This window comes from Cnephaeus nilssonii (assembly GCF_951640355.1).
Source record: "Cnephaeus nilssonii genome assembly, chromosome: 6".
In the NCBI taxonomy this organism is placed as follows: Eukaryota; Metazoa; Chordata; class Mammalia; order Chiroptera; family Vespertilionidae; genus Cnephaeus; species Cnephaeus nilssonii.
The window spans coordinates 24,048,466-24,115,810 of NC_137077.1; the positions used below are offsets into that span (position 1 = coordinate 24,048,466).

Here is a 67,345-nt window from a genome sequence, read left to right on the forward strand (position 1 = left end):
AAACACTGATCAGCTGCCTCCTGCACACCCCCCACTGGGGATGTGCCCTCAACCAAGGTACATGCCCTTGACTGGAATTGAACCCGGGACCCTTCAGTCCGCAGGCTGGCGCTCTATCCACTGAGCCAAACCAGTTTCGGCTTGTGTGTGTTTTTTTTGAGAAATTTTTTATAAGAGTTTATTTTAGTCAAACTGATGACATATGTTAGGGACCAAGATCTCAAATACTTACAGTAGAAATGTTTCATTCCTCTCATTTTATTTGCTTGGAGATAAATGTTGTGGATTGAAGGCATAGGAAGGAATTCCTTGTCCTATGCTGGGAATCTAAATGAATCATCACTGAGAACAATTGTGGAACCCCCCTCTCCGCTCTGTCCCCCGCTAAAACCTATGACTTTAAACTTGTGGAAGATGGCACCACAGAGAATAAACAAACAAACACAAAACCAAGATGGAAAAAGCTGTAATCAATACTCCTGTGATATTTTCCCCTTCGGCTAAATGGTGACTGACTTATCTAAACCACCCAGGGACTGACAGCTTCATGTTAATTTCTGTTTTAATATCTGATTGTGTCACCAAACTCCTGTTTCAACATGAGATTATTTCATTCCATCCAACTCAGCCACATTGGTGCAAGTGACTTGACCATGAAATAATTTCTAATTTCATGATTCTTCTGAGAACCAGCGAGAAAGCATTTCTGTAATTCTGTTGGGAAAAGTTGGTGCTTACAACATTTTATGGGATCATCCCATTTTCGATCTCCATCCCACAACTGATCCCAGTAGCCTTGATAACATCTCAGAAATTTCAATATTTAGGTCTTTATATTTTTGGAACTGCCTCCTGCACTTTGTGAGTGGCATCAAAACCATTTGGCAGTCCACACTGTTTTATTCGGAAAACATGGACATTGAATTTAAATAAGGATGTAGCTATAAGAGCCCCAGTTGTTTATCGGTGACACAGATAACAAAAGGGTTTTCTTTCCAATTACATTCAAAGCCTCAAACTGTGGAATCTTCCTGGACTCCTTTCCTTTCTTTGATATCCCACATTTAATTCATTAAGTTCTGTTGGCTCTTGGGAAAGTATTCAGAATCGGGTCACTTCCTACTCCCCCCCCCCCCCCCCCCCCCGGGCCCTGCACTGCTCCAGGCAACCTTCTTCTCTAGTGGAGGCTCACTGCCACCCTGCTTCCCAGCTTGGCCAGCCCAGCCCCCAGCCCTCCTGTGCGTTCTCCACATGGGGAGTGTGACTATCCGTAAAATGTAAGTTGGATCGTGTCATTCCTCACCGCCAGCGGCTTCCTGTCCCACTCAGAGTGAAAGCCGAAGACCTGACAGTGATTCCCTAGGCCAGACTTGGTCAGCACCCTCTTCCTCCCCACTTCCTCTCTGACTTCAGCTTCTTCCCCTCTCTCCCTTGCACCTTCCTCCCTGTCTCTCAGGCCTCCTTGCTGCCCCATGAACATGCCAAGCACAGGGCCCGGCACTGCTGTTCCCTCCGCCTGGGATGCCTTTCCTAGATTTCGGCAAGCCTCCCTCCCTCACTGCCTCCAGGCCTCTGCCTAACGGTCATCTTCTCCCAGAGGCTTCCCTGCCACCCTCCTCCCACCTCTGCTTAACATAGTATGTTCACTTCGTTATTGTTTTCTTCCCTCCACTGAATGTGGACAGAGGACATGAGGACAGAGACTCTGTCCCCTTCACTGTGGGATGCCTACCTTCTGGAAGAGTGTAGAGATATCCAGTACAGAGTCATTGCATGATTAACATCCTGGGCTCAAACCAGGGAGTGAAGTGTGGGCAAGGCAGGGGTGTGGGTAATCTCAGAGTTCTAAATGTTAACGTAAAAAACCATTGAAACCTGTAAAGAATTTTTGTGAGTTTATTTGAGCCAAACTGTCGACATAATGCCGGGAAGCAGAACCTCAATGAATTGAGGTAATGCTCCGGAGAATGGCGGATTACATCTGTATTTATACATTGCAATCAAAGGAAAGGGACGTAGGTGGGTTACATAAAATCCATTGGTGATAGGCTAGGCTACAGAGGCAGGAGAAAGCAAAGTGGTGGGGGTTGGGGGAGGGACCCCTGGAATTGGATAAAAAGTAAAATGATAGACACATACTTAGGTGGGTGCAGGAACAATTAACATGATAATGAAGGAATTTGTGGTATCTGTCCTGGTGCCCAGCACATTAGGTTGTGGCCCCAAGGGGTCCAGAAAAAGGAAGGTACAAGTTACCCAGACATTTCAAGGGTTATGTTATTATAGATGCAAAAAGACAGATAGGCTCAGTTAAGGTAAAGGTTGACCTTGTCAGTGAAGATACCAGCCTAGGAGGTAACTACCCACCATAACTGCGTTTAGTTAAAGTTTAATTTCAGACCATCCTTTGTGGTTACTTTAGGTCTCTGAGTTTGCAAGACTGCCATGCAGGCCTCCCCTGAGCTTGTCAGGTCAGCATGTGGCCCCTTTCATCCACATAAATACTCAGGTGTCTAACCCACATTTATAGCTTCGTATGCCTGGAAAGATTTTGTCAGGCCAGGACCCTCTCATAAAATGCCTTCCAGGAACTGGCTGTGTCATCCTTGTGTTTCCTTAAAATTCTATTCTTAGTGGTTAATCTTTTAGTGTTAAGCATCAACCTCTTTAATAGGCACTCCCCCTTTGAAAAGCACCGAAGGGTCATGAGTTCAATTCCTGGTCAGGGCACATACCCAGGTTGTGGGTTCAATCCCCAGTGGGGACAACTGTTTGATTGTTTCTCTCTCACATCGATGTTTCTTTCTCCCTCCATCTCTTCCTTCTACTCTCTCTGAAAAGCAATGGAAAAATATCCTCAGGTGAGGATAAACCCCACCCTCCAAAAAAAGAAAAGTACGTGGACATTTGGGTAACTGGAAGTGACAAAGGGAAGAGCTAAAAGGCAGTTGTGCTGGCTTCCCTGTCTTGATTGTCTTTCGTGTCCAGCCTCCAGGGGCTGCCTTCCTGCCTTCAGTGTCCGCAATCCAAGAGCGAGGGAATGAATGTCACTGAATGCCTCCATGTGCTCCGTGTCATTCTATTTGATGCTCATGACAACACTGTGAATGACATGTTCAGATGAGGAAACACACTCCGGAATTGTCAGTAGGATTCAGGCCAGGTCTTTCTAACTCCAAGGTTTTAATCGTTCAAGTTCATCCCAATACAAATCGCCCGGGCCACTAACGCCCTGTCCTGGGCTGAGCACAGCCAGAGACAGAGAAAGAAAGAGAGAGAAAGAGGGAGGTCAGGACAGGTCCACTGGGCTCCAGCCGCTGGGGTTTCACATCGCAGAACCAGTCTGGGCACTTAATGGGCCTCTAACCCAGCCTTGAGGTTACTGGTGGCACTTCTCTGGTTTCAGCGCGGACACTTCAGCGCATAGCTTTCCTCTGAATTGGGACGCTGAGTATGAGATGAGCACAACCTTAAAGTCAGTCCCAGAAAAGGCTGCAGCCACGACGTTTTTCGTGGCTTGATAACAAGAGGCCCGAGACGGCAGAGCTGGGGGTTGGCCCGGGGTGCCGACCGCAGGCTCTGGTTCCCTGCAGACTACATTCCGGGGCTTCAAGTGTCCTCTCCCGTGCACCACACGTGTTTCCCCTTTGCACACTCCACCTCTCTCCCGTCGACTTGGTGGAGGTGGGAAGACGAAACCAAGGCCACTCCCGGAACAAGCCCTGGAGACTGCTGCTGGGCTGGGCAGGCTCTTTTCAGCATCTCACACGACCCTCTGGCACACGCAGAACGGCCCACACTTCAGAGGTGCACTGGTTTCCTAACAAAGGATGGCAGACTGGGAGGCGTAAACAACAGGAGTTTATTCTTTCGCAGCTCTGGGGGCTGGGAGCCCGGAATGGAGGAGGTGCCCGCAGGGCTGGTTCCCTCCGGAGCTTTGAGGGGGACACCGCCCCTCTCCGCTCCCTTGCCTTCTGGTGGCTGCCATCCATCCTTGGTTTGTGACAGCACAGCTCCAATCTCTGTCTGTCTCTCCCTGGCCTCTTCTCGGTGTCTCTGTCTCCTCTGTGTCTGTGTATCTCTGTGTCCTCTTCGTATAAGGACACCAGGCACTGGGTTTAGGGCCACCGCACCGGCTTCATGCTTCAATGCCCTCCTGCTTCCAAGGTGAGTCAGGGGCTCCACGCTCAACCTGCCCCCGGCCCGCACTTTGTGCTCCACACCTCTGCGCCTTTGCAAATTCTGTCCTCTCTGCCTGAAAGGCCCCACCCCGCCTTCCTCACCGCTCTTTCCTCTCCATCTGAAAAACTCTTCCTGACCCTTTAGGCCTCTGGCCCTGGGGGAGGGCCACCCTGAACGCCGTGGGGAGAGTTGAGGGTGGCCTTTTGTGCCCAGGTGACAGTGACTAGTATCTTTCTCATCCTCGCAGTCTACTCCCTACAAGGCTTGGTGCCCAGTTGGCTCGCAAACGCTTCCTGCATGGGCTAAGCTGCTGAACGGAAAAGCCACAGTGAGCAGGAACCTGGTGGGGCGTGGGAGCGGACACTGGCAGCTCCATGAGTGAAATGACCTGAGGAAATAGAAGTCCCTTGTGCTTTTCTCCTATGTCTCAGGTGACTTTTTAATGAGATTTCATTGAGGTCAGGGAGGGGGTCTTGCTAGTGAAGAAGTGAGGGAGAGAAAGGGGGAGCCCCTGGCCTGAGGTTCTCCAGCCCCGTATTCCGAGGTAAAGCTGGCAAAGGGGCCATGACCAGGACACTGGTAGAGCTGACCACGTTCCTGGTTCATTCCTGCAGTCAAGCGTGGCGGGCATGTTGGTGTTGGTTGGTGGGTCCGTAAGAAGTGTCCGCAGGGACCCAGTTCTTGGGCTCCCAGACTGAGGCTGAGCTGGGCCCGTCCTCCTGGAAAGAGACCCCTTACTTGCTGGCCTGGCTGCCGAATGGAGGCCTTGGCAGCACCCGCCCAGCCTCTCTTTTAGGAGGAAAACGGCTCCTTACTGTGAGGCTCTCCCTTCTCATCTCATTTCCCATCATGTGAGCGCCTCTTCTGTGTCCCTCAACAATGCCACCTGTCACTTGAAGCCAGGTAACACTCCAAGGAGGATAACTAGAGTTGGAGTCGCACTTGGTTTCCAGGCTCCTTTTATACTATTTCGTCCATTGATTTCCAAGGGCCCCAACCTCGTTCTCCAGACCATTTTAGCAGGATGGGAGACCCAGCAAATGCAGCATTCCATCTATCGTCCCCCTCCCTGTGCCCCTCCGGGGCATCTGAAAATTACTCAGCTGTTCCACCTTGCCAGTCTCCTCCCCACCTCCCAGACAGCCAGACCCTGAGCGGGTTCTGGGGCAGGGCTGGGCCTAGGCAAGAGGAGCAAGGAGCACAGCAGGACTCACAGTGGAAGGAGGCGCCCATCTCAGGGCTCAGTGCTTCCTTAAATGAGGTGCTCCTGGGCTGGTGTACTGCCAACAGGATGGGAGGAGAAAAGCGGTTAAAAGGAGGGCAGAAGAGACAGAGTGCTAAGAGGACAAGGTGGGAAATCCAAAATCCATGGCAAAGTGAAGAAGAATGGGTGCAGGGGACCAGGGCAGTGCTTCAAAACAAGCATCCCCACCAAGCTCTCCCACACACAGCCCTGGACAGGCCACACAGACGTCACCCGGAGAACAAGGAGCAACAGGAAAACAAAACACACCCATCCTTTCTCGGGAGGTTTCTTGTCCTGGGGAGGGGTGGGGGGATAGGGAAGGAACCCCCAAAGTCATGTTCCTTCTGCTTGTACTCCCTCCTCTGACTTGACATCTTTTTCTTGATGTCACGAACCTCACCCTAGGCATGGTGACTCAGACTCTAGGCTGGAAGAGCCCTTAGAGACCTCTGGACCGGCACCGTCCTGTGGGAGCCACCAGCCACACGGGACTCCTGAGCATCCACAGTGTGGCTGGCTAGCCCACCCAGGCAAGTGCTGTAAATATAAAATGCACACTGGACTTTTGAGGACATGGTTTAAAATGAAAGAATGTAAAATAGCTCATTAGTATTTTTTAAAAAGATTGATTACATGGTGAAATGATGATGCTTTTAGGATCTATTGGGTTAAATAAAATATTATTACAATGAATCCCCCCCCCCTTTTTTTTTACTTCTGTTAATGTGGCCGCTGGAAAATGTAACATTACAAATGTGGCTCCCATTTGTGGCTCGAATGACCTATCTATTGGACAAGGCTGGTCTAGTTCAACTTCCTCCTTTAACAGAGGAGGAAACTGAGGTCCAGATAGAAGACCTGACGTGGCAGATGGCACACACGAAAGAGCACTGTCATTTTCCGTTTCCACCAATTTCTCAGTTTCCTACACACACATACCCCCCCCCCCCCCAGGGGCCCGGGAAAGGAGCAGGTGGGCTTACAGACCCGTGGCTGCAGGCCTCATGAGAAGTGTTCCAAGACAATGGCTGTGGCTTCTTGGGAGTGAAATAAAAACCTAACAAAGGTGGAGGTGTTCTCTCCAAGAAGTCACATTTTGAAAAAGTTGGGGAGCCCTGGATCTCCCCTCGTTAGTTAATTTGCACAGTAACACAGGCTGGTTTCCCAGGTGTGCTGTTGGGCACTTGGATAGCACAGAGGCCTCCCCCGCAGGCAGTGGGGCAGAGCCGTGCCAGAGCCCTGACGCGGTGTGGGCAGCCACTTAAGGATTGTTTGACAAGTAAACAAAGACAAGTTTCAGGAGGATTGGCTTGATAATGGGAGAGGGGTGGGCAGCCCCAGGGAGGGGAACCAGATACCAAAGGCAAATTCCTTTATTTCATAATTTTATCTGGCATCCCCATTCTCAAGCCGCGTCGTGAGGCTCTGAGAGAGGCAGTTAGGAAAGTGGAGAGATAAGGATCTCTCCGCCCCCGGGGCAGCACTAATGGGCCTCATCTGAGGACACTACTAACCAGCGGAGCCGCCACCTAACTGTGGACCCGCCGGTTAACTCTGGACGCCCAGTAAGTTTTCCTTGGCCTCTACCTCGCTTGGGCTGGGGGGCCCTGAGCAGGGGAAGGCAGGGGTAGGGAGGGGTGGGGTGGGGTGGGGAGTTGGGGGCACCGCTTTCCAGCCCCTGGCTTCCCATCCTTCCCAGCTCGGGCGAGAGTCTTGGAAAGACAGGGAAGGGCCACTTGGGGGCCAGCTCTCCGTTCTGGTTACTCGAGTCAACGCAGTAAGTTTGTATCTCCCTGTCCCCCACCTCCCACGGGTGGTGGGACCCAGAAATTAAAAGAGGCGCCACAGCCTGGCTATCCCTTGCCCCTGGGGGACAGGAGTGCCGGGCGGGGAGCGCGGCTTGCACTCGGACGGAGGGGGCAGTGGTCGGGACGGATGCGCAGCCCGCTGGCCCCTCGCTTGGACTCGGCGCCTGGGGACCGGCGGGTGCGCTGCTCTCGGAGCCGGCGGCGAGGCGGGGCGGGGCCGAGGCGCCCTCCTCCCCATTTCAAGGGTGACTGTGCCGCTGACGTCAGACGGCTTTGGGTTCATTCCCTGGCGCGAGGACTTTATTTTCATAACAGCATGCAGTGCCATGGAACTGGAATAGGCGTGTCCTCCCCCCTGACCCTCTCCCGCCCCTTGTCCCTCCGCTCACCTCGCTCGCTCCTTCCCTCCCTCCGGCGACAGCCGCCTTTATAACCGCTCGGCGCCGCGAGGGCGGGATCGCTTTCGTGGGCTCCCCAGCACCCAGGGGCTCGGAGCTGCCTCGAACGCGCGGGAAGCAGCGCCGGTCCACGCGCCGAAGCCCCGGCACAGGGTAAGAGAGGCGCGCGGGGCCCGGAGCGCGCCCCGCCTCCGGATGTAAATCCTGGGGGTGAGCGGGGTCGGGGGGGGGGGGGGGGCGGTGGAAGGCGGGAGAGAAAGCCTGGTCCTGAGGACTGCAGCTGGCTGTGAGCAGAAAAGAATCCCTGGAAAGAAATGCCTCTAGTTGAACACAACTCAGATAGTTTTCTTCTTCTGCGCTCCCCAGGCTGATAGCGGCGCGGAGCGAAATGAACATCAGGTAGTAGTTTCAGACGCATTTTACGCGCTCCGAGCAGGCGGAATCCCGGCCCGGCAGGGGGGCAGCTCCGGCATCCAGGAGCCGAGAAAAGAGGGAGAAGGATCTTGGAGGAAGGGCAGGGACTGGGGCGGAGAGGGGTGGGCGCGGGGGAGGGTGGCAGGCGGAGAAAGATGGTGACGATGGTCACTTTACCCAGTTACTGAAAAGTGTCCAAGCGCTTTGTCCTTCCACAACAAGCGAGCCCTTCTGAACGCGGGGAAGTAGGTTCACAGGAGCCAGCCTTCTCCTGATGGGAGTGCGGGGCCCTCAGCGCCACCGCGTTCCCCCCGCTGCGGCCCCGGCCTGGCTCAGGAGCGCCCGCGTGCCCGGGAACAGCCCACCTGGCAAACCAGGAGATGGGACTGGGGAGCGGCCCCAAAGATGCCCCTGAGGCCCTACAGCACCCGAGGGGAGGAAAGGCTAGCACCCAGGGGGAGGACTGCTCAGGCTGAAGGAATGGGAAGGACTTTCCCTTCCTGACTTCTCTCCGGGCTGAGTCTGTCCTCCGAGGGTTTGTAAACGCCACACCTGCTGCAGGTTGGGCTGAATCACCCGCGGCTGGGGGCTCATTCCTGCGGGGGAACACTTGAGCCACTTCAGATACGGAGGGGTGAGGAGGGAGGCCGAGCTCCACTCTCCAGGCGGTGCTGGTTGCTACCTGGAGAGGGAAGGAATGAAGGGGAGGAAGGGTCAGGAGGAGTTTTACTTGGGAGACTGACGGGCTCTCCTCCAAGGTTTGGAGAGGTGCGTGCTTCAAGGGCAAATGGGAAGGAGCAGAACATTCCTGGGAAGTGCTCTCCACTCGAGTCAGGAAGCCGCCTTCCTCCTCCGGACTCCACAGGACTGTGCAGCTGTGGGAGGCCAGGGCCTGGGCCCCGAGTTCCCGCTAAGGGGTCTCGGGAAGGCCCCAGCTCCTCCCCAGGCTGAGGTTCCAGCCCTGGGGGTCCTCTGTGCAGCCTGCGCCTGCCTTCCTAGTCACTCTAGTGGGCACTGAAGATAACGGGGTGTGAAGAAGAATTTTACTTGTGTGACTTTATTTTTCTCACGCTGGGTGTTGGACTTCAGGTTCACTGCTGTTTAAAAACCCACAGCTTGAGTTGAGGAAATGGGCAGGAAATGATGTGTTGGTATAATAGGACCTTCAACAACAGTGAGTTGAACAGTGGTTTCTCTTGAAGGGTAGAGTTTCTGAGTTGTTTGGTGTGTTTGTTTTTACTTTTATTCCTATTTTTATTGGTTTGTGGTCAGATTATATAGTCTGTACATTTCTTATTTTAGGATTTCAGATTTTTTTGTGTGTGGTCTAAAATATAGTTTTGTGGGTTTTTTTTGGTCAATGTTCCAAGACCACTTCCATAGAAGCAATCATATCGAGCAGGGGTCGGTAAACTAGGTCCATGGCCAAACACATCCCTCAGCCTATGTTTGTAAATAAAGTTTTATCGGAACACAGCCATGCTCATTTGTCTATGCATTATCTATGGCTGCTTCAGCTATAAACTATGGATTGCAGAGGCTAAACTACTTGTTATCTGGCTCTTTACAAAAAATGTTTGCTGATCTTAGATATAGAGGATCTGAATTATTTGATTAATCATGGAGATCTAATAAGATACAAAGATAGAGAATATTTTGATTAAAGTATCCACAGAACATATATAAAATTTACCATATTATTATTCATTTTTTTCTATTTAATCTGCTGAGGACTGATAAAGTATTAAGGTTTCCAATAATTGTAGTATTTCCTTTGATTTCTCCTTGTGCTTCTGGTAGTTTTGTTTTATGTGTTTTAGTGCTGTTATTCAGTGCATACACGTTCATGATGATTTTATCTTCAATGTGCAGTATTCTGATTATTATAATATAATACCTTTTTGCCTACACTTTGCATGATATTAATACCTCAACTCTTTCTTAATTGTCTTACCTTGAGCAAGCTATTTAACTTTGTACCTGATACATAATGCCTGCTAAATAAACATTATCTATTATAATTGTGCTTTTTTTTTTTGCATTTATTTTTATTTTTTCCTTCCTTTTGCTTTCAACTTTTAAAATCCTGTTGTTTTAGGTGAGGTTCTTAAAGGTATAAAATAGTTTAATTGAGTCTTTTTTCAAAATAAAAAATGTTAGCATTTACATTTATTGTAATAATAGTTGTTTGCTATTGTCATCTAATTTTTGGCCATGTATTCTGTTTTCTCCATCCTCTCCACATTAGGTAGTCTATATTGTATTTTTACATCTACTAGGCCACTCAGTGGATGGTAGTGCCATTCTCAGAGCTTAGAAATACAGGCTTTCAAGGAAAGATGACAAATTTAGCTTGGGGCTTGCTGAATCAAACATGAATATGTTGCCATTATATATTGAAATAAAATATTTTAAAACTGGTCTTTGAGAGCTTTGAGATGGTATAACAGTAGAGGACTTCACTTTATCCAACCGCCTTTTTTTCTGGAAGTTTCACTTCTTTTTTTAAAAAATATATTTTTATTTATTTCAGAGAAGAAGGGAGAAGGAGAGATAGAAATATCAATGATGAGAATCATTGATTGGCTGCCTCCTGCACGCCCCCTACTGGGGATTGAGCCCGAAACCCGGGCATGTGCCCTTGACCTGAATCGAACCCAGGACCTTCAGTCTGCAGGCTGACGCTCTATGCACTGAGCCAAACCAGCTGGGGCTGGGAGTTTCATTTCTTAAAATTCTGGGTCTAAAAGATTTGAAAATTCGTAAGTTTTTAAAAAAATGATTTTCAGTATTTTTTATTTTATATTCCAGTAATTTATTTTACATTAATCTAAAGTTCACATGGTTTGTTTAGACTAGAGGCAGATGATAATACCCCCAGGAACTACCCGAAAGTAAATAAATTGGGATGAACACCGTTGTTATACTTGTTTAGCTCTGCCCATGGTAGTAGAATCGTTTTTTTTTTCCCTAGAGACACTTTCCAATTACAACTTATCCTTCATCCAGGGCAGAGAAATTTCAGTGAGACTCCACCCTGGTCTTAGAACTTAGCCTAGATAAAAATACGACGATCAGCACATATTCATCTTAAAAATCTGTCCTCCCCATTACTCACACTTGCTAATAAATAACTTGCTTTGAGTAAATACTCAGCGGGCAGTCTTATTCCAAACATTTGCTCAACAGCCACTGTGCAGTGAGGGGGGTACCAACCAACAGAAGATTTGCTATTTCCTTAATCCTTAAGACGCCTGTTATCTGATAGGCGAGTCTACCTGATGTTAAAGTATAATATGTAACATATATATGGAAAACCTTCAGTGCCAAGAAGTAGTTACTTGTAAAAACTGTGAAGAGACCTACAAATTTAAAATGAGATGGGACTAATAATTTTTTAAAAAAACCTCAAGATTTGGGCCAAGTTTCGGAGAAATATGGCAAATGGATTGTGACTAGGAGGGGCAGGGTCTTTCTGGCTAAAAGAATAACGCCTGTGGGGAGGCAAAGAGGGTTCCTTTCTCCAGGAAGATCTTAGATGAGCCCCAATTTCCCACCAGATAGAAAAATACTCTTGGAAGCCTTGCTTGCCTTGCACAGAGGGGGAGAGAGGAGCTGGAAAGGCAGAGGAGGTGGCTGGGAGGACCAGCTAGAAAAAAAGCCTTGAAGCTCAAATTGAGGCTGAATCTAGTAGAACAGACAAAACGGAGTTAATATGCTTTTTAACCGCTAAATCCACAGGCCTTCTTTTCTTTGCTCCCCTTGAATTGTTTAACTCCATTGACGCCTCTTTTTTGGGAAACTACTCCCTGGCTTCTGGGAAACCACCTGGGCTTATTTCTTTTTCTAACCTCCAATAATTGCTTTTTTGACATCCTTTGCTGACTTCTGCTTAGATGAGATGGTGTTCCCATGGTTCGGTCCTCGGCCCGCTCCCTCACCATATGTGCACCCTGTGTAATCCGGTCTCCTCTCAAGGGTTCAGATACCTCTTAATGGGCCCAGTCTGTGTGTATAGCCCAAACCTCTCCTGAACCTCAGACCCACATGTCCACGTGCAGAGGGGTCAGCTCAACCTGGGGTCTAAGAGCCTGGCCTTTCAGAGCCAGGTGATCTTGGGCAAGTAATTTATTTTATTTTAAAAAAAATATATTTTATTGATTTTTTACAGAGAGGAAGGGAGAGGGATAGAGAGCTAGAAACATCGATGAGAGAGAAACATCGACCAGCTGTCTCCTGCACACCCCCTACTGGGGATGTGCCCGCAACCAATGTACATACCCTTGACCGGAATCCAACCCGGGACCCCTCAGTCTGCTCAGTGGATAGATCAACGCTCTATCCACTGAGCCAAACCGGTTTCGGCTTGGGCAAGTAATTTAACTTCTCTGTGCCTCCTTTTCCTCAACTGTAAAAAGGGGACATAATAATAGGGTGGTGTAGGGATTTCATGAAACCGTGTGTGGCCCAGAGTAAATTCTCGGGATAACTTCGTGTTTGTTCTTTCTGGATTCCTCCAACTGCATGTCCCATAGTCATCTTAGATTCAACAAAGCTAGATGTGGCATCTCCCCTCATAAACCTGTATTTCTAAGGTCCATTCAGTTGCCTAAACTAGAAATCTGGGAATTAATCTGGATTCCTTTATTCCCCAAAGTCTTGTATCTTTTAACGTCTCCCAAATCTCTCACCATTTCCTGCCCATCTTTCAAGCCTCATCTCCTTGGTTTCCTTGCTAAAGCTTTTTAAAAAATCCCATTAGGGAGACTGGGCCACTGTTTTCCATGTGCCCTCAGCATTCCCTGCACACTCAGAAACTCCTTGTTTGTATGTCTGTATGACTCTATTGGTCTTCCCAAGGGCAGCAGCCACACGTGTGGTCTGAGTGACTTGTACATTGAACACAGCACCTGACACGAGTAGGCACTTAAATGTCTGTTGATTGACAGGAAGATCGACCTAATGCAAGACTGCTTGCTTTGGAGACTTCCCAGAGATGATTTGAATGGAGAGAGGCTGGAGTTTGGGAGAAAAGCTTCTGAGATCATAACTGACTTAGAGATGAAATAGATTAAATTATGATTAAACTCATAAAGGCCTATTCTTCCTAACTATGTGACGGGGGTATGTAACTTCATCTAAGACACAGTCTTCTCGCCTACAAAATGAGTTGTGTAATGTTAGATGAGATAATAAGTATAAAACATGTAAATGAGAGAATACATATAAAACATACAAACGCTAAGCCTTGTGCCTGGCTCACAAGAGGACTCAGCATGTGGTGGTAGTCATCATTCTTTTTATTCATCATTATATTGTGACTGTTGTTATTACTATGGGTTGAATGTGGCAATTGAAGGGCAGAGAGGAAATTAAAATGATAGAAAATCACAAATTTGCCTGTGATGGCTCAGCTTCAACAAACACCAAAGTTATTGATGTCATTCCCCAGGCAGTCCTCAGAGGAAGGTTTTGTCCTTTTCATTTTTAGATGACGTATGAGATATATAAATGAGTCTCCTAAGGAGGAAGATGAGATCAGCTATTGGGAAGTTTCAGGGCCCCAGCGAATTCATGCTCAGATGCTCCATCAAATGCTGCCTTTTGCCCTTGCACACCAGGCAATGCCACTCGTTGGTCAATGCCATGTGGAGGGTCAGCACTGCTCCAGGACCCTGTGGCTTTGCCCTGCAGGTGGGCATCCTCCTTGGCCTGCACTCAGACCCTTCAGCCTCGCCTCCAGCCCTGGTTTGGGGTTGAGTTAGGCGTTTGTGTGGCACATATTCTTTTAATGACAGGACATGGGGCAAGAAGGAGGATGAGGGGGAGGGAGAAAGAGGCTTGGAAATTGTCTACAAGGAGCTCCCCAGAGGGATGAACAGTGGAGCTGGACATGAGCTAGACCACCTAGCTTAGCACCCGCCCTCATTTTATAGAGGGGATGGAGGTTCCGGGACATAGAGTCCACGCACGGCAAGGCAGCCGAAACTCCTTCCTCCTAAAGGGCAGAGTAAAGGGAGGGTTTGGAATTCAGCTCAGTAAGTGACTCTCCTCCCTGCCTGCCTCTCCTCCTCCAGTTGTCCTCTCCACCCAACCTCCCCCCCTCCCCCATCTTTCTTTATTTCTTAACCTTTGGGTCAATGGCCTGACTCATTCCAGAAGGGTTAAGGCATCGCCAAGTGATTTCAGGGTCTCAGCTGTGGGTGTCACTGGGTTATTGGACAGCAGGTAGTTAGCACAGTTAGCCGCTGTCCTAAGTGAAAGGGGGTCTCACCCTTATGACTCAGAGTCATTTCTCATTTCCCTGGCCTCCAAAACCTCACCATCCTCCTTCGAAGCGCAGGGTTTAGTCATCAGGAAATTGGGTGGGAACGCATGACTGGATTCCAGTAAATTCCTCTCTGCTTGCTGGGAAAGCTTCAGGATTCACGGTCTCCTAGGAGACACCTGGAGTCTCTAAGGAGCAGGGTTTCAGACCCAAAGTGTGACTTTAGACCGCCTGTGTGAGAGGGAGGATGGGAGCAAGTGGTGAAGGTTGGATTAAGGACAGCAGACAGGGGCTTGTGAGGTACAGCCCACCCCACCCTGTCTCATGAACAACCCCTTTTCCTTGGACTCCACTTCTCCTAACGGTACGCTCGCCCACCCATCCTGGTGGGGCACTTACCACAGTCAGGTTCTAGACCGGAGGCTGGAGAGAGAAGTTCAGTAACCAACTTCCAAGGGACCTGTTTGTCCAGCGGGAGATGCAGACTTCTCAACAGGCATGGCAGGGCTGCATGCCAGGCGCTGTGGTAGGAAACGCGGAGGCTCCCTGATAATTCAAGGACACGAGTCTCAGTAGACATGGGCATCAAGGAAAGCACCTGGTAGAAGGGGCCTCTATTCCACATGAACAGACGCATCACCCACGTCCTAGCACTTCCACCTCTTCACTGTCTCTTGACTATGTCGCCCACCAACATCTCCACTTGGAACACTCAGAAGCCCGACCTCTGTCTGCAGACTTGCCGTCTCTAAGCCACTCTTGGTGGCCAGGGAAAGAGCCTGGTGGTGGCGTGGGGGGGTGGGGGGGGAGGGGTGGGGGGGGGTGGAAAGGAAGGGAAAGGCTCAGACATGCTCCCCGAGGGAGAGCCCTCTGGGTCCTCCACCCTAAGGGTTTTTCAGGGTGGAGAGTTTAGGGTATGTCCCAGGGGTAAAATCTCAGATGTGACAGCATGCCTGAAGGGAGATAGAGGGCTGGTTTGGAGGAGAGACAAGAAGCTCGAATATTGGGGTTATGGAGGAGGGTGTGGGGACAAGGCACGAGGCTGGAGAGGCAGTCAGGGCCGAGCCTTCCACCGGCTGAGCAGGTTGTGGCTCTTCCCTGGCCACCAAGAGTGGCTTAGAGATGGCAAGTCTGCAGACAGAGGCCGGGCTTCTGAGTGGTCCAAGTGGAGATGTTGGTGGGCGACATAGTCAAGAGACAGTGAAAAGGTGGAAGTGCTAGGACGTGGGTGATGGGTCTGTTCATGGGGAATAGAGGTTCCTGTGGCCATTTCCCAACTCAGTGGTACGATCTTCACTTGGCTTTTAGTGTCACTGCCTTGGGTTCACAAATGGGGATGTTTGTAGGAGGCGGGAATGCACCAGGTGTCTGATCCATGGGGTCAGATTGGACCTGGGTTCAGCAACCTCGGAACTTGGGTTCTGGCTAGGAAAGAATTCAGAGCCAAGACCCAAACTGTAAGAGAACATTTATTTATAAAATCACAGAGGCAGAAAAAGTAATTCCTGGAAGAAATGGGCTTAGGGAACAAGTTCTAGAGGCAAAAGGATGGCCCTTGGAGCTTGGGAGTAAGGAAGCCAATGGTAATATGCCTGGGGGGTGCGGGGGTGGAGAGGAAGGGAAAGGCTCAGACATGCTCCCCGAGGGAGAGCCCTCTGGGTCCTCCACCCTAAGGGTTTTAAGGGTGGAGAGTTTAGGGTATGTCCCAGGGGTAAAATCTCAGTAGAATACTCAACAACTTTCCACCTGTGTCCTTTCAGGGTTGTGGTCTCCCCTGATTGCTTGGTCAGCGCCAGAGCAGGGGGTCATTATCCAATGCAGCTGGTCCTGAGGTCAGGCATGGGGTCACTGGTCTGGTTTTGCTGCTTTTCTGGACCTGGAGCTACAATACAATCGAGGCCTAAATGTTGTCTCTAGGGAGGAAAGTTCAGGGGGTCCATACCTCATCACCAGCTGATACGCTAGGGGAGAAAAGTCAACCTGGGGGCGAGGTCCCACCTTACATTTGTCCTTTGCTAGGCACCCAGGGCTTTCCTCCCTGGTGACCTTCTGTACCTGGCCCATTGTCCTTGCTCTGCTCATGTCTGTCTAGCCCCCTACCACAGGGAGACCCTGGGATACTTCCTGCCCCGCCTTCTCATCTTTCTTATAGGATCTCCCTTCCTGCCCTGCCTTCTTCAGTAGAGCACGCACGGCCAGTGTGCAAATAGTCATTTCTTTCCTGTGTAGGAATTGGAGGGTGTGTATAACTCCGAACTGCTGGGGCAACTCACAAGGGTAGGCTGAGCTCTCAGCGGTTTAATCCATGCTCAAAGCCTAAAGCAGCACCCAGTACTGATGTCACCCCATTTCTAACGGGAGGGTCCCTACTAGCTTTGAAGTTCTTACCAGACAAGTGGGCTCTACGGTGTGGTGTTAAGATGTGCGACGCTGAAGTTGGAATTCGGGTTTGAGTCCTGGACTTTCCACTTACTAGCTGTGTGACTTGGACGAGTCAGCTAACAGAGTGGGCCTCGGTTGCTGCACTTGTGGGACAGGGATAATAATGACGTGAGCTGTATCGTAAGGTGGTTGTGAGGGTTCAATGAGTCAAGTGCATAAAACCGGGTGTGAATGAATCATGAGACCCTCCCTCCCCTTCAAAGCAGTCCAAGAGTAAATGGTTTCTCTCCACCCCCATGTGGTCTTTGTTGGAGCGAGTCCATTCTCGGTCTCTCTGCCCTTCCCTTTGGTTACAAACGATGTCCACATCACTGCTAGACTCCTTACATTTGCTCTTTCTTGCTCCAGCTCTTACGTTCTTCTCCAAGGCGATTGCTTGAGCTCCTGGCAGTTTATATTCCCCAATGCCGATTGCTTCCCTATTTCTTCTCACCCCCTGCTTTCCACAAGTCCCTTTCAGTTCCCCAGAACCTGTCCTCTCCCAGCCAGCTTCCGGGCTCTTTCCCTCACCTGGCCTTTCCCTAGGCAACATGGTACCTTCTCAGTACAGGCTGCTTGCTAATGAGTCTGGCGAGGTTTCTCTCCCTCTGACTAAATTGAAACTTAGAACATTTTAGACCTGTTGTGTAATGTCTGTCATGCTGGGGAAGGGGTGGGGAGGGCTAATAGAGGTCAATTAAGAAGGATATTAGTTCAAAAAATTAGTCACTCATGCCCAGCTGGTGTGCCTCAGTTGTTGAGCGTCAGGCCATGAACCAAGAGGTCACGGTTCAATTCCTGGTCAGGGCACATGGCCAGGTTGTGGGCTTGATCCCCACTAGGGAGGAGGGAGCCGATCCATGTTTCTCTCTCATTGATGTTTCTATCTCTCTATCCCTCTTCCTTCCTCTCTCTAAAATTAATAAAAATATATTTTAAAAAATTAGCCACGCAGATAAAAAATATTTACTAAAAGCTTTTTTTTTTAAAAAAAGATATTTCTGAGAGAATTGGGAAATACTAATAGAAACCCTAAGTAGATATTTGATATTAAAAGGTTATTTTTGCCCTAGCTGGTTTGGCTCAGTGGATAGAGCGTCGGCCTGGGGACTGAAGGTTCCTGGGTTTGGTTTTGGTCAAGGGCACATGCCCAGGTTTTGGGCTTGATCCCCAGTAGGGGGTGTGCAGGAGGGAGCCGATCTATGATTCTCTCTCATTATTGATGTTTCTATCTCTCCCTCTCCCGTCCTCTCTGAAATCAATAAAAATATATTTTAAAAAAAGATTATTGTTAATTTTTAAGTGTGGCTAAGTTAAAAAGGAGTTTTTGTCATACATATGTATGCATGTATTTATTGATAAAATGATCTGACGTCTTGGATTTGCTTAAAAGTAATTGAGTGAGTGGGATGGGGATGTAGATTTTTGAAGCAAGATTGACGATACATTGATACGTTTTGAAACTATGTGATGAGCCTATGGGCCTCCATTATACTATTTGTTTTTTAATATGCTTGAAAATGTCTATGATAAAAACTCAAATATTAAAAAACACACCACTACTGTAAAGGCAGTTCAGGGACTGTTTCTCATCTCCCTGGCATGGTTGGGGAGGGAGGTGGAGGTGAAATTGGGGAAATTGGTTTTCTCACACTCCACACCCACTGCCCGTTGCGCTTGTCGGACCCTGGTCTGTGGGTGTCGGGAGGCTCTGAGACACCACCCCCTCCTGCACTGCTGCCCCGGAGCGAGGGGCCTCAAGGTCCAGTTGGGTGCAGGAGGTGTCTGCCTTACTGTCCTGTCCAGCCCCACACTATCCTCTATGCAAAACCTCATCAGTCTCTGTCGAGATTTGGAGTCGTCAGGCTCAAAGTCCTTCAGAATTAATTATCAGCTAGAATGATAACAACTACTTGTCAACAAACAGCACTACTTTGAGGGGTGGGGAAGGAGCAGTGGGAAGGGTAGGGAGGGTGAGAGCAGTACCTTTGCAGCCGGACACCACCCTGATGATTAATCTGAGAGGGAGTGAAGAGGAGAGGTGAAGTGAGCGAAGATGAAATGCACAGGGCCTGCCTGGGTCCCTTCCCTTGTTTGTGCTGCCCTTGAATTGGACAGGGTTCCTCCTCTTCCGTAACCATGGCACCCTCCACATCTCCCTTTCCCATAGCACCCCGGAGTGGACATTTGTAGGCAGAGCTATCAGGCTTTGGGTTCTTGCATTTCAGGGCTTGCCTGTATCTGAAGTTCATCTGCCTTTCTTTCCCCTGTTTCTCATTCTCTCCCCTGGAGAGGTAGAATCTAGCCCGTGCTTTGCTCTGTGCTCTGCATGTGGGAGGAGTAATTCCTGTGGGGTAGAGTGCAGGCGACAGACCCATGGTAAGAGAAGGCCAAGGGATGCCTGGGGAAGTAGTGGCCAATTATGTCTGTCTGTCTCTTCTGTTTCCCCCTTTCCCACTGAGTATCTAGAATGGTGATTGACACAGAGTGGCATTCAATAAATATTGGTTGAGCCTGGCTGGTGTGGCTCAGTGGTTGAGCGTTGACCTATGAACCAGGAGGTCACGGTTCGATTCTCGGTCAGGGCACATGCCTGGCTTGCGGGCTCGATCCCCAGTGTGGGGCGTGCAGGAGGCAGCCGATCAATGATTCTCTCTCATCATTGATGTTTCTCTCTTTCTCCCTCTCCCTTCCTCTCTCTCTAAAATCAATAAAAATATATTAAAAAAATAATGGTTGAACAAATGATTATATAATACAAAGTTAAACTTGGAGGGCCAGTTTCACAAGAAGTTAGTAAGATAGATTTAAACTAGAAATTTTTTGTTATTTATATTTAACTTACGCTGACATACCACTAATATAATATTCTAATATATACACAACTAGAGGCCCGGTGCACGAAATTCGTGCACGGGTGTGTGTGTGTGTGTGTGTGTGTGTGTGTGTGTGTGTGTGTGTGTCCCTCAGCCCAGCCTGCACCCTCTCCAATCTGGGACCTCTCGAGGGATGTTCAACTGCCCATTTAGGCCCGATCCTGGTGGGTTCAGGCCTAAACGGGCAGTCGGACATCCCTTTCACAATCCAGGACTGCTGGCTCCCAACCGCTCGCCTGACTGCCTGTCTGATTGTCCCTAACTGCTTCTGCCTGCCAGCCTGATCATCCCCTGTCAGCCTGATCGATGCCTAACTGCTCCCCTGCCGGCCTGATTGCCCCTAACTGCCCTCCCCTGCTGACCTGGTCACCCCCAACTGCCCTCCCCTGCTGGCCATCTTGTGGTGGCCATCTTGTGTTCACATGGGGGCAGCTATCTTTGACCACATGGGGGCGGCCATCTTGTGTGTTGGAGTGACGGTCAATTTGCACATTACTCTTTTATTAGATAGGATATTCATTCATATATGAATGTATGTGTTATACTGCATATATAATTAAGAGTTCATTATGATAAGGAAGACTCCTTCATTACTTTTTGGAATTAGTAGAGCCATCCTTACAAATGCTAAGGAGGGAAAAACACCTACTATGTGATAGCAGAGTTTAAGAAGAGAATCCAGTGGCTTCTGAAAAATAGGGAAATCTACAATTTAGATAACTCCTTTTATCCATGGGAGAATGGGATGCTCACAAATAATGTCTGAGACAGGTATTCCCATGTTCACTGATTCCTAAGAAAACACTAGACAAAAATATCAGGAATACTGGAAGTTATTTGTGACATATTTTTTGAACTGAGACTCTGAAACCCCTCAACAGAGCACTGGGCCCTCTAGCTTCAGGGTAAATATTAATATTATAGTTCAGTTATGGGGAAGGACATATGGGATTTGTTCTTTCCTTTCATCAGCCTTTAGGATTTGCCACGAGGACATAGAGAAAAGGTAGTACCTTTATCTAATATGGTAAGGTCATGGGCAAAACCTTGGCTGAACATACAACATTTTTTTCTGAATCTCTCTTGGTCCTCTGTGCCTGCGTTTGTTAGGACATTCACCCTCTGCCTCTGATTTGCTTTCACACAGAATCAAAATGACCACACCCGCTGGTGATTGCCGCAGTGACCTGGAACCCAAGTACCACAGACTTTGTGATACGTCCGAAGCTTGGGGCATCGTCCTGGAAACTGTGGCTGCCGTGGGGGCTGTGACCTCAGTGGGCTTCATGCTCGCTCTCCTGGCCCTCATCTGCAAGGTGCAGGACTCCAACAGGCGGAAGGTGCTCCCGGTCCAGTTCCTCTTCCTTGTGGGTGTGCTGGGGGTCTTCGGCCTGACCTTTGCCTTCATCATCAAACTGGACAGCTACACGGGGCCCACACGCTTCTTCCTCTTTGGCGTCCTCTTCTCCCTCTGCTTCTCCTGCCTCCTGGCTCATGCTTTCAACTTGACGAAGCTGGTCCGCGGCTGGAAGCCCCTCTCCCTGCTGGTGATGCTGGGCCTGGCGGTGGGCGTCAGCCTGGTGCAGGACGTCATCGCTATCGAGTATGTCGTCCTCACCATGAACAGGACCAATACTGACATCTTTGCTGAGCTTCCTCCTCCTCGGCGCAACGAAGACTTTGTCATGCTGCTCATCTTCGTCCTCTTCTTGATGGCACTGACCTTCCTCACATCCTGCTTCACCTTCTGTGGCCCCTTCACAGGCTGGAAGAGACACGGAGCCCACATCTATCTCACCACGCTCCTCTCCATGGCCATCTGGGTGGCATGGATCACCTTGCTCTTGGTCACCCCTACCCCTGACACCAGGTGGGATGATACCATCCTCAGTGCAGCCTTGGTGGCCAATGGCTGGATTTTCCTGTTGGCTTATGTTGCACCTGAGTTTCAGCTGCTCACAAAGCAACAGAACCCCATGGACTACCCTGTTGAGGATGCTTTTTGTAAACCTCAATTCATGAAGCAGAGCTATGGCGTGGAGAACAGAGCCTACACTCAAGAGGAAATCACTCAAGGTATAGAGCCGGGCTGGGTGGCTAGTCCTTTGTAGAGAGATGGGGGAGAATCATAGGGTATTATAACTGTAAGGAGCGTGCAGGTTTATCCAGCTTGTGTCCCTGACAGAACAGATAAGGTCCCCAAGGCTCAGCTCATGCTTAAAACCATCCAGCTAGTTGACAAGTGGATCTAGAAGCTGCCTCTGGAGCTGTAATCCAGCACTTTCGACACAGTCCATGTAGGTTTCTCTGAATAAAAATAAGATGAAGCAGCCGAAACCGGTTTGGCTCAGTGGATAGAGCGTCGGCCTGCGGACTGAAGGGTCCCAGGTTCGATTCCGGTCAAGGGCATGTACCTTGGTTGCGGGCACATCCCCAGTGGGGGGTGTGCAGGAGGCAGCTGATGGATGTTTCTCTCTCATCGATGTTTCTAGCTCTCTATCCCTCTCTCTTCCTCTCTGTGAAAAATCAATAAAATATATTTTTTTAAAAATAAGATGAAGCAAAGGAATGGAAAAGGAATGACTCGAAACATTCTTAGAGATAAGTAGGTGAGATCGTGTTCTTTATAAAAGATAACTCGGCACCCCTTCTGGAAATGTGAGACCTTCCTATATTTGGGCGCATAAAGCCAAGCCACGACTTCTTGCAGTGACCACCGGGCACAGAGAGGTTAGAAAGCCCTTTGGTCATAAACCAGCGGAAATCTCCACAGAGTTACTAAGGATTCCAATTTACCCGGAAGAGCTGCATTTTATTGTATGTGTCTGGGCCCATGGGAGGGAAGAGATCCTATCTTGACATGAAAGAACGAACCGATTTTGCTCTTGCCTGGTGGTGTGAGTAGATGTTATGTTGTTCTCGTAACATAAAGAGGCTCAACTGATATCGAGACACTGCCCTTGCCCATCAGGAGCTGTGTGTTGCTCTCCAGGGTTTACGTTGATCTCTGGACCTAATCAGGGGAGAGGAGTGGGTTTGGGAGAGGAGTGAGGGGCCTCCAAGGCCCGGTTCTTAGCTGCTGCTTACAATGGCTCTGCTCCTGAAGCCTGGGGTGCGAAGCCTTCTGGTGCTTCTCCCTGTAGCGGGGGTGAGAGGGTAGGTGGGGCGGGGTGGGGGTGGGATGTGAGGGGGGCCTTTCCTGGGCACTCAGAAGCCCACCAGAGAGAAAATTCAATGGATAAGGTATCTATCACGCTTTGGTAGATGACTCAACTGGGGTGAGCATGAGTGGGTGCCCGAGGAAGGGGACCCTAATGCTTTAATTTCTCCTCTCCCTCTGTTTCAGGTCTTGAAGAGCTAGGTGATACCACCTATGTCCCTTATACCACCCATTTCCAGCTGCAGGCAAGTGATCTCTTTCTCCTTTTTCATCAGCAGCCTCAGCAGCCCAGGAACGTGTCCCTTGGGCATAGAAGGTGTTACCATTCTGTTGGCTCCTACATGGCCACCTTAAAAGGATGACATGTCTACTTTGCTCTCATCCACTTTCTGGGGTTAGGGCAGACGACTGGAGGGTAGGGCACAGGGAGGACTTTAGGGGGAGGGTTTAGGAGAAAGGGAAGAAAGTGAGATTCCTGCCCAGATTGAAGTTCTGTTGAAATATCCGGGAACAGGAGAGGGCTTAACAATATGGTGCTTCCTTTTCAGAATCGGACCTCCCAAAAGGATTTCTCCATTCCACGGGCCCAGACTCGGGTTAGCCCTTACAATGACTATGAAGGAAGGAAAAACGGCAGTTAGCTGAAGAGCGGGATGAACACGACAAGTCAGCAGAACTAAAGGGATGTGGGTTAAATCCCGAGTCTTCTAAGGAAACCATACACAACGTTATGGGAAGACCCGGCCTCCCCGCCAGCCTCAACAGCTATTCTTCTGTTCTGGAGTTGCTGGGGGGCTAGGACACTCCAGTTCTTAGCAGCACCGTAGTTTTTCCTTTGTTCCATATTTAGGACGCTTCTTATAGGTGGGAGTCTCTAGGCAACTCAGGGTTTCTCTCTTACTCTTCTCTGTCACTTTACACGTGACTCAAGCTCCGGCCATCTAACTGCGGAATGGCTCACTCAACTTCAGAAGCCAACACTCAACGCTGGTTTTGTAAGGATTGCTCAGCCCAGAGCAGAACTGCAGATCTGAGCAAAAATAGTAAAGGGCTGTCTCTCAGCCCCTCCCTGCCTAAATCTACACTGGAAGCCAACTTGCTGGCACCCTCCCTTCTTGCCTGGGTAGGAGAGGCCAAAGGTCACCCTAAATTTACTCATCTCTGTGGTGCTAACACAGGGCCTCTGTGGGTCCCCAGCACCGAGTCACAGTCTCCGCCCCCCCTCCTTGGGTCACTCCCAAACTTGCTGTCAATCCCCCAACTATTCTCCCCTACATGTTTTACCGGGAGTTTTCCTTCTGGACCTCACTAGTGTGGGCAAGCCCGATCTCTCTTTGCCAGGAGCATTTGTGCACTGTTCTTTCTATGTGTTCCTGGCACTGGTCCGAATCCCAGCCTCTGTAACTAGATTTGCACTGTGTTCACCTCCTGTGTTCTGTAAGCAGGCATTGTCTGTGGAGGGGAGCGTGCCTTGTATTGTAAGTTATTCACCGTTCTTTACCTGGAGATGCAATAAAGATGTGGTGGCAGCTCGTTCACTGTGGCCGCAGCAGTAGGAGCCGACATTAGTCATGCTGCAGCTGAAGTTCAAGGTTCGGTTCCACGGGGTGTGGGCTTGACCCTTCTCCGTGTGTCTCTCCTTCTGTTCTCCATATGTGTCCAAGACAAGCGTGTTTCCCCCAACTTTTGAGGTGAGTGGCAAGGGTGAGGGGGGAAGCCAAGAGGGATCACGGGCCCTGAGGTTTTGCTCCAGGAAGGCAGAGGAGTGGCAACAGTGGAATGGGGTTTGGCAGCCCAGGTGAGACAGGAAGGAGACCTTAAAGCCAGTTTGGCCATTCACCCGAGGTTTAATTGTAGGAGGAAATAAATCCGTATCCCTTATTTGACGGAATTGGTTCATAATATCTCTCAGAAAAGTCATGGTACCTAACAATTATTATTTACTTAATCCCCGAAACAGCACTGTGGGGCAGGGCAATAGGAAATTGCTCTTTGGTGAAGGAAAAAGAAATCCCATGCACAGAAACCAAATGGCATTTTAAAACGTGTAGCTGAGTTAGGGAGTTACCTCCCAAGAGCCGGATGCTCTGCTTTTCATCAAAAGGAAAAACTAGCGTGGAAAGGGGTGAGGTGAGGTTGGTGAATGGATGACACGCTGAATTAGGGCTATTTACATTCCACAAAGACTTGGTTGAGGGTTTCTCAAAGGCTTTGCACCAACATTAGCCAAGTTTTGCATTGAAAAGGGGAATTACAAATAATGATTTATCTCCTGACTATTCTAGTCTTTCCCCAGAGGGCATAATCCAGTGAGGAAAAAGCAATATAGTTTCACATTTATCGATGTGCCGCAGGGTAGGTACCCAGGAAGTACCCATTTCCTTCCCTCCTGTCTTCCCTTCGGTGTCTGGCCTATCAGCCAAGCGCAGGGGGCTGAGTCAAAGGCAGGGCCACAGAACACCTGGATCTGCTTTCTTGTTAGAAAAGAGTCTCCAGGCCTCTGTATCCACAGGACTCAAGTCAACCTCTTCCAAAACGGAAGGACATGGAAGGGGACCCATCGCTGGAAACTGGTTTCTTTTCTTTTTTTTTTATACCCCTACCCAAGGATGTTTTTATTGATTTGAGAGAGAGACAGACAGACAGACAGAAGAGAGAGGAGAAACATTGATTGGTTGCCTCCCATATGTGTCCTGATTGATCGGATGGAACCTGCAACCTAGGTATGTGTCCTGACTGGGAATCGAACCTGCAACCTTTTGGGGTACTGGATGACGCTCCAACCAACCAATCCTCCCAGCCAGGGTGGAAATTGGTTTCTTTACTAAGAAATAAAGTGGTCTCTGGCGTTTGGACTAGGCGGCCACCATTTCGCTGATATTTTGGTTCTTAAAAGGCAGTAGGGGAAGGCTCCCTCCCCATTCAACTACACTTGTCACCCCCCCGCCCCCTCCCCCCGCGGCTGTTAACCCGTCTTCAGGTCTTATGCCTCCTCAACATAATTAAACTCTGTTGTTAAACGGGGACCATCTTGGGGGCTGGAGGTTTTGGCCTCTAACAATCACTGATGATACTAGAGAAGAGAGTTTCCCAGCCCGTCTCCACCTGGGCGGAAATAGAAGGTGCAAATTTAGCCCAGCCAGGTCCTTGAGCGAAGCCAGTTTGATTGATGGCTGGGCACCAAAATGACACCTCCTTTGAACTAAATGAATGCTAATAAAATGAAGTTCACAACCTTCCTCTCATCTTTCATTGTCAGATGAGAAATAGACTGCCTGTCACTTCTGCCTCTCGCTTTAGGCTGAGAGAACGTCCATCGCTGCAATACCGCGTGGCTCCACTTGGTGGCAGTGGAACCTCAGGCATCGGCCCTCAAGGACGCCGAGCCCCTCAAAAACAAACATCTAAAGCTGCTTTCCCGTGAAGGGCATGAGGCAGAACAGCAGATATCCAGTGGGCTTGAGGCAAACGTGTCCAATTTTGAAAGGCTTGTGTGTATGAGCTGTTTGCGTCCTTCCTCCCACCGTCTTTAGAGAATTTGCTCCGATCTCCTCTGCCAGAGTTTAATTGCCCTGTGTCTGATTTTTGTGAAACTCTCCAAAGTATTTCCAGCCCATTTGCATGCAATCTGGCATCTTTACAGACAATGGTCTCATACGCTGTTGTTACTAATGTCGACGAGTATGTTTGTGGTGAGAACATTGGCTTTTTGTCAGGAAAAGTGTGCCAAAAACAAAAAGGTACAGCCTGGCCCTGGAAATGCAACAATAACACCCATTCTTCCCCCTCCCGGTGCATTCTGGGTTTCCTTCCTTCATTTCCAGACTTGTCCTTACTGCTGAGAACTGAGCTGCACACAGCTGGTCGTGTCCTTCCTTGCCCATGTCCTTCGGTTGCTACCGGGGTGGGAAGGTTTGCCCCTCTCCCAGCCCTAACCTGAACAGGGATTATTTCAGAATTGGAAGTGGTGGGTTCAGAAAAACCTTTCTTCAGTGTTGACTGCAGAGATCTGGGATCTGGCAAGACAGCCTTCAGCTTGTGGACCTGCTGCTTTGGGGAATTATCTGGTTCAAACTGGAGGCTTCTCTGGAACTCCTCCACCCAGGGCAGACAATGCTTTGCCCTCCCTGGCTTCAGGTGTGCAGATGGGTGTGGGGAGCAGTACATCGGTGTCTGAGTCTGATTTCGGCAACCTCTGGGTTATTACAGTTTTCTTGACCCTTCAGAGTGGGACACTCCAGTGCCTAAAATGTTAGCGTTTGAGAAGGTCACAGAGTTTCTTTAATTGGTGCCTCTCAGCCCTCACTTTTCAGAGGGAGCTCAGGACTGATGGATATAATGCACTAGTAGCCCTGCACATGAATCCGTGCGCCAGTAGCTCTCTGTGGGGCCTGGCCGCTCCGTGCCCACTGCCCAGAGGCTCTCCGCGGCCCAGAGGCCCATCCACGGCCGGGCGCAGAACGCTTGCCTCATCGCCGCGGCGACGAAGCAAGCATTCCGCCAGGCTGCTCATGCTGCCCGCTCTCAGCGGCTGCCCCCCCCCCCCCCCGGGACTGGGGTACTCTGGCGGGGCTGAGAGGACTGGGCACCGCTATTTTGTGGCTATGGGCGCTATCTTTGTGACGGAGTGATGGTTAATTTGCATATTACCCTTTTATTAGATAGGACTGGGACCAGATTTCTGGTTCTGTGCTCTGAATACTGTTGATACTTGGGAGGTCAGTGTTAGACACATTTTTTGCCAAAAGGGGGTTTGAGCACAGAATCAGATAAAGTGACCATGGTCACCCATGTTTTGAATTCCTCTCATTTTCCTTTGTCTTCCCAATTGCCTTTTGTTCCCCTGTTTCTCTTCCAATGATCTCCCTTCCCCTCTGCATGTAAGCTGTGGGGAGAGAGACTGGAGGGCGATTGACATGTTCTGGTTAAACAACAGATCACTGTCCTGCAACCCCCCAGCCAAAGGAGCATATGCCTCCTGAGGGAGTGGGCTGTCAAAAGACGGATTTCAAGGCAAAAAAGAATTCTTCGTTTCCCCCGCCAGCATGATGACCCTTCCACGTCTCTAAGTCCCACATAGAGTCCAGAACCCGTACCCAGCACCCCTTCCTTTCCTTGGTGTGGAGCTACAGGCCCCTCCAGGGCACTCTCTCACTCCCTGTGCAGCTTCTGATGGCAGATTTCAGAGGCAGTCCCCGGAAACACTTTGCAAGTAACTGTTGTGTATAATGACCTGAGTGTGTGTCTCCAGCACCCGAGTCAACCACGATCTTCAACAGAAAAGAAGAGGAAACTTTAATGAAATTTGGTTACCACATGTGCAATACCCAGCTGTCTGGTCCCAGCTACTTTTAGTTCAGGCCCCCTTCCATATTAAGATCCATCAACTCAACAAACAAACAAACACAAACAACAACAAAAAACACCCCTCTGATAAGCCCATGACACACATGACACAACATTAGGAAAGATGGGATAATAATGTATTAGAACAGATTAGAATAAAGGTCCCAAATTTTAGTTTGTTATAAATGTATTCATGCCCCCCCCCCCCAAATAAACCACAGAAGTACTTGGTTTGACAGTCATGAGGAGAAGCAGCCTCCCAAGGCACAGACCCTGCTGTGCACAGAATGGGCTGTAAGACTGCTGAGGACCCGTGATGTGGCTCAGCAGGCAAAGAGCCAAGGCAATCACAGGCAGTACTGACACAGTCGTGTAGTGTAGGTCAAGGCCGGCACTGTTCCCACGGAACGGGAGGCATGTTACACCACATCAGAATATTAAATCCATTTCCGTGGGCCTCATGGGATTGAAGGAGCTTCTCACAGAGGAGCTTTTTAAAAGAACCACATGATATACAGAACGGTTGATGGAAATGGAGATATTTCATCTGGAGAGGAGAGGACTTTGCAGGGTGTGTTATCATGATTAGAGCTAACATTTAATGTGTGCTTACTCTGTGCCAGGCTTTATTTTAAGGGCTTTACTTGTATAATATTATTTAATACTTATAAGGCCTTATAAGTTACTAGATGCCCGAAGCATGAAGATTCGTGCAGAATGGGCCTTCCTTACCCTGGCTGGCGGCACAGCCTTTGCTCCGGCCCGGAGCCGCCTTTCCACCTTCCCACACTGTCCAGAGACCCGGAGCGGCTGGGGTGGTGCAAAATGCCTGCGTTTTCGCCATGGCGACGATGCAAGTATCCCGCCACCAGCTGCTGGGCGCCTGTGTATGCAAATGAACCCACCAACTGTGTTGGGTTAATTTGCATACCCACTCCTGATTGGCTGGTGGGCGTCGTGAAGGTATGGTCAATTTGCATCTTCCTATTTTATTAGTGTAGATTATGATTATCATCCCTTTTTACCTAACACCTGCAGGAATGGAAGCTCCAAGGTGACACAGCTACCAAGTGATAGGGCTGCCTTTGGATCCCTTATGCATAACCCCATGCTGCCTCCCAGCTGTCTTGAACAATGACAGCATAACAGGTGGCCCAGTGTTAGGAGTTTTAGGGAGGCAGACCCCAGAAGAACTTCCTGCAAAGTGGTGGGTGACCTGCTGCTGGAGGTGTTCAATCTCAATGGTGCTCTGTTGAGGATGACGTGGGGAATTCTGTGTTAGGAGAGAGGCTGGGCTCGATAAGCTCAAGGATTCTTGGAATTCTCAGAGTTCCAGACTTTTACTTGCCAAATTGTCGTGCCTGGTATTTGAATCTTAAGAACCATGGAGAGATTACCAGTTTTATTGTACAATATCCTCACACCTGCAACCCAAACACTTCCTTAGCCCTCAGGTGAAATGAAAATGCATTCCATTGTTTGGATGCGCCCTCACCTTTTGTGAGTGTTATTTGTTACTGGATATTATAATCCATTTCCTAGCTGGCAGTTGTATTAAAATTTTTATTTTTTATTGAATTTATTGGGGTGACATGGTTAATAAAATTATATAGGTTTCAGATGTATAATTCTATAATACACCATCTGTATATTGTATTGTGGTGATTGCATTTTACAGAACAGTTCTTCATAGCCTTGCTTTAGGGAAGATGCTATGTGAATATAGTCATCCCTTGATATCTACCAGGTATGGATTCTAGGACCACACCCCCCACCCTGTTGATACCAAACTCTGTGGATGTTCAAGTCCCTTATAAAAAACTAGAGGCCCGGTGCACAGATTTGTGCACCAGTGGGGTCCTTCTGGCAATCTGGGACCCCTTGGGGGATGTCGGAGAGCCAGTTTCGGCCTGATCCCTGCAGGCCAGGCCAAGGGATCCCACTGGTGCACGAATCCATGCACCAGGCCTCTAGTATGCATATAAGATCTTTGGTTAATCTCTTCCTGCCCTCCCTTCTCCCGCCTTCCCTCTGAGATTCATCAGTCTGTTCCATGTTTCCATGCCTGTGCGTTGAGTGTCTGCCCCCTGGTGGTCATTGCGCATCATAGCTACGGGCGGTCAGCTGGTCGGCCAGTTGCTTAGGCTTTTATATATATAGATGGTGTAGTATTTGCATATAACCTACACATATCCTTCTGTATACTTTAAATAATCTCTTGATTACTTATAATACCTAATGCAATATAAATGCTATGCAAATAGATGTTATAGTGCTTAGGAAATAATGACAAGGAAGAAAAGTCTGTACATGTTCAGTACAGAATCAACCATTGCAGGCCTAACTACATAATACATGTCAGCAACAGGTAACATTCCCCCCCCCCCCCAAAAAAAAAATATATTTTTAATTAATTAATTTTTCTGCAAAAAGCTTTATTGTTTCCATTTAGTCCACTGCATGGGAGAGGGCTCTAGGGCAGTTAAAAGGATGCCTAGTGGTTTTAGGGAGAGGCTCAGGCAAAAGCCGGACATCAGGGGGAGGCAGAGGGGCTCCTCAAAGGCCTCTGGGCTCCAAGGGCTCCTGGTCCTGCATGAGGGAAGCCCAGCCAGCCTGGGGGTCGGCTAGCCTGTGGAGGTGAGTCAGGTGTAGCCCATCTTCTTGATGAGTTTCACCTCCTCACCCAGGAAGTGGTTCTTCAGGAAGTCACAGAGATGATGGTCGAACTCTGGGCTGGTCGAACCCAGAGCCTGCAGCTCCAAAAGGACCTGGTTCAGGCTCTTCTCCATGACCGTGGCGGCTTCCCGGGAGTCCTGAGTTTTACCTCTCATCTTGGGAAGGCTTCAGCACGTCCTGGAAGAGAATGTGGCTGCTGTTGCATCTTTAAGAGATGCTCAGAGCCCTCAGGCTTCTTCTCCACCAACTCTGGGAAGAAGCAGCCCATGCACTCCAGAGCCACATTATCGCAGTCAAAATAGAAGCCTGGAGAGAGGTAGGTGTAAGAGGTCCGCAGATGCAGGCTGACCAGGTGGTTGGCGATGTGGAATACTTCTGATGAATTTGGGAGCTCATGGTTATTTGGCAATAGGGAGTTAAGGTAAAAAAAACAAACGGAGTTGGCTGGCCTTGTTGTTGGCTGTTCGTGGAGGCTGAGGTGGTTCCGAAGGTGGTGACTGGAAAAGAGGTTGGAGGTTGGTTGGAGGCTGGAAGAAGGGGCGTCCCTGGTCTATCCCATCCAAACACTGTTGAAGCAAGAGACAGATTTGGGGACCACTGAGGGCATAGCCTCCCCAAATATTTTAAATCTGGGTTGGTTGAAACTATAGATGTGGAACCTGTGAATATGGAGGGCTTGTTGTATATGCTATATTTAATATCACTTTATGTTGACATGGTGATAATGTAGAATCCTTTGCAAAGATACTTGAACTTTATAAACACCAGTGTCCTCAGATACATGCAGTCAATGCCTGAAATATTGCCCCATTTAGTTCTCTACATAAAAGCTACCACTTTTAAGTGCAAAAATACTAGTCCATATTGTTCTTTGAGGATGATTAATTGCATAAGAAAGAACCCTTTTATTTGTATTGCTCAGCAAAATAAAAATGGTCTGTGGGTTGCCCTTGCATAGCACGAGTTTAGTCATCTGAGTCCTAAGCCCATGAATTCTATGAACATTGGGAACTAGGGTGAGGGTCAGTGGGAGCATCTGACTGGGCTTAACTAGATGAGAGGGACAGAGACGAGAGGACCAAGGTTGAGTGGGGGACAATGAGTGGAGTGGGGGTGAGGGGATGGGAAAGAGAGGGCTGATAGGGAGGAGGAAGAGTTGTAAAATCAGAGACCTGGCAAAATAATAAAGAGAAAATTATGTTAAGGTGAAGTTAAAGACTTAAGAGTCAGAAATTCAGGAGACTATTAAATTATAATTCCCAGAGTATCATGAACTGCCTGAGACACTGGGCAGAGGGGCTTGGCCTCATCACAGAACCTCCTAGTGAGAGCGGCTATATCCTCCTGTCAGTTCCCGAAGGTCCCAGCCACATCATGTGAGAGGGGGACGATGTGAGGAGAAGCAGCCCCCAAAGGCACAGACCCTGCTGCGCACAGAATGGGCTTCTTTGATGGCATGGACTCCAGCCCACCCCAAGCCCCTTCAAAGCCACTGGCTGGGTCCTCTGTTCCCCCATTTTCCTAACATACCTGGTGGCAGTGACACACCAAATTGGTGCCTGTATGTTTTTGCCAGGTCACTGGGTTAGTGTGTGTGTGTGTGTGTGTGTGTGTGTGTGTGTGTGTAAGATTTCATTTTAAGAGAATAGGAAGAAAAATAGTTCTTTATCAATTCTGCATAAAGGATAAATGCAGAAGTTTTCATGCTCTTCAAATATCTTTTTTAGAGATAGTGGGAGTCTCTGAACTCCCTAGTATGTGAGTGAGGTGTCTGATGGTGGGTGTGTGAGTACACACACACACACACACACACACACACACACACACACACACACACATACTTACACTTACATATCCATATATACACAGATCAGATGTCATTGCAAGTTACAGAGGGTCATTTCTGTAAGTGAGATGAAACATTATCTTTAATCCTAACCACTGGCCACATGCAGACACATTGCCAAGCGAAAGAAAACACAGCTCCTTGCAAATAGGTAGCAAATCTGAAGACTGTATAGCTGAGGAGGAACGCATGCCACCAACTGTCCCCTACTTGGGTGAGCAATCCATTCCTGCAACCTGGATTTCCACTTTCCCATATGCCCTTTGGGTTGTGTCACAACCCAATGGCATTCTGTCGCTTTCCACGGCTTCCCAGATCCCTGCTTTTCTCAAGGTGTCTCTTCAGCCAGAAAGTCATTCCAGTCTTACAAAGCTCCGTATGTATGGTGACCCTCAAACCCCGCCTGGCTGCCCTAGAGCCCAGGCAGTCACACCTCACCATCCTTTAATCCATTCCAGGCACGTGGTGCTTGTGATCGGGTCTGCCAGCGCTTCTTGGTTCTGATCCTTAGAGTTCTTTTTTTAAAAATATATATTTTATTGATTTTTTACAGAGAGGAAGGGAGGATAGAGAGATAGAAACATCGATGAGAGAGAAACATCGATCAGCTGCTTTGTGCACATTCCCTACTGGGTATGTGCCCACAACCAAGGTACATGCCCTTGACCGAAATCGAACCTGGGACCCTTGAGTCTGAAGGCTGACACTCTATCCACAGAGCCAAACTGGTTAGGGTTCAAGTTAGAGTTCTTAATGGTTCCAGTCACTCTGGTCAGAGACATGTTTTTCCAGAAGTCCTTCCTTTGAGGGCCCCCAGCTCAAAATGCCTCCCACTGCAGTCTCCCCGCCCACCCCAACTCTTCCCAACTGTCCTCTAACTCTTATCCTGCAGAACATTTGCATCTCAGCCCAAAGGTCACTTCCGTAGTGAGGCCTCCCTCAGCCAGACAGTCTGTTTCCTTCAGAGCACTTCTACTTTGAAATTACGTTTATTTGTTGTTTTTTACTTGTTTTTCTCCCATTATTCTATATATTTTGGGGAGACCAGAAATTGTTTTGTTTCCTCCTGTATTCGCAGGAGCTGGCACAGCGCGTGCACACATAGGAGCATTTGTTCATGAGCGAATAAACTTTCAGGGACAAAAAAATTTATCTGTTCATTTTGTGTTCGTTTGCCACAATTAAGATTATGGCATCTCACTCCGAGAACACCACTGTCAGATCCCCCCCTTGTGTTTTCTGTGCCAATTTATCCTTGAATAATTCTGATGAACTTCAGCTGGTCCACCATCAGTTTTCTTTTTTGTTTTCATAAGAGAACACGGAAAACCAGTGTGATAAAAGCTACTCACAAGCCCGAGGCTTGGAGGAAAGAAAGAAACGTCTCTTTACTCTTTGGACTGAATGCCTTTCATCAACTCCAAGTTTTCATTTCCCCGAAGCTTTTCTCTGTCAAGCTTGGGAAAGCGCCGTTTCCTAGGAGAATTACACAAGAACAAACTTCACAATGTGAAGAAAGAGAGAGGCATGCCCCAGAGCCAAACAGCAGAGAAACCTTTCGGATGGATCCCCCTCAAAGATCAAGTGCATCCTTTTCCCCAAGTGCATTCCTTTCCTAAACTGACTTGAACCAAATGGATGAACAAGGACCTTTCACGCCGAATAAACCAAGCTGGAAGGAGATGAGAGTGCCAGCAAATAGGCTCAGGAAGGGTTTATTTTCCTAAATTTCAAGGCAACAAGCTGCTTCTGGTCACATGTTCTCCTGGATGGTGACTGGGTGCAGCAGCTGTGGGGTGGGGGTGGGCTGAACATTACAACAGACCAGGGGGAGAAAAGAAGATGCAAATTGGAAGCTGAATGTCCCCAAGGGCCTGACTGACTGAGAAAAATCTTTCCATTGATTGTGCCAGACAAAGCCAATCCCTTTCTGCCTTCCGGGGGCCAAATTGGAAAAGCCTGGACAAGTGTTTGCTACAAACCAGAGCACAGAGGAAGCCACTTCTTGTCAACAGAACAGCGCTTCCCAAACTCACACTATCTTAAGAGTTACCTAGGAACTTAAAAACGAGGAATCCCAGGGCCCCCTCCTGCAGGTTCTGAGTTAGTGGGTCTGGGCCCCAATATGAAAATTTTTATCTGTAACAAGTACCTCAGCTGATTGTGCTGATTAGGCAGGTTTGGGGACAGGCATTAGATAGTTGGCCCCATTTCTTCTTTTGCTGATTCATGCATCTTCCAGGCAAGCCCCAGCAGCTGCCTTCCCAACTCTGGAAGAATCTCAGTGTGCTCTCTTGGTTTACTCATCCAGAGCTCGAGTGTGGTTCTGCAAACAGGACCTTGGTGGAGATACCCCATGTAAAAGAGGAACTGGATGTGGAGACAGAAGTATCAGGAGAGAATCCCTTTAGGGAGGGAGCAGCCTTCCCCACCTCTAGGCATTCTCAGGGCCTCTCTTTATGCTCCCAATACAATCACCTCTCCCCCCCACAGTTTCCTCCTCCACCTCTAAGCTCGTTCCTGAATCTCTCTCTGTCTTTTGGAACTTCACAGCCTCTAAGCTCGTTCCTGAATCTCTCTCTTCTGTCTTTTGGAACTCCACAGCCTTCCCTTCATCTGTGTGTTTCCACTTCGCACTCTACTGGTTCAACTCTGTACTCATCTGCTGTCCTCCCCAACCCCACACCTGTTTCTCTTCCTGAGCTCGCCTCCTGGGTTACCTCTTCTGCAAGTGGAACCCTCACCCCCTTAGTTACCCAGGCCTGGATCCTGACGTCTCTCTCTTTCTAATTCCTTCCACTCAATCCTAAATATCTGCTTATGGCAGTGGTTTGCAACCCAGGCTGCAAAACAGAAACATTTGGAAAGATTTTAAAACATAACCATGCCTGGGCTCCACTCCCAGAAATTCTGATGTAATTGGTCTGTGGTGAGGTCAGGCCATGGAGAGCTTTTAAAACTTCCCAGGTGATTCTACTGTGCAGCTAGTGTTACAGAAAACCGGAGAAGAACCAAGCAATACTTAGAGAGATGGAGTTACATTTATTACGCGCGGGTCCAGAGGAAAATGTCTCTCAAATTCTGGGCCCCAACATGGAGGAATTTTCCCTATTTGTATGTTTTTACCTTCTTTGTCTCCCAAATATGGGGTGTTTCCGGCCCCCTTTGCAAGTTCTTAAAGAGCCCCTGTGTGCTGGGGCCTTGAGACCTCAACCAAAGGCCTGGCCTGGTGCCAGCACTGATAATTTCGTCCGGGGAAGGTTTAATGGCCTCTCTGAAGTGGGAGTAGTCTTATTATTATTTTTTTAAATATATTTTATTGATTTTTCACAGAGAGGAAGGGAGAGGGATAGAGAGTTAGAAACATCGATGAGAGAGAAACACCGATCAGCTGCCTCCTGCACGCCCCCTACTGGGGATGTGCCCGCAACCAAGGTACATACCCTTGATCAGAATCGAACCTGGGACCCTTCCGTCCGTAGGCCGACGCTCTATCCACTGATCCAAACCGGCCAGGGCTTATTTTTCTTATTATTTAAGCAAGCAAGCATTTGCAGAAGCCAAATAGCAGGGTTAAGATTTCAAACAGCAGTTTTTATATAAGATGGATGCTTCACTAGGGCTCCCTCTCCTTCCCCATCACACCCTTCCACAGGAGGCAAGTCTGATCCCCAGGGTTGGGCTGGAGTCAGGAGAGCGAGGCACAGAATTCAAGGGCGTGTCCAAACCCTCAGTAATCACGATCAATAATATTTTATACAACATTTTAATAATAAAAATTAATGCAAAAAAAGTCCACGATAAACAACACATCAAAATTTTGTAAAACAGGCTGTTTTGGTGTGTTTGCTTTATAACCTTGTGTTATTTTGCAACAGGAGCAATTGTTTCCAATCAGGCTGGGGTTCTGAGGCTGGTGTGGCTGTCACAGTCCTCTCATGGGTTTAGGAGGGTTGACCAAGGCTGCAAACAGATTAGGCAATGAGGCGCTCGAGATTTTTCAAGAGTTTATTTTACTTTTAATTTTTTTATTCATTGATTTTAGAGAGAGGAAGGGAGAGAATATGAGAGAGACAAATGTTGATTTGTTGTTCCACTTAGCTATGCATTCATTGATTGATTCTTGCATGTGCCCCAACCAGAGATCGAATATGCAACCCTGGCTGTTGGGACCATGCTCCAACCAACTGAGCTACCCGGCCAGGCTTGAGAGTCTATACTAACTTTTTCTATTTGATTTAAAACATGGGAGAGTATTTTGATACGATCAATATTTAGAAATTCATCATTCAACTCATTTCTTTAATCAGACAGTTTAACCCCCATAGTAATCCAATCCCACTGGTTTCCTTGAGACATTCTTGAAGGCAGTCCAGGAAAGGCATTCTAATCAGAGTTTAAGCAATGGCGCATCTCTGTGTCTCCTGAGGTAGCCACTTTGAAGTTCTTTAAATAAGCGAGTTCTGCTATATGTTAAAATGAAAACTTAATTCTAACTAATCTATCTTTGAAGAGCAGCAAACTCGATCTCTCACAAGAGACCAGTAGCTTCAAACTGGCCTGAGCCATTAAGACATTTTTAACAATTCCAAGAAAAGTCTTTCTTTACTTAGATGTCAAGTATTACTTCTCAAAGTCAAGGTCTTCACAATCACTCCCATTTAATGTTAATTGAGAAGCATCTCCCTCAAGTGCAAAATATAGCAGCTTTTCTACCAAGGAAAAAAACCATAGATTTTCTAGTTTATTTCTCATTGTGTGCTTTTAAAATAGATGATTAGGCTTATTCTGAGAAAGGTGCTACAGAAGTATCTTGTTTACTATCTGAGTGTGAAGAGAAAAAAGGGAACTGCATTGTGCCATAAGTTAAGTTGGTCTTGATGAGTGACAACCCCATGTCCCCATGTCTCCAGAGGAAGTTTCTGAGAAAAAGTAGATTTAGAACTGATTGTGGGAGGATGAAAAGTAGGATAAAAAGGCACAAATCTGACCAATACGAAGATATATAATCCTAGGAAAAGGGAGCATTTATGTAAAAGAAGAATGAAGGAATAATGTGTAGAGAGAGTGAGGGAAAGTTAGCCTAACCACACCACAGGTTGAATTAAGAAATGGTAAGTAGAGACCCTTTAGGTTTATGGGGTGATTATGAGATTTAATGTGGAGGGACATAAACCTTTGATGCACTTTGAATTAGGAAAAAAAGCATCAAGATGAAGGATATCCTATCTAATAAAAGAGTAATATGCAAATTGACCATCATTCCAACACACAAGATGGCCACCCCCATGTGGTCAAAGATGGCTGCCCCCATGTGGACACAAAATGGCCACCACAAGATGGCCGGCAAGGGAGGGCAGTTGGTGACAACCAGGCCTGCAGAGGAGGGCAGTTAGGGGCAACAAGGCTGGCAAGAGAGTGCAGTTAGGGGTGACTGGGCCAGCAGGGGAGGGTAGTTAGGGGTGACCAGGCTGGCAGGGGAGGGCAGTTAGTGTGACCAGGCTGGCAAGGGAGGGAAGTTATGGGTGATCGGGCCAGCCGGGGAGGGCAGTTGGGGGCGACCAGGCCTGCAGGGGAGGGCAGTTAGGGGCAATTGGGCCGTCAGGGGAGCAGTTAGGCGTCGATCAGGCTGGCAGGGGAGTGGTTAGGGGGTGATCAGGCTGGCAGGCAGAAGTGGTTAGGGGCAATCAGGCAGGCAGGCAGGCGAGCGGTTGGGAGCCAGCTGTCCTGGATTGTGAGAGGGATGTCCGACTGCCCGTTTGTGCTCTAACTGAGCTAACTAGCCATTTACATCAGGAAGGTATTTTATAGTGAAGTTTTTCATTGATACCTTTTCTTTTAGATAAATAAATAAAATCAGAAGAGGACTATTTAAAATACTTAAGAGAATAAGTGCCTTTCAAATTATGTAACCCATTATATATAAGTAAATGAGTTTAGATCTTCAAGTCATACTTATTGAATTGAGTACTTGAGTACAATAGGCTAATCATAGTTTTATTTATTCTTTTAAATGGTTCCTCATGAATCTCAACTTAGAAGACTATTGGGGTTTTAGCTTTATGTGAATTGCTCCATAAACTCAAAAGGAATAAAATTGTATTTTCATTAAAATATTCTATAATTTCATAAAATTTTATTTTTCTGGATTAGTCTCTCCTGAGTGGGTCAGTCATGATGCATGTTATGCCTTCCCCTGTTGCCCACAGAACACTTCTCACTAGGGAGCAGACATATGTGACCAAGTCTGTACCACATGACCAAGCCAGCTGAATGGACCAATGGTGGGTACTGGACCCAAGGGCAGCCAATCCACAGGCTGATTGTAAATTAAGAGGAGGAACAATGCAAAAGAGCTCCCAATCAGAGACAGTGATGAATAGCTGGACCAATCAGACCCACTCTTAGGAGTCTGAATTATGACAATGGGAGAGAGTCAGTCAGCTGATAGTGGCTAAGCAGAGGTTGGGGGACCAGGGTGGGGGACAACAAGCTCCTCCCAATGCCTGACAGTAGTCCATCTATATGAAGCCAGATGGGTGACTATACTGGGTTCCCAGAGAGAGTTTTGTCTCCCTGCTGCCATGCGTAACCTTACAGTACAACTTCATTCCTGGAACAGCCTGAACGAAATACTTGCAAAATACAGCCCCCCCCCCCCCCCCCACCCACGCCCGCCAATCTAACTAGTACATAGTCCAACATTTGTTTAAATTGTGCTATCCACTTCAGAGGCAATTTGGTACAAAGATGTTCAATTTTACCTTTACTAATTTTAGGAAAAACATTTTGGGAAACAGTATGAGCTATCATATGTGGCTTCAATGTGTTCATTAAAATTTGTGAGCTGACTCAACAGAAAATTTCCTGCCTGTAAAACAAACAAAATAAACAAAATTATGTCAAAGGTGTCATTGCTATCATTTGGGGGTTAGAAAGTAGGAGCATCAGTGATGATGGTTTTCTTCCAAAGATGTGAGGTTGCATGGGTTGCTGTTCCCTCTCAAATTAGGGTCTTTATGTGGTTTGTTAAGTAGTATGCCACCTAATCAATAGGTCCAAGGCTTAATGTTTTGTGTGTTTTTTTCCTATTACCAATAAAAGCAGAAGGTAAAACTCTGGTCACTTAACCTAGGTACTGGTTTGTGCTGAGAACATTGCTCAGGGCACGGATTTAAAAAAGGAGCAGTTAATTTGAGGGTAGCAGAAAAATATATGAAAATGGAACATTGTGTAGAGGGTGAGCACTTAAACAGCAGTTGGGGACCTGGATTCTAGTTGGTTTTGTCACTAACAAGCCATGTTATCCTGGGCAAGTCCCTTTCCTCATCTCTAAAAGGAGGGCACTGTTGCCCTGGCTGGTGTAGCTCAGTTGGTTGGGCGTCCCATGCACCAAAAGGTCGTCGGTTTCATTCCCTGTCAAGGCACATGCCCGGGTTGTGGGCTCAATCCCGGTATGGGATGTGCAGGAGGCAGCCAATCGATGTTTTGTTCTGTCTCTCCCTCTCCCTTTCTCTCTCTAAAAAATCAATAAAAATAAAAAATTCTTTGCATTATGTTGTCTCCCCCACAAATAACATACACTGAGTGGTCAGATTATTATGATCTCTGAATGCATAATAATCTGGCCACTCAGTGTATATCCTATGTAATAAAAGGCTAATATGCAAATTGTCCCCTTGACCAGGAGTTCGACCAGCAGGCAGGCCGGCCAACTGCCCATGCCCCTCCCCCTGGCCAGGCTGGCCGGACCCCACCCATGCACGAATTCATGCACCGGACCTCATATATATATATATATATATATATATATATATACATACATACATACACACACTGAGTGGCCAGATTATTATGCGTTCAGAGTAATCTGGCCACTCAGTGTATATCTACCAAAGCAGTGCTGTCTGCCTAGGTCCGAGCCTGAGAATGGTTCCGGGTACCCTGCACATGCTCAGGAGATACTTGCTGACATTGAAGAAGTCCATGCTGTACACTGGTCATTAAAAAGGCTTTTTTTTTTTTTTTAATGTATGGAGTCTTAGCTATTTTTCAAAGATCTTTCACACAGCAGCGCTCAACACTCACTGGTCTGAAATATCCCATTTGGTCCTCAGGGAGGAGCACACCTTACTTGTAAAGACAGAAACATAGGCATGGAGAAGCCTGCTGGAGGGGGAAAAAGAGTTGTCTATGCATTGGAAAACCACTAACCACTGTGTGATTTTGGGCAAGTCATTCCATCTCTCTAGGGTTCTGCTTCCTCATCTGCAAGGTCATTGGGCTGAATTAGATCCTTAGAGCCCTTCTGGCAGCACACCTCTGACTCTGTCCTGTTCTACCTGCTGCACATAACAAATGGGTACCAAGGACAGATGAATCCATGGGGAAGGACATGGGGCTGCATGAGGAATGAAGCCAGAGTAATTAGTGCAGAGGCATCGGTTCATTAGAAACTTCAAGACAGGCAGACCCTGCTTTTTATGTGCAGCACCTAAAATCCTTTATGAGCATCAACTGGGTGGCTCTTTCTTTGCTGCTACTGGTTCATCAAAGCAGGTCACTGACCCCAGCCGCATATGCCATCATACTCTCTGTCCTGGGGTGCAGACATCCTGGGAGAGAGCCTGCCAGCCTCCAAGTCTATGAAATGTCAGCGTTATTTAAAATACCCATCTGTGGGATCCTGAGGATTCTGCTATGACTTTTATCACAAATGCTGGGTCACTGATATGTAGGGGCCTTTATAAAAAGTGACTAGCCCTGGCTAGTGTTCTCGGTGGTTAGAGCATTGGCCTGTACACAGAAGGGTCTAGGGTTTGATTCCCTGTCCAAGGCACGTACCTGGGTTGCAGGTTCGATCCCTGACCCTGGGCAGGTGCGTGTGGGAGGCAACCAATCCATGTGTTTCTCTCACATCGATATTTCTCTCTCCTCTCCTCTCTGTCTCTCTTCCCCTCTCCCCTCCCTTCCACTCTCTCTACAAATCAATGGAAAAATATCCTTGGGGTGAGGATTAACAAAACAAACAAACACACAAATAAATAAAAATGACTAGAAGAGTATTCCAAGAGTGAGTTGCTGCTGACCTCTAGACTTTGTCATATTAGCGTGACCCTAATTTCTTCAGACCTGGGTCTTTCGGTCCCATTGGTAAGAGGAACCAATTTGTTCTAACGTTGCTAAGGAAGGGAAGCTTTCAGTTACAGAAGGAAGAAAGAGACACATAGTCAGGTAGGGTGGCCAGCAAGACTGTAATTATGCTTGAACAGGCAGTCTTCTGATGAAGGTCCAGATGGATGGAGGGGACCAGGAAGCAGAGCAGGAAGGATGAGGCGATATTTCGTTGGCAGTGTGATTCTGTGGGCTCCCCAGGGGCCCACCAGGGCTACATTAGGATGGTCTTCTGGGTTTTCACTACTCGTGGTTCCTGTGGACTTTATAATTCTGCATCAGAGTTTAGCCGTGGGATGAAATACTCTTGTGTGAGATCAACAGTCTAGAAAGGAAGAAATGCCGTCATAAACTTTCTGAGCCAACATAGGGAATGATACTCTCTAGAACTATGTTTAAAATATTATTATTTCACCATCATTTAATACTTCGTTAATAAAAAAGAAAAAAAAAATTGAGTCTACCCATATCAGAACTCCTTCACCCTTAGTCGTTAACAAGAATTTCTTTGCAAGATTCTTAAATAGCAGCTGATCACCGGAAGTTGAAAGTAACCCAAGAAATTCTCACAGGGGATAATAAAGATTTTCCCATCATGTAAAGGCCCTCCAGAGGGTTAATTATAGCAAATGATACAGCTATATCCTGGACTGTGTGCCATTCCAGGAAAAGGCCGAGTCTCGGATAACAGACCAGAGGGATTAGCCTAGAGTTGCCTAGTACAGTTTGTGACTTTCACTCTTGCATTTTAGTTACTTCTGATCCCCATAGTACAAGAATTGTGTCTGGATTGTGTGACTTCAGGCCATCGCAGCACAAAAATAAGTTTCCTCCAATTCTACTCAGCAGTGTTCCCTCTGCTTTTGCCCAGAAGGATTAAAATGGGTACATCCAGCTGGACATGCAGATGATGATGTCAAGACCTAGCCCAGCTCTTGGGGCATCCTGGGCAGCTGGAGCTGGACAGTGACTCAGACAGGCAGCCAGCGGGGCTCAGGGGATCATTTCGGCAGCTGATACTAAAAACATACTTACAATCCCCCGCTCTTGTGCCCAGGGCAAACAGCGGTGAGCCTGCTCCTCTGAACCCTCAAACAAACCCTCAAGCTGCCTTTTCTTCCTAGGGACACTCTATTGTTGATGGCAGTGGAGATGGGGATTGGGAGGGGCTTGGGCAGAAGCAAAAAGCCTGACTTGCCTTTATTGTGCCACCCTGGTATGGTTTAATCTAGAAGGCTCCAGCTCCACATGCCTGTAAGGATGACCCTGCCCTGCCACTCCTCTCTCAGGTCAGTAGAAGCCACCGGAGATGAAGCCTGACCGCTCTCCTAAGGTGGGAGTGCTTGCTCTGGCCCTCTCTGGTGAATGTAGATGAGCACATTTACCTGTAGCTGAATATGAAGTTAATGCTACATCCTCCTCAGCTCCATCACTGTCTCGGGCTGAAAGCCAAAGGAGGGAAGGGCTGGGTTAGTGTCAGAGTTTCACTGGGAAACAGCACACGAGGACTAGGAGAAGATTTAATGGTTTGCAAAGAGGCTCTTGGCCCTTTAGAAAGGAATTCTCCATTGAGGCTGTTCTAACAACATCAAAAAATCTGTAATTTAAAAAAGAGTATTTTTTAAAGCTTCTGAGGAAGATTGTCTATGGAGAGCCTTTTGTGTTCAGGAGAAGCTCATCTGTGGTTAGTAATTAAAGAGGCTGAAGATCCCTCATCGCTTTCTAGAGAAAAAACATGGGCACTGGGTCTGAGCCTTTGCTCTCTGGTATCACCACACGACCAGGGCATCTCAGTGTTCTTCAACAGCAAAATAAAAAGCCTCAACTAAGTCATCTCTAAAGTCTCTTGAGGCTTGACACTACACATTTTGATTTGATGTAAAAAAAACTGGACATGAAATAAAACATCATTAAAGACAATTTTATATTGTTGTAGAATATCACACATGTAGTTATTTGTTGAATGTCTGTCTCCTCAACAGGACTGTAGCTTTATGAAGAAAGTATCTGTGCTTGTCTCTAAGGCTAGGCCCTGGCTCGATACATGTTTGTTGTTTGATGGTTACAGACATAGCTGGGCCACTAGTATTTACACTGTGCAGCTGTAGAATTGGAGCCGGTCGGCTCTGCTCTCTCATTGGTTAGCTGTGTTACCCAGGGCCCAATTCCTTAACTGATTGTTGCCTTTGTTTCCTGATGGAAGTAAAAGAGGGATCATGATGATCAAAACAGTAAATCTATTTCATAGGTTTGTTTTGAAGATTAAATCAACTAATATATATAAAGCCCTTAGAATAGGGTATGATATACAGTATAGAAACCACCACAGTGCTATCCTTTGTGTATTATTATTGGTGGTAGTGCTGTTGGCATAGTTATAAATGATGGTCTGACATCCTCCTACTGGCATTTTTTAGAGGGGTTGGATCTGGTGATATATGAAAGGCTCTTTTTTCCTTCACAGGAGAATGAACTGAATTTTTGGTTTAACTTTGTTCCTTGTGGCATAACAAGACTCCTTCACACTCAACCCCTTGGTAACCACTGTTTGTCTAACATTCTTATCAGAACAGATCATAAATTAGAGAAGCCCAGTTCTCCAGCTCACTGCCTTCCTCCCCACTTTATGCCAGTTCTCTCTCTTTGTGACCTGTTGCTCTGGAGGGTGACAAAAAGAGCGGGTTTGCAATTTGTTCCCTTGAAAGAACAAATGAAAGTCATACCCCCTGGGACCATTCAAATTGGGTTTCTCATAGTAAGGTGGGTGCCTTGAAGAAAAAATTGTTGAGAATTCTTAAAAAGAACTATGTTCAGCAAAAGTGAGTAATTGCTATAAGGAAAACAACCCAAAGGGCTTATGTTTGCAAAATCATTTTTCTCTTGGTTCATATTATTTTATAGTCATTGACCCATTTTTATATTACACTAGAGGCCCGGTGCATGAAATTCGTGCACGGGAAGGGTCCCTAGGCCTAGCGGCGATTAGGGCCAGTCTGTGGGGTGATCGGGCGGGGGCGCTGGCACCCACATTGGCTGGCCTGGGACCTGCGGGCTGGGAGCAGCTCCTGCATTCAGTGTCTGCCCCTTGGTGGTCAGTGCGCGTCATAGCAACTGGTCCTTCCACTGGTCGTTCCACCATTCAGTCGATTTGCATATTAGGCTTTTATTTTATAGGACAGACTTACTATTTTTGTCTTTAACCTTCAAATGAAATAATACTAGGTTTGTTTGTACACATTCAAAGACTGGATGAAAAAATGCCCACAATAATGTGATACTTTCAAATATTCATCGGTCTTGCTTTGACCAAACCTGATATAACAATATTCTAATTAGTCTAAAACAGGTAAAGTAGGCAATAATTAGAAAAGGAGCTTTCCCACCCTAAAAAAAGATTCATAGCTGATATTCTACTATACTTAAGGTCTCTGCAAATTCTATCACATTTAAAATTCTCAGTTAAAAGAACAACTAATTTAAAAAATCAATCAATATACTGCTTGTTAGGAACACATTTGTAACAGGGCATAGAATATTTATACCCAATTGTTTGGTGTCCTGTAGCAACATGACTGCATTTTCATTCTTCATTCAGATGTTTTTATATCTTGGAGTTAAGTCCATAAGCCACTTCAGAGAGATAAAGCCTAATCTTCTTTCGAAAGACTTCCAGGGAAATGGGGTCCTTAATCCCCTTTGCTGATCTGTTTCAGTGTTTGCCAACCCTTATTTTCCTATTTAATCTAAATCCCTCATGCTTTGGTTTGAGTCCATGTCTGCCCATTGTCTTCAATTGGAGACAGAAAATAACAGGACAATAGCCTCTTGGAGAGAGGTTTTTATGTTTGTGAAATTCCCTGCGAATCCCCTCCTGGCTTATTCTTTTTTCAGTTGGATAATTCTGGTCCCACAACCCAGTGGTAAATCAAATAATTATGTGGCTGGAGTCACAGCTACGAACAGTATTAATCAGAAGAGTCACATAACAAACGCATACGTCACAGACTCAAACAAGATGTCCTGTTTTAGTACAGAATTGAGAGAGAGGTAATTTAAACAGTCTACGAGAATGGCACGTCCAGAACTGCCATCTCGGTTTCATTGTCTTAGCCTTTCCGCATAGGCCTGACGTTCTAACTAACCCTTTAATCATCGTGGTGGTTTCCCACCGAAACCTCTCCAAGTTCCCCACACTTCTCATTAGTGGATCCCAGGACTGGAAGGGGTGTTCTTATTAGAGACTGACCCATGTTGAGTACAATGGCCTGATGGTTCTTGCTGACCACAGGTCTGTTTATATCGTAGGGAGATTGTTTCCTGAGCAAACAAAAACAAAGACAGTGCTAAGCTGCTGTCCCACTGTCAGCTCATGACCTAGGACACACTTAGGATTTTCCAAGTAATTGTTATTATACTGTACTTACTATACTATACTTGCCTGGTTCTTATCTATTTTGTGTCTATTTGTATGTTTTCCCTAGCTAGGTGTAATCCTGTACTTCTTATTGAATTTTAATCATGCTTATAATATTTGATATTTTGTACTTTTTCCAGGTAACTTAGATTCTGATTCCATTCCCTAAAACTTAAGTTTCTGGTTATTCTGCCCGATTGTGGAGCACAATCTATGTGTTCTTTACTACACAATTGTCCCCCGCACCCCGCCGCCCCCAACAAAGTATCAAACTACACTGACACTGACATCATTGGCAGGCTATTCTCTGCTCAGAAATGGATTTTCTAACGATGCTGGAGGAATAGGGCTAGTCCCAGGAAACATTGTGCTTTTGCAAGCTCTTGCTCTTCCACCAGGACACTCCTTCATCAACGTTCAATATTTTTGGGGTATGGAATATTGATCATTACAAATTCCAGTGTGTTTGGGGTTCATGAAACTAAGACTTCTTTCTCTCTCTCCTCCTCTCTCTGACTTTTGTTTCCTGGAATCATGAAACAACAATAAAACAAACACAGGAAGTTTTATCCTATCTTCTGGCGAGAACTATGAGAAGTAGTTTCAAGAAAGATGGACTCTGCAATTCTGCCACAAACCTCAGCGAGCTGATGACACAGCATCAGCAAGCAATGAAAAACTGCGATCGGAAGGATATATACTGTCAGTGTCTGGCTCTCGGTCATCTGAACTGAAAAGAATTAATGGATGCATCTATCTGAGAAGGATTTAATTTGAATGTGTAATTAGCCATAGATTACAGCTTTAAAAAGTGTATGCACTTGAAAGGAAAGCTCCTATTAATTTTTTGAGCCTAGTGACCATTATATGTGCTATGCAGTCTATAAAATAGCATCATCTTTGCACATTAGAAATAAATTGTGAGAAATCAGATGCCTATTAAGACACAAGAATTGATGTACAACTATGACATTTGGTTATGAATAATATGCCAGATGTTTTAGAAAGGAAATAAAGAGTTTTGATAGATTTCCAGATGACTGAAATTAGCCACCATTTTCCTCAGGTTGTTGGTGTCCAAGCCTCCTTATTGGCATTGGATAATATATTTTATTCTTTAATAAAGGATAGTCAGGTGGCTTGCTCTTACATAAGGATCAAAATGTGACCTAGAAATTATGATGAAAATGTCACATAAGCACATTGCTTTTATTTCTATTAATGATGGTACATCTGTGCCTTTACTCAGGATTCTGATTTAATGCCTCTTCCTGTTCCTTTTTGTAAACCCTGAAGGGTTTTAAGCAGTGAACACTTTGAAAAGCAGAGATCCGGAGTTACTGGGCTTTGTGACTTTAACGAGGTGATGAGTACTGCAAATCAGTTTATGATGATGTTTGGGCAAATCAACTTTGAGACTTAACTTTTAAAATGTCAATCACTGTTGCCAGGATTGACTTTTGTACTTGACAGCCACAACATCTGGATTTAGCGTTATATGTCATGCAATTGCGTGGTGCAAGCCTAATTTGGGGCTGATTAAGTCATTTTATAGTGGGTGCCTTTCTTTACCCAGCATGAGCACTAGAGCCACACCCTCTTTACTTAGGGCCTTTGATTCGTTTCTGCCTTGGTCTCATTCCATTGGTCTCTCTGTATTTTAGAAGAACTCATTTTTTTTTTCATAAAAGGTTAACCTTGATTCTGGGGTCTTCATTTCCATGCTTGAACTATTTAGCCATCCACTAAATTCTGACCACTCCCTTTTTGTTCCCTCTTGGCTATCCTCTTGTCCTATTTCTCTCCCGTTTCTCCCAAGAAGAACCTCCCTGCTCTCTGAATACCCCCAGGAAAGTACCTCTTGAGAGTTCCTGGTTCTCCGCTCTGAAGCTGCATTGGTAGACTGGGGCCGAGCAGGCGTTGCCCTGTAAGGAGCAATCCTGTTTACACGATCTGTAGAGAATGCAGAGCTCAGGTATGATGTACAGCAGCAGGAAAACCCATGCGTTGGTGACCAGGGCAATGCAGACGACAGGGTCATCCCACTGGGGCTGCCGCTGGAGCTGTGGGTTGCCTCTCATGAGCATGGAGATCCACACCACCCAGATAATGATGGAGATGAGCATAGTGACGAAGATGAACTTTCCATGCTGCTTCCAGTTCTCACATGGGCCACAAAAGGTGGCTTTGGAGACGAAAAAGGTGATGGCCATCAGGAGAAGGACATAGACCAGGAGTACCACAAAGTCCACATTGAGCTGACAGGGTGCCATATGTACAAACATCATACATCTGGTCATTATGAGAGTCACATACTCAATGGCAATGATCGTCTGCAACAGGCTACAACCAATAGCAATGCACAAAATTGTCGTCCAAGAGAAGGAGACTCCACCGCGGACTAGCTTCACCAGGTTGGAGGCATGAGCCAAGAGGCATGAGAAACAGAGAGCAAAGAGAACCCCAAAGAAGAAGTAGCGTACAGGGGCAGTCTGCTGATTGAACTGGAAGATGAAGGCAAAAGCAAGGCTAAAGAGCCCCAGCACACCCAGGAGGAAGAGGACCTGGGTGGGGAGGACATTCCACCGGCAACAGTCTTGAACCTTTCGCATGAGGAAGAGAAATGCCAAGAGCAGAATAATTGTAACCACTATGCCAATTATTGCCAGGCACTCCAGCACAATGCCCCATGGCCCCTCTGTGTCACAGAGGAAATAATAGTCCCCAGTGGACTCGCTGAAGTCCTCATACATGGTGACTGTAAGTGGACCTCACGAGAATGGACTTCTGTTTTCCTGCAGAAAAAAGATGAGACAAACTTATGACTTTACATCTACCCACAAGAATGCATGTTGGGTATATGCATGTCACTATAATGTCTCTCAGTCTAAAATAAAGACATCTGGACATATTAAATGAAATAGCCCCCAAACTATCAAACCCTCAAAACTATCCTAGCTCTATCCTTCTGGGAAGAACAGAACAGTCTTTCCAGATAATCCATCCATTTCTATGTTACAATTTCTCTGTTACAAGGCTTTTTGAAGTTAATGCAGAATCTTTTTCATAAATTGGTGTGTTTGACAAGATATGCATGATCTATAGGATTCCAGATAAATCAGGCTCCAGGACAAGGGCTGTTGACATTAATAGATCATTGGATCACTAAGATACTGATGCACTGCTTGAAGGAGACAGACAGGTGATTTTTCCTAGTAATATTAATGACTGTTCCTTCTTTAAATTCAAGTCAATTCAATGCATCATGTTATTGTTCAATATTTACTATTTGTTTGTCAAAGAATGATACAACATGGTCCCTGTCTTTAAATAACTTTTTGGGTAGTTTAGCACCAAAATCTATGTCTTAACAGAGGTTTTCTAGGAAAAAAATTCCGCATATTCATTTGGAAAAAAGTACCTTGCAATCGAATATTCCTAGCTCGCCTCCTCTTCAGTTATTCCCAAGCCAGATGGCTGGAGTGACCCAGGTTTATAGCTGAGGCATGGCCCCTTCATTCTGACTTACCTTCTCTGTGTCCACGCTGGAAGCTGAGGCTCTCGTGACTGCGAGGTTGTAACTGCCAATGAGTAAGAAGGAGACAACCTCAGCTTCTTTATTCTCTCCCCAAATGGGCGGAAGGACTGAGGCCCTCACTCAGATTCCTGCAGTGCCTATAAAAAAACCCGGAAGGTCAGAAAGACACACCTATTCCAGTTTCACAGCAACTTTTCTACAGAGACTTCTTTGGTGATAACAATTATTTTCCACTCCACTGCTCACTCAAGGCACCTTGGCCTTAGAGAGGTCCTGAAGGGGGAGTGAACTTAGGAATGACTGCTTGCTCCCCAGATACTCCAATGTGTTCTGGAAGCTGAGAGAGGCCTTCAGTTGGTCTTACATGAGGACCCTTCATTCTTCTCCTGACCTACTTCCTGCAAAGCTGTCTCCAGAGTCTTCCTCAGATCTTGATTTTGATTGTAAGATCCAAAGAGCATCCATTCAACAAAGGAATAAAACTTTTACTGGGCCAGAAAGAGGGTATGTGCATTTAAAGGGCCAGTCATTGGCAAAATTGTGAATTGGGGGAAATTTGTCTTCTCTGCTACTCTCTTTTAGAAATCCTTGCTCAAGTCTTGGCTGTCCATCAAGTGTGGGCTTTGGCTTAAGTTCTCTCCCTCTTCTCCTTACCTTGTATCAGAATGTGTTTGTTCTGGCTCTCAGTCTACTGGGGCATTCCTAGGGCCCAAGATAGAACCCCAAACTGAAAGTTACCAGCTGATGTTGGCAGATCATATTCCTTTTCCCTTGCAGTCACATATAGTAGAACACACACTACCGTGTCCCACCTATACTGGCTATGGGCCCCCTCCTCAACCCTCCACCCCTGCTCCCAATGTACTCCTTGGTTCATTTCCTGGATATTTGTAGTTTGACAGAGACGTCTGAAGACCCCAAATCAGTACCTGTTAGTCCGGTTTCAAGTTGCTCTGTGACCTGGCCCTACCTTTCTCATCCATATTTGTTTCAGGTCCCCTGGCCCTGTGGTTTATCCAGGTTGGTTTTCCCACTGCCTCCCAAGTAAACAAGCTCCCATCTGCTTGCCTTCTCTTTGATGTTGTACCTGACCTGGACTGCCTTTGCTTTATTCCTACTTACCCTTTGTGCTTTATTCACATTGATCCTATTTCCTACCCAAATACTTTTCCTACCTTTAAATTCTAGCTCAGCCCTAGCCGGTTTGGCTCAGTGGGTAGAGTGTGGGCCTGTGGTTTGATTCCAGTCAAGGGGATGTACCTCAGTTGCAGGCTCCTCCCCAGTCTGGGCCCTGATCAGGGCGTGTGCAGGAGGCAACCAATCGATGTGTTTCTCCCACATCGATATTTCTCTCTGTCTTTCGGTCTCTCTTCCACTCTCCCTAAAAATCAATAGAAAAATATCCTCGGGTGAGGATTAAAAAAAAAAAAAGAAAGAAAAAAAAAAGATCTAGCTCATCCTATCTCCTCTATGAGCTTTCCTGCCTTCCTGATCACTCCAGCACTCATTTGTCCTCTCCCTCTGTGAACTCAACAAACAAGCACATAGGGTCTATCTGTTCAAAATTAAAGAAACCATATTTTCTGCCTATTTTATTTGCATTAATTAATTTAGTAATAAAATAAATGTATTAAAAATAGTAACTACATTTATTAATTTATTTTATTTGTATTAGCCTCATCCTCTTGATTAGATATATAGGTGCTTAGGGGTCAAGTTCCACATTTTATGCACCCATAGCACCTGGCCCCAAGTGGAGTACCTCCTACGTGGTGGACAGATTGTTTAATTGAAGGATCCTCATGATAGCATTCCAGGCCTTGTGAAGGTACTTTTCATCAGTGTGCTTTTCCAACAGATGCTTTTTAATGAAACCCACCTTAAACAAGTCAGGACCTTAACTGACCCCAAAGTCACTCTGAAGTGGGGTGGTTCTATTTTAGAGATGGCTTAACTTTAAAAAGCCGTGTTTTTTTTGTTTTGTTTTTTCTTTCCCTTTGAGAGAAGAATATTCTAGGGAGGCAAGTCCTCCCCTTTACTTGCTTTAGGAATAATTGTGGTCAGACTGAAGCTGTAAAGGCTAATCTAAAGTTTACATTAAAGGGTAAAGGGATTTTCTAGATCATGAAATGTGACATCCATGCGAATTCACTCAAAAAGCCTAGTGAGTGGTTAAATAGTTGTCAGTAGACCAAGAGAGGATTTCCCACTTAATTCTTCCAAGAGAATTATTTTGGTGACCTTTTCCCTCCTCCCAGCCCCTCTAGTTAGTCAGCCATTCCTCACTGTTGTGATGTTCTGGCCGGCCTGTCTTCTAAGGAGATTCCTCCTGACCTGAGGGCTTGAGGCAGGGGGATTAATGGGTTAATGACACAAAGGCCTTTGAATACCTGAGATAAAAGAACGTGTCTTAGGTACTAATTATTGTTACTTAAACACCTGGGGTGCTAGAATTAACCCATGTGCTGCTCGGCCTTAAGGAAATGAGGCCTCCTTTTGCCTACACACCGCCACATCACGCACACCTCATTTCTTTTGGCTTTTGTGTGGCAACAACATCACACCAAACAGTTCAGATATGGCTTTGATGAATCAAAGTGTATCGATTACCACGAGTCCATTAAAAATGGAGATGAAACAGTCAAGAGGTCAAATGCCTTTTGTCAAACACCTATTTGTGTTGTTTCCTTCTCCCAGAAACAGAGCTGGAGGAAATGTTAGAGGTCACCCGTCCTAACCCTTTCATTAACAATTCATAATAAGAAAGCCAACTTGATTACATGAGGAATTAAATAATAAGGAAGCAGAGGGCCAGAGAAATGAAGCAATGTAGCAAACATGTGGAAAGGTAGAGGAGCAGCCAGGGTTGCTGGTCACATTGTTGTGTTTTTTTTTTTCGTTCTTTATATTAGTTACCTGGTCACATTCTTGCTGCCAGGAGGAATACCTCAGGAGGACACGTGGGTCATAATTATAAAGAAAGAAGAAAAGAACCACTGTGCTGTATACCTAAAATGAATACAAAATAATATTCTCTTTTTAATACAAAATAATGTTGAAAGTAAACTGTAATTGGAAAAAAATAGTTACAGTATGTAAAGTTCAGAGTAGGGAATATACTTAATAATCTATAATAATAAAAGTGTAATATGCTAATTAGACTGAACAGCCGAATGACCTTCTGGACTTCCTTCTGGACGAAGCCGGGGCTGTGAGGGCTGAGGCAAGCCTCCGTGGATGCGAGGGCCAAGCCCCTTGCATGAATTTCGTGCATTGGGCCTCTAATATTGCAATAACTATGTATGGTGTCAGATGGGTACTAGACTTATTGGGGTGCTCACTTCATAAGTTATATAAATGTATAATCACTATGTTGTACACCTGAAACTAATATAATGTTGTATGTCAACTGTTAATACTATCTAATAAAGAGGGAATATGCAAATTGACCATCACACTGTAACAAGATGGCTGTGCCCACAGCGGAGGCAGGAATTCTGTAACACAAGTTGGCTGTGCCCACAGAGGAGGCCGAGTTCCCGTAACAAGCCTTAATGAGCAATCAGCAGAGACCTGAGGCTCCGTGGTGCTGGGCCGGGGCAGGGGACCTGAGGCTGCGTCCCTGCCTGGTAGGGCTTGACAGGGGACCTCAGGCTGCGCCCGCCGCCCCGGCACCAGGCTGGGGGACCTCAGGCCGTGCCCCTCGCCCCAGCGCTGGGCCAGGGGACCTCAGGCTGCGCCCCCTGCCCGGCGGGGCTTGATGGGGGACCTCAGGGTGCACCCCCTGCCCGGCGGGGCTTGATGGGGGACCTCAGGCCGCACCCCTCGCCCTAGTGCTGGGCTGGGGGACCTGAGGCCGCGCCCCCCATCATACAGGGCTTGATGGGGGACCTCAGGCTGTGCCTCCTGCCTGTGGGGCTTGACAGGGGACCTCAAGGCATGCCCCCCGTCCTGGCCTGGGCCAGGGGACCTCAGGCTGCGCACCCCACCCCGGCGCTGGGCCAGGGGACCTGAGGCTGCGCCCTCCTGCCCGTGGGGCTTGACAGGGGACCTCAGGCTGCGCCCCCTGGCCTGGGCCGGGTGACCTCAGGCCGCATCCCCGACCTGGCGAGGCTTGACGGGGGTGGGGCCGGCCGTGTCTGGGTCTCACGCGATTTCGAGGCACACGTGGGTGGGCGGGGACTTGACTTTGGTTCCCGTGACGTGCCCCAGACCCTGACAGGAGGAAGATTTTCATATACATTTTACTAATTTTCTTTCATCTCTGACACTTCTATTATAGAGAAAGGGCAAATAGCAATATTAAAATATTTTCTCTAATTAATTCCCTTTTAATGTGCACAAATTTTGTGCACTAGTTGAAAAATAAAAAGATAGAGTTCAATACCAAAAAAACAAAAAACAAGAAAAACCCCCACCCAAAAACAAAACAAACAAACCCAGAAAAGAATAGATTATGAGAGAGAGTGCATCAGTTATTCTTCATTCTGCGACAAATCCTGCAGCTGTCATGACTGGCCATGTGCAGCCTGGCCGTGTGAGATGGGGTGCACTGGCCAGGAACACATCATTTGCTCTTTTGTTCACAGTCATTTCCAAGGCTGGCTTTGTGGGGGTGTGACCAGTGCAGCTGTTCAGGGCCCCCCACTCAGAAGGATCCTGTGCTTGGAGTCTAATGCTCTGTGGTCACCATCTTGAAATTCTTAATAATTTTATCTCTGAGTTTGTGTTTTGTAAGTGGAGTCAGATGGGACAGTGGAGCATGTGCAGGGGCTGAGAGCCTTGGCCCATGTGTGATCCTGCCTCCAGTGCCTCCCAGCCTCCCTGAGACAAGTTCTTGGCATCCACTCCATGCTACCCTTTGGTGCCCTGAGTTACCCCATTTCCCCTTTCTGCCTCTGCCTCATGGATGCTGCCACATTCCCTCTGGGGTCACGTGTCCATCATGGGTTGGGTAGTGGGCCCTTGGAAAAATGGATTAACATAAGCATGTCTAGCCAGGGTGTCACATTTTCATTTGCACTGGGCCCTGCAAATTAGGTAGCTGGCATGGGCATTAATTCAATTTTCTGATATATGGTGGTTAATTTGATCAATATTATATCAGGATGTAAACATTGTTCCATTGAATTGTATATTATGTAATGTGCAGTTGGTTGCGAAGAACCTCAGTGTTTTATCTGGATCAGCAAATCGTCAAGACTGGGTGTCATTTATGAATGTTCAGGATATTTTTTGGAAAGAAAATTTTCTAATATTTTTTTCCAGTTTGTGACTATTATAATATTTTGAGTGAAGTAGTATACATTGTTCTTATATTGGGTTGTTTTATCATTATTAGAGGAAAGCAGATGGTGTGAAAAGTATAGAGGCATGTTCAAGGTCAATTGTTGAATCTGGAAGTGTAAATACAACAATAGTGAGAAAAATGTTAACTAATAAAAATTTTGGTTTTATTTGGGCTGCATTATAAAAAGGAAAAGACCCTTATAATAAATATTATTTAAATGTGACTTACTAAAATATGCAAAGCTTAATAAAATGACAGACAGCATCCATATATATAAAGAGCCAGGGGCCGTCACAACTGAAACAACCGAATGGACAACTGAACAGGCTGAGTGGGGTGACAAGGCCAGCAGGGGGGTTAGTGAGGTACAACCAAATGAGCAGCAGGCTGTGTGGGGCAACCAGGATGGCAGGGGGGGCAGTGAGGGGCAATCAGGCCGTTAGAGGGGGGCAGTGAGGGATGACAAGGCTGTTAGGGGGTTAGTGAGGGATGACCAAACAACTGAACAGCAGGCTGTGTGGTGTAACCAGGCCAGCAGGGGGGGCAGTGAGGGGTGACCAGGCCAGCAGAGGGGGGCAGTGAGGGGTGACCAGGCTGGCAGGGGGGGCAGTTGGGGATGACCAGGCTGGCAGGGGGTAGTTGCGGGCAACCAGGCTGGCAGGGGGGGCAGTTACGGTGACCAGGCCGGCAGAGGGGGGCAGTTGGGGATGACCAGGCCACCAGGGGGGCAGTAAGGGGAGACTAGGCTGGCGGGTGGGCAGTTAGGGGCGATCAGGCAGGCAGGCAGGTGAGCAGTTAGGAGCCAGCAGTCCCGGATTGGAGAGAGTGCAGGCTGGGCTGAGGGGATCTCCCCTCCCCCCCCCCCCCCCCCCCCCCGCTGCACAAATTTCATGCACTGGGCCTCTAGTATAATTTATAATGAAAATTTTATAAATGAAAACTTAAAATCTTCAAAATGAAAAACACACCTGGAGAAACAACATGGTATCCTATCAGTAAGTCCCTCACATGTTTCCAAAGAAAAATATATAAATGTGTCAATAGTTTTTAAGTTGTCATCTACTATTAATAAAAAAGCTTTATAATAATTTAGTAGTGTATTAGGTGGAAAAACAAAAATGGGTCACAGAGCTGTTAAAAATTATTCTTCCAGGATGAATGGAACAATACATATGATATTGATGATACAATGATGAATCAGCTGACAAACTTAATGTATCTCTTAATATACTAGTATAAGGTGACCAGATTTTAACATTGGTAAAGCGGGACACCATTGACTGGGCGGGGGGTGGGGGGGGGTCTTTTTTAAAAAATATATTTTATTGATTTTTTACAGAGAGGAAGAGAGAGGGATAGAGAGTTAGAAACATCGATGAGAGAGAAACATCGATTAGCTGCCTCTTGCACACCCCCTACTGGGGATATGCCCGCAACCAAGGTACATGCCCTTGACCGGAATTGAACCTGGGACCCTTGAGTCTGCAGGCCGACGCTCTATCCACTGAGCCAAACCGGTTTCGGCCCGGGTGGGGGGTGGTGGGGGTGGGGGTTCTTGATTAAAAATTTGGTCTATATTGTAATCGCTTTTGGTTTTTTTAATAAAAGGAAATTCACTTCTTAGATCATCGTTGAATTTGCATCCTCTTTTCTTACTCATTATGTTAAAAATCTAAAAAAAATAATTTAAAATTATATCATAAATTATTATATACATATTGTTTAAAAACACAGTAAGTAGGTACATAATTACATGAACATATTTTATTGTTAGTTTATAAATTAAATTAATTTGATTGTTATAAAGTAACTATATTTTAAAAACTATTTTAATCCTATATTTCTTTCTAAATAATAACAATACTAACTTGTATTATTTTTCCTCTGAATTTGCTGTAACGTAAGTCGTAAGTGTCACTTTCAAGGCCGGCGCTAGACTTTTTGCCGCCACTATAAAATATAACTAATACGAGTACTGTCTGCTAAATTCAAGAAAATTTATATATTTATGAAATAAATAAATAAATTACTTACCTAAATTATCTGAATAGCTGATTTGTAATGACATCACTTGTTTAACTAGCTTACTAGCACGCAGTACGATGTGTATCGTCTGAGAGACAGTTACAAAATGTTTTCATCGTTGCCAATCCCAAAAAATGCCATTGTTCATTAAGTCCAAACAATGGTGGTCGAATCCTAACAACTGATCAACAATGCGAACTTTGATAAGCAGTTCTCGATAATCAGTTCTCAACAATTATTTGTTATTATTAAAGTTTAACATGATAAAATTAACGAAAATAATATAAAACTCATATCCTGGCTAAATAGCCACATGGCCGCTGAAAACCGTATATTCCCTTCCCGTTTTCCCACAGTTCCCTAGCTTGTCGTGCATTCTTTCCAAAAATTGGGACTTTTTTAAAACGCCGCGTGACGCGGGACAAATTGTTAAAAATCGGGACTGTCCCGCCAAAAGCGGGACGTCTGGTCACCTTATACTAGTACCATAATATCTTATCAAATCTGTACAACTACAGAATATAGGAAAGCCATTTTATGACAGTATAGTTAACATGTAATATTACATTAGTTTCAGGTGTACAACATAGTGATCTGACATTTATATTTCTTACGATGTGATCACCACAGTAAGTCTAGTAACTATCTGCCACCATACAAAGTTATTATGATAATATTGCCTATTTTTTCTGTGCTGTACATTACATACCTGTGACTTATTTGAAAAGCGATGTTTTAACACAATTACAATCTGATATAGATTTTGTGATTCAACTTAATGAAAGCACTGATGCTATCAGTTGTCAATATCTGCAGTTAGATCAGATGTGAGTGACATAGTTTTTACAGAGAATTTTTTGTATGTTTAAATTTAATTTTATTCACAATTGGATTAGGTATGATCTCCAAGTTGGAAAAGTGCATTGTTGTTGATTCAATATTATTTAATTGTAAAGGGATTACAAGCTTGGACAACAAAACTGGAAAACTTTATAAAGGGATTATAAGCTTGGACGACAAATATGACCAGAAAATATGGCAGTTATTAAAAATTGTTCAAAATGACTAACAACCATGGTTTATTCATCACGAAGCTTTGGCACCTAAATAAATTTTAGTTGAACCTCATGGATTTATTGAAATCAGATGAGATGTCAGTGAACACAACTTTTAGAAATATTTTGTTCTGATGTTGGAGCTGACTATATCCACTTAGTATTCACGGTGGAATTGCTGGTTGTTATAAGGTAAAGTATTAAGCTAAGCACGATACATAAAATTGGATTTCTTGATTTGGAAAAGACTCTCATTTGGCAAATATTTTTGGACATGATATTTGGGTAATAAAAGCGCATACTTAGATAATTCGTGGGCATTCTTAACTACAATTTTGGGAGAAAACTGGTATTTTTAACATGTCAAACACATTCAACGATTCCAAAAAAAGTGGAAGTTTTTAAAAATGGCTGTGATTGTCTGAGATTCCTCCCATCAGGGGTCGAATTCCCCTCGACTTGAATCTTGGCTGGCTTTAGTGACTCTCTTGTAAACCGTAAACTGTGGTGGAAGTGATGATGCATGAGTCCTGAGACTAGGTCCAAACAAGCCTCACAGCTTTTGCCTTGCTCCTTTGGGATACTTGGTCTCCAGATGCTATCTCCTGAGACACAGCTGTCATGCTCTGAGAATCCTGAGCCACACGAGAGACCACACACACGTAGGTACTTCAGTCAACAGCACCAGCGGAGCCCAGCATTTCAGCCATCCTTGCCAAAGCACGGGACATGGCAATGGAAATGCCCTCTGGGAAATGGATCCTCTTGTTCCAGCTGTTCAACTGAACCTTCAGAATTTATATACATATTTACATGTAAGAATTATTAGGATTGCTGTGAGTGTTCCACAGGTTAACATCTATTTCTATGGAGTTCTCAAAAGCCTAGTCAAAGCCAAAGGAACACATCCAGATAGGATCAGATAACCCCAGAGGCACCAGCATTCCATGGAAAGGATGTTCATTCCAAAGTCTTTACATTTTTCCAATAAATGTAATAATTTTTGCTGCTGTATGTTCCCAATATTATTATAACACATAGAAGGGAACATTATAAAGTCAGTTTGAATAAAATAACATTAGAGATATTATTATAACTCACTTTTCTCTCAGTCACAATCATTACTTTTTAGAGGAAAAGCTGAAACTGTAAAGAAAGACATTTGAATAAATGATCAATTTGCATTTCAAAACTCAGTCAAAAATTGAATTAACTTGGTGAACAAGGAAGAGAATAAGTGAATTTAATGCTTATACTGAAGAATGATTACAAGATATTATGGCCCAGGCTGGTGTAGCTCAGTTGGTTGGAGTGTCATCTGGTACACCAAAAGGTGATGGACAGAGCCAGTAAGATTCAAAACACTTTGGAAGTGGAATCTCTGTCTTGCAGGTGGTTGGGAGAAGAAGAATGAAGGGGACTAGGTTCATGATACCTCCAAACCTGCTAAACAAGGAGCTGTCCATATCTCAGTTTATAGCAAATTCATCCTTCAGTTGCTCAAATAAAAAATCCTGAAGTCATCTTGACTTTTTCATTCACCCAGAATACAGTCTAATAGGAAATCCTGTTGGTTCTACCTTGAAAATACATACTCGTATACAGACTCTGATCACTTCTCACCACTGTAATGTCACCCCCTGGGTCCGGTAACTGTCATCTCTTGATTGCATTGCTGCAGTAGACTCCTACGAACTGGCTGTCTGCTCCCACTCTTGTCCCCCAACCCCAATCCCAACCTGAAGCTCTTACAGTGTACAATCAATATAGTTGCCAGAGGGATCCTTTGAAAAGCTGGGTTTAATTATGTCACTTCTCTGCTTCTAATCCTGTAATGGGTGTCTCCACTTTATATAGCGGAAAAGCCCAAGTCTTGAAAGTGGCCTCAAAGGACTTAAATGACCTGGCCCTTCCCATTAGCTCTCTGATCTCCTTTTGTGCTCACCCAACTTCAGCCTTTCTGACTTGTCACTCAATCACATAGGCTCACCTTGTCTTGGGGCCTTTGCACTGGCTGTTTCTCTGCCTATAATATTTTCTCCCCAGATACCCACATGGCTAATTCACTCACTCCTTTCAAATCTTTGTTCTCTATGAGGTCTTCCCTGACCATACTAGTAAAAATTTCACACCACCGTCTCCACCCCATACTCTTGAACCCTGTCTATTTTCTTATCCTGTTCTGCTTTTTAATTCTGCCATAGCATTTATTACTTTCGAAAACACAATGCAATAAACAATTTATTATGCCTATTGTGTACTATCTATATCCCCTATTCTACAAGAATGGGTCTTTGTCTGTTTTGTTCACTGGTAAATCTAATCCCCAGAACAATGCCTGGCATATAATAGGGGCTCGATGAATATTTATGAAATGAATGAATGATGAGATGAAATCCAAGAATGTGTTAAGTCGGAGAGTGGAGCCAAGCACAGACAAACCAGGGTTAACAGGGAAGAAAGACATAGAGGGTAGCAAAATGCCTGTGGTCTTCTAAACTCTCACTCTTGGCCAGGCATGGCTGGAGGCACTGTGGGCCTGTGCTCTGGGAGGATCCCTCTCTGCCCCACCCACCCCTTCATTTTAAGTAAGAGAAGTTGGGAGGAGACAGAAAAGAACTGGCCAACTGATCAATTTCACAGGAGAGCTGTCCAAGGTGGGGTGAATGGTCTCATTGGCAAGAGAAACATTCTGATCTCAGATGATAGCTGCACAGGGGAGGACCATCCAGGAAACAGGGAAACTCTGTCTCTCCTTAAGATGATTTCCAGAGTTTTGCCTTGAGCAAGTAGGTGAATGGTGGTGCTATTTAGAGAGACGAGGAAGATTGAGGGAGGAAAAGATTTTGGGGGATGGAAGAGTCTGAAGCAAGAATTCAGTGTTGGACATGTCAAGTCTGAGATATCTGTGAATTACTTGCGTGACTATGCCAAGTGGGTCATAACATGTGGGACTTACAGACGTACTTCTGTCTTTTTCTACTTTTCTTTATGTGCCAGGTTCCTGTTGGCCTCCTAGACACGTGCCAAGCTGTGTGGCACACAGGCAGACAGGCTAGCCCTCTTCATCCTCATTTCCCAGTGATGTTTCAGCAGTTGCATGAATTGGGAAACACATTCATTCATTTATTTCCTCCCACAATCATACACTGAGCTTTTTTTTTCGGTTGTGAACTAGTATTCTGCTGGGAACTGAGAGTGGGAAAATCCATAATACTAAATATCAGCACTTGAGAAAATCACATTTAATTGGGGAGATATGCTGACAAGTCATCGAAATCTATGTATTCTGAGTTATGTGTAACTTGAAGAATAAATTAATACTTTCAACTCCTTTTCTACTGGAAAGAGGCCCCCCCCAAAAAAAGAGAATGAATCTTATCAATTCCTTATGAGCCCTCATGAATGATAATTTCAAAGCTTTAGTTATTTGTTTGTGTCACTAAGGGAGGGACTATTCAGTGTATGTCTTAGCAATGGACCCATTTCTTAATTCTGCATGCCTGAAGGTCACATTTTGAAAGGAGATTGTATGTAGAAAAAAATGAAGTCAGGAAGAGAGGTGGGCTGGAAAAGAATCCTTGGGAGTCACCAGGACCTGGATGTCACAGAACCTATGGGCATAATCTGCATCGTCTTTGATGGGCTCATCTTGGGAGAGTGATGTGATATGATAGAGGATAGAGTATGTCCCCCAGAGAACACCAACATTTAAGGGCTGGGCATAGAGAGAGAAGACTATGAAGGAAGTAGGGGAATAGTTGGAAGTAGGTGCACCTGGAGAATGACAGGTCACAGGTGCCAAAGGAGGAACACAAAGGAGAAAGAAGAAGTGGTCTTAGTGTCAAGGGGTACAGAGGAGTCAGAGAAGCCAACTAACCTGATAAAGACAAAAAATGCACCTGCTGAATTTTGCGAATGGAGATCCATTTCAGAGGAAGTAAATGTGGATGAATAGAGTGAATGGAATGAAAGGATGGAGTTCTCTAATGGCCATCGAGCCTCTTCTAGGAATGGAATCAGTTCCCTGAGCTCCACTTCCTTCATGAAGCCCTTGAGGAGACATCCAAGTGCTGAAAGTTCCTCTTGATTCCTCGAATGGTTGAGCCTCCACTGGGCTCTGCTTCTAGCTTAGTGCCCCCCACTCATAAAACACAGGGTGAACACCCACAATCTGTTAGCCCATAGAAAGGGCTCTAAAATGAGAGCAGAGACAACATGATTACAAGCACACATTATATATTTAAACATTTTTCATAAACATTATTTTATTTAAGGAGGGGAAATGATCCTGTGTTTTTATTGGTGGCATAAGACCTTCTTTTAGCTGAATTTTAAACTAGAGAGGGAAAGGGAGAAAAGATAGACAGGGCTGCGGATCTAACAGGTGGCACGTAGGTGGCTGTTGAGTAGCTGTGCTATTTCTGCAGCATACACCCTAGGGATATAGGATTATATCACTGCTACCTTGGCTGAGCCTCAAAATAACTTCTACAGGGAGGAGGGAGCATCCACCCAGTGTACTCACTTGTAGAGTCACATTCTGCCTCATTTCCTTTCTTGCCAGACAAGGAAACCAGACACTGAACTGAGTGTTTAGTAGTACTTGGTTCTGGAGTTAAACTGCCTGAGTTCAAATTCTGGCTTTGTCATGTACCATCTGTGTAGCCTGGAGCATGTTAATGAACCTGCTGAGCTGCCCCAGTTAATCTGTAAATGGGGTAGAGAATACAGTGCCTGTGACTACCTCTTAGGGTTATTGTGTCAAATAAATAAGGCAGTTCATGGAATGAGTTTGCATAGTGCCTGGGATAGGGTGAATGCTCAATAAATGTGAGCTATCAATATCTCTTATTTTTTAAATTAGTAAGTTTTAAAACTAATCTACATTAATAAGACTGAGCATCTACTGTGCACATATCTTTATCCTCTAGGGGTGATGTGGGGACCGTAAAACACAGAGAAAGGGGGGTGTGACTGGAGAGATCAGGGAAGAATTCAAAGACTCTGGGGGTGGGACTTGAGGGATGGGTAGAGGATGGACAGGCAGGCATGAGGGGATTCAAGGTGTGGGAGCAGTGTGAGCAAAGGCTTGGAGTGGGGAGGTGAGGAGTGCCTTAGGGGAACAAGCATTTATTCTCGTGATACTAGAGGAAAAGGAACCCAGGAGGGAGGATGAAACATGATAAGAGAAGAGGCTGGGATTTGAGCCCACTCATAAAATGAGTTTTTGATGAAAGTCTAATTAATTCATTGCCAGGGAAAACTTAATTCATGTTCTACCTGAAGTTTGATTATGAGGTAGGTCTTCACAGCCCACATCAATTCCTACCACACCTTCAGTCTGCTCTGGAATTCCTACTTGACATGAATTGATTCTTGATTCTGCATTTCTGGATATTGCTTGGGTGTTTCCCCAAATTCCTAGAATGATGGTTGCTATAGAAACAAAATATTTCTAAAGAAAAAACACACACACTAGAACTAGTCAAGAATAACAGATTCTAAGGCAAAATCCATGGCATTCACCCAAATAAATACCCATCAATGTGGCATGCTGTGAAGCTTTAATTACTGTGCTCAAAGATCAAAGTGCCATTACTCAAGAGTGGAGAAGCCAAATGTAAATGAGGGAGGTCTTCCTTAAACAAGTGGTGACCAACTCCCTGAGCTCAGCCAAGGGTTCCACAGTGTTTATACACACAATCACCTGGTGGCCCTTAAACACTCACAGGCGCAGGACAATGTGGTATTGTGCTGCGCTGCATGCAGGACAACAGTTTACTGGGTGTTGCTTACAAAATGTACAAGGGGATTAATGTCACTGGAAGATGGCTTCGGGCAGAAGGCGGAGCATCCTTATATAAGTAGTTCCAGAGAGGCTGCAGCATTAAGCCTGTCATCCTGAGCACTAACCCCAGAGCATAGTCTGGATATTTGTTAATATCTGTACTCTACTGCTGATTGTTTTCCAACTTAATTATACAACAATCTAAAAAACGGGCCATATGCTCTACTCCAGACTCTGGGGAGAGGAGGAGTGAGATGGGACCACAGGGTGGTCTTTTTATCAACATTTATTTTGGGAAAGCTATTGACAAAAGAATGGGTTGGAGTAAGGGAGAGAGATTGCTTTACTGGTCCATCGATTGGCAATTAGCAAACCTGGTCTCTGTGGTTCTGTTTTTCATTGTTGAATCCAGAAAGAGGATAAACAACTTATTTCCTTAGCTCCTGTCCCTCTTTTTTTAAAATCCTACCCAAGGATATTTTTTCCATTGGTTTTTAGAGAGTGGAAGGGAGGGGGAAAGACAGAGAGAAACATCAATGTGAGAGAGACACATCAACTGGTTGCCTCCCACACATGCTCAAGCCTGCAACTGAGGTATGTGTCCTTGACTAGAATCAAACCTGGGACCCTTCCGTCTGTGGGCCAACACTCTATCCATTGAGCCAAACTGGCTAGGGCCCCTCTTTTTTCTTAATCACTATATCCACACTATCCAGTCAACCCTATGTCCTCACTGTGGGGGAGGGGACTGACAACCACTTCCTTTTTCACCTTGAGAATGTACCACTGTTTTGGATTTTCCTTCCTTCCTTCCTTCCTTCCTTCCTTCCTTCCTTCCTTCCTTCCTTCCTCCCTCCCTCCCTCCCTCCCTCCCTCCCTCCCTCCCTTCCTTCCTTCCTTCCTTCCTTCCTTCCTTCCTTCCTTCCTTCCTTCCTTCCTTCCTTCCTTTCTTTTTTAATATTTTTAAAATTGATTTTAGAGAGAGAGGAAGGGAAAGGGAGAGAGATAGAGATAGAAACATCCATGAGAGAGAGAAACATTGATAGGCTGCCTCCTGCATGCTCCCTACTGGGGATCTAGCCTGCAACCCAGCATGTACCCTGACAGGGAATTGAACGAATCAGTAACCTCTTATGCATAGGACGATGCTCAATCCACTGAGCCACACTGGCTGGGCTGTTTTGGATTTTCATAGAGGGAGAGAGGAGAGATGGGGGGAGCAGGAGACACTGGGAAGAGAGAGTATTCGGTGCTCCTGATCCATTTGCATTGGCTTAGAAGTTAAAATGTAGAACTGAAACCTTTAAGATTCTGTGCAATCCGGCCTCAGCCAGTCTCTCCAGCTGTCCCCCAATTCTCACCTTCCAAACTCTTGAGTCAAGGTGTACATACCTACTCACAGTCCCATTGCAGAAATCACTGTAGATTAACTGCCCGACAGCCATTCTGAATATCATTCACCTTTGCTGCTCCCCACTGGGGAGGCTGGAAAACCAAACACATACACTTTCCCATCTCCACTGCAGTGTCAGTTCTAGACTATTAGAGGTAAATGGAAATCTTCTGGGAACTCTTTTGTTTCTTCAAAAAATGAGACAGATGCAACTGGTACAGCTTTTCCTCCTCTCTCCTTTTCCCTGACTTGAATGAACATGGATGAGATGGCAGGAGCTGCACCAGCCATCCTGCAGCCATGAGGGAAAGAGGAAGGCAAGTGCAGAGATGTAATCATGTATCCACTAAATCTACCTCTAGATTTCTTGCTATGCAAGAAAATAAGACCTTAGTAGGTTAAGCTACTGTTGGCTCAGTTTCCTGTTACAGTTTAATTCATACCTAAATGATATATGACCCCGAGCTGGGTGCTGGGGGTATAATGAAGAAGAAAGCAGGTATGGGGCTCATTCTTATCAAACATAATCAGTGTGAGGCACAGAAAAAAAGGAAAGAAACAAGTCCAAAAATTACCAAGGGTGGTTTGCGTTATGACATAAAAAAGTAATGCTATAACAGAGAACTCTAAGGGGGACCCACTTTAGATCAGGGGTCATGAAAAGTCTCTTGGAGGAGGGAGGAGGTAAAGTTAGGACCTGTAGGATGAGAAGACCTTGCCATTCACAAAGGAAGTAAAAAGGGTTTCAGGCAAACTTAACAGCTAGTGCAAAGGCCAAAAGAGCTAAGTGCGCTCAAGGAAGTACAAGCTCACTGCGGCTGGAGGATAGTAAGGGAGAGATTTGAAAGACAGGAATTGGAGAGGTGGTCAGGGGCCAAAGCACACAGGCCTGGCAGGTCATAAAATGGAGTTTGTCTTTTAGTCTGAGGGCAAAGTGAGTTTTTAAGCTAAGATCCCTCTGGATATTGGGTAGAAAATGGAGCGAAGGGAGAGGAGAGTGGAGATGTGGCGAGCAGTCAGGAGGCCGCTGCAGGAGTCCAGGGAAGAGAGATGGTGACGTGTCCTAGGATGGTGGCAGTGGAGATAAACTGGAGATCATTGAGGACTTGCTTCCTAGCACCTCATGATGGAGTTTAACACTCGCTGGGCACCTCTTCCTTTTTAATGTTCTGATTTCCTCCTGTACCACTGGTTGTTTCTTTTAGATCATTGGCAGGCTCTTTTCCTCAGTTCTCCTCTAACTATTGGGGTTCCTCCCGATTCTTCCCTCGGCTCTCTTCTCTGTTTACTCCATACAGGGTCCATAATTCATGCACTCTGTCTGTATATTGCTGATATCACCCATATATCTTTAGATGAGGTTTCTCTTTTTAGCAGCAGACATACTTCCAGCTGCCCACAAGATAGCGTCACTCAGATGAACCACAGGCCTACATACCCTCTGTGGACACTGTTCCCCAGTCAACCTGCTTCTTGCCTGTGCTTCCTACTCAGAGAGTGGCAGCCCCATCCTGGGCACTTTGACCCCTGCTCCCTTATCTCACTCACTGCTGCTCACCAGGTCCTGCTGATCCTATTTCTCTCTCCAAACTGTCCACTTCTCCCCATCCCCACGCCATGACCCTAATGGAGGCCTCCATCACCTTTTACTTAGAATCCTGTGATTGGCCTCCCTGCCTCCTGTCCCATCTACTTCCAACCCATTTTCCCCATTGAAGACAGGATTTTCCTTCTTACACATGAAGATACCATGTTCCTGCTCAAAGCCATCGACTTGTCATTTTTCTTAGGATAAAATTCAAACTCCTTGACATGACCTAAGGCTCCTGAGGCTGCATTTTTGGCCCCGAGTCTGGTGCATGTCCTCCTCCTACCCCAGGATCTTTGGGTTTACATTCGGAAGGATTTTGGAATTCTAAATATCGGATTCCTGCCACAGTAAACACCATCAGTAATACTCATAACTGTATTACCTACTAGTATAAGATGGTAAAAATCATTTTTTATTTTTCAATGGCAGTTTA

General features: G+C 46.1%; 2 protein-coding genes across 6 annotated transcripts; one reads left to right on the forward strand and one right to left on the reverse strand.

The window, feature by feature from the left end:
* The first annotated feature begins 6,820 nt into the window (after positions 1-6,820).
* On the forward strand, positions 6,821-24,302 carry GPRC5A (G protein-coupled receptor class C group 5 member A). Of its 3 annotated transcripts, none has more exons than XM_079774791.1 (4): positions 6,821-6,993; positions 20,761-21,689; positions 22,960-23,018; positions 23,322-24,302. In XM_079774791.1, exons 2-4 carry the CDS (start codon positions 20,768-20,770, stop codon positions 23,412-23,414), a joined length of 1,074 nt encoding a protein of 357 aa, XP_079630917.1. In that variant the 5' UTR covers positions 6,821-6,993; positions 20,761-20,767; the 3' UTR covers positions 23,415-24,302. The 3 variants fall into 3 exon arrangements, with proteins under 3 accessions (XP_079630917.1, XP_079630918.1, XP_079630916.1); XM_079774792.1 differs by lacking the exon at positions 6,821-6,993 and adding an exon at positions 7,563-7,787; XM_079774790.1 differs by lacking the exon at positions 6,821-6,993 and adding an exon at positions 7,806-8,033.
* Positions 24,303-40,669: 16,367 nt separating this feature from the next.
* GPRC5D (G protein-coupled receptor class C group 5 member D) lies at positions 40,670-49,867 on the reverse strand. 3 transcript variants are annotated; one of them, XM_079773823.1, is made up of 4 exons: positions 49,759-49,867; positions 48,088-49,024; positions 43,201-43,257; positions 40,670-42,140 (listed from the first exon to the last, which is right to left on the reverse strand). In XM_079773823.1, exons 2-4 carry the CDS (start codon positions 48,980-48,982, stop codon positions 42,133-42,135), a joined length of 960 nt encoding a protein of 319 aa, XP_079629949.1. In that variant the 5' UTR covers positions 48,983-49,024; positions 49,759-49,867; the 3' UTR covers positions 40,670-42,132. The 3 variants fall into 3 exon arrangements, with proteins under 3 accessions (XP_079629949.1, XP_079629950.1, XP_079629951.1); XM_079773824.1 differs by lacking the exon at positions 49,759-49,867 and adding an exon at positions 49,651-49,754; XM_079773825.1 differs by lacking the exon at positions 43,201-43,257.
* Between the last annotated feature and the right edge of the window lie 17,478 nt (positions 49,868-67,345).

Coding starts and splice junctions, on each gene's coding strand:
- GPRC5D (XM_079773823.1), bottom strand. CDS start 48,982: ATGTATGAGGACTTCAGCGAGTCCACTGGGGACTATTATTTCCTCTGT. Junction 43,258..48,087: donor GAACCAGGAACTCTCAAGAG/GTACTTTCCTGG, acceptor TTTGGCTTTCAG/CCCGAGACAGTGATGGAGCT.
- GPRC5A (XM_079774790.1), top strand. Junction 21,690..22,959: donor TCAAGAGGAAATCACTCAAG/GTATAGAGCCGG, acceptor CCTCTGTTTCAG/GTCTTGAAGAGCTAGGTGAT. Junction 23,019..23,321: donor CCACCCATTTCCAGCTGCAG/GCAAGTGATCTC, acceptor CTTCCTTTTCAG/AATCGGACCTCCCAAAAGGA.